Source organism: Stenella coeruleoalba (genome assembly GCF_951394435.1).
Source record: "Stenella coeruleoalba genome assembly, chromosome: 8".
Classification (NCBI taxonomy): Eukaryota; Metazoa; Chordata; class Mammalia; order Artiodactyla; family Delphinidae; genus Stenella; species Stenella coeruleoalba.
Genome location: NC_137154.1, coordinates 77,899,555 through 77,971,643, shown reverse-complemented (window position 1 = coordinate 77,971,643; position 72,089 = coordinate 77,899,555). Strand labels below are relative to the sequence as shown.

The window sequence follows — 72,089 nt, the reverse complement described above, 5'->3', positions numbered from 1 at the left end:
CAGGGTGGGGGGACCCTGAGTGTAGATGTGAGTTCAGGGAGGTCAAGGTGGTTGGAGTTCCCAGGACTGAAGCCTGCTTGAGGGTAAAGCTGCACAGAGAGACAGAGACAGACAGAGACAGACATCTCTAGAGGGCCCCAAAGGTGGAGTCTGCAGCTGAATGCCGGTCCATTAATGTTTGTGAGGAAATCTTCCAGGTCAAGAAAAGAGGACCCCAAAGAGAACCAGTAGAACAATCCTGCATCTCACACAGGGCTGGGAATAGTTGTTGTTTCCTCATTCACAATGGGAAATCCTTGAACTACATGGGATATAGGGGAGAGGACGTGGAAGGGGATTGCCCCTCTGGTGGGGAAATCAAGCCCAGATTAAAGACTTCTCTCTCCCCACTAACAGAGTTTAAAAGCACGCTTTGAAAGTCAGGATTTGTTCCAGAGCTAACCCCACTTCTACACTCCTGTGCAGCCATGACGTCTCTGGCACAAAGAGGCAAAGACAACAGAGAAATTAAAGGCGGTTCCACCCGCACTCTTCAAGTAACAGACACCCCTTCTCCTAATTACTCTGGCCTGAAGGAAGGGCTCTCCCAGGGCCACTGGTGCCCATGCCACTGGCACCACTCTGCCATTTTGCTGTTGCTACACAGCACAGCTTCATGACTGAGCCTGGTCTTGGGTCAGGAGTGGGAGAGAAAACAAGAAAAAAATGAGACTTCCCACCTCCACACTTTTCTGTTTTCAGGGGCCTCTTTGCTGATCCTCTGATGGGAAAGAGAGGGTCTCTTGGAGTTTTTCTGTGAGCTCCTGCTGTGCAGTTCAGAGACTGGGGCCTTTCTTTGGTCCCGGAGTAAAGCCAGGAAAGAAAAGAGCCATAGGAAAACCAAATTTTTGTCACTCAGTTCTTTGAGATTCTAATTCATTAGACTGATGCACCATCTGTGCAAGCACCAGGCTGACCTGGCTCTGCTCAGAGACACCCTCTGGTCTGAGTCTTCTTGTCCCTGACAGTCGATCACTCTCCCCAGCCTCTGCCACCCCCTGCCCTGCTGTGGAGCCGTCGGGCTCACGTGAGCTTTCCGCAGGTATCGGAGCAGTGGGCTACGGCAGTCTGGCCTCTGTCAGAGATCAGGACTTCTCCTGATGTGCTGCTGGGTAAACTACAGCAATGCCTCTCCCACCCCGCTCAGATGCCTCCCCAGTCCAAGAAGCCTCTGCATTCTACAGCCAGCTCTTCCCCGGGCCCTGGCAGTCCTTGGTCCAGCGCAGAGCTGCGATGTGAAGTATGCTTCATGGGGCTGGAGTGTTCGCTAGGCTCAGGCTGGGCACGTGCTGGGGCAGTTTTCAATCTGCCATTTCTGCCCTGCCAAGGGAGCCAGCAGGCACACACATACTCCTCACAAGCAGAGCCCAGGCCTCCCACATCCCTCCTGCTAGTCCCAGAGCAACTCCAATCAGCCAAAGGAGCTAGTCTTCCCTACAAAATATTATACACTAAATGTCCAAAAGGGTTGTTTATGTACTTCTTAATGAAAGAAGTTTAATGAGAGAGCTTAAGATTTTAAAGAGAATGTTGGGGATTCAGAAAATTAGTGAAACATTTTGGAAAATAGATTATTTTCATGGAAGATATACACAGTTATATTTTTTGAGTCATTTGCTTACTATAAAAAGAAGAAAACTTCCTTTCTTTAGTTTAGAAAATACAGGAAACGAACAATAGCCAAAAAATACTCTAGATGTAAGTAGGTAAAACGTTAGTGAGTTCAATTTACTTTCTAGAAGATTAGTCAGAAAAGACTTTGTAATCATATATGCATTATTGGATTATTTAAATTTCTGGGAATACAGTCCTAAAATGAGAGGATTCTAAGTGATTACTGTATACATATAAATTTTACACTAGACATGGATATCAGCAATATTAGAGCAGTGTCCTTTCCTGGGTCAAAATATCAAGTACATATTCTGAGATGTCAGTAGCAGATGTTATGATCTCAGGACGCTGTAACAATTAAGCCATGGCCCATTGGCACAAAGATGGAGAAAATGACCACAGGAACCAAAGAGAACGCCTCAAACTCTCCTGATGTATGAATGTCTGATTTATGCCTGAACAGGCACGCATTGCATGTGGGTGTAAAATAGACTTCTCAATAAATCTGCTGTGGTATTTACCTAATGCCATCCACGAAAATCAATTTCATGTGGATTGAGTTCAATGGGAAAGACAAATTCATCATTTTAAAAGGAGTGAATATTAAAAGAAAATCTTTTTGACCCTTTTTTACACAGTGATTTCCTAATTAAGAAACAAAACACACAAATTGAATACGAAAAATGATCAATTAACTACAAACATTAAGCATTTCTGTTATCAAAAGTCATCTTAATGGAAGAGAAATGCTGGGAAAAACACTGTAATCTATAAAACTGGCAAAGGATAAGTGACCAGAATATACCAAGAGACCTGAAAATCTATAAGACCAATATAAGCCCACTACCCCAAGCACAGAAGGACAAAGCAATAAGTTCACAGGAAATAAAGGCAGATATACATAAAAAGATGCTCAAACTCATTGGAAATCAGAGAAATAAAAATTAAAATCACAATCACTAACTTCAGATATTTTTTAAAATAACATAATATTATTAATATTATGTTATTTTAATTACATTAAAATAATATTTTTTAAAAACTATTAAACTCTGGTGATGACAAGAAGAACCCAAAATATCTCATGTTATGGGAGTAAAAATTGATACAATTCTTTTGGAAATCAATCTCTAGTAAAATTCAAGTTGAACATATTTCGAATCCTGATTGAATAATCTAGACAAGAACAAGTGCTATATGTGGCAGGTACAAATTGGTCATAACAACATAATATACAATCACCAAAATAATAATAAAAAGGAAACTCTGGCCAATCTCAATTCCATTACTGGTGAAATGGCTAAGTAAACCTAAGTATAGTCTCATTAAAGAATGTCATATGTCCTGATTTCAAACTATATTCCAAAGCTACAGTAATCAAAGTGATATGGTACTGGCATAAAAAAATACATAGACCAATAGAACAGGATTGAGAGCCAGGAAATTAACCTGTGCATATACAGTCAACTGATCTTTGACAAGAACAAGAACACACAGTGAGGAAATGATAGGTTCTTCAATACATGATGTTGGGAGACTTTTAAGTTCCTTCCTGCATAGGGCAGTGCTTAGGTGTTACCAGGGTTAAGAAGTGTTCAAAGGAATTAGGAAAGCTCTTGGACTTTCCCAGAAGTCCAGTAGTTAAGAATCTACACTTCCACCGCAGGGGGTGTGGGTTCAATCCCTGGTCAGGGAACTAGTTCCCACATGCCTAGCAGCTCTGCCCCCCCCCACAAAAAAAAAAAACAAAGGAAAGCTCTTATCCAAAGCACTGGGTGGTGCTTAGCAATACTGAAGCAATCCTGACTCCAGGCTTCTAAAACACTGGACCCACGAGGGTTGGGGGATCCAGTGCCAGGGGTCCTTAGCCCCTGAATGGGAACATCTAAACCTGGGAGTCACCTAGCAAGGCAGGGTCCTGATGGACCGTAGTGACCATGATCCTGGAATTCTCACCCCTCTTCCTTCTTGACCCAGCACTGACTCATTTGCCTCAAAGGTCATGGGATTCCTCTTCTTCTAAGTCAGATCAGTGCTTAGTAACCACCCAGAAGAGCTTCTCTTTCCAGTGGGTACTTCCTGCCATGGGGATGGGATAGAGGGGGAACACTCATCCCACATCACCCTTTGCTGGGACCCACAGCTTACAGTGCAACCAGGGCTTAGAATCTAGTTTCCAGAAACTCAAATGGAAGCCCCCACCGCAACATCATCAAAACCTGGCATACGTCATTTATTCGGCAAAACAAATATCTAGCAAAGGCCAATGTTGATAAACTTGACAGTCTAGATGAAACAGGTAAATTCATTGGAAGATACACACTACTAAAGCCCACTGAAGATAAAAGTAAGTAAAATGAATAGCTGGATACCCATTAACAGAATTGAATCTGTAATTTAATAAATTACTCTCAGACTTCTCTTTTGAGCAAAAATGAAGCAGCAGGGATGGGATTTGCTCTTCTATCTTAAACAAGGACAACCCAGAAATGTGACATATAAAGGCAACAGTTTTCAGACATTTGACAATAAGCATCACAGGAGAGTAAACTTAGAGAGAGGGACCAAAGCAGGGGAGCCTTGTGACAGTCCCATTTTACTGCCTGGAGATTTCTAGACTTGTCACAGGGAGGGGGAACCCAGACAGAGCCCAGTGGTCTCCCCGAGTTGAAGAGACAGGGTTGGAAGTTCAGTAAAACCAAGGTGGCTGGAGTTCCCAGGACTGAGTACTAGTTGAGGATAGAGTTGCACAGAAGAGAGCTCCAGAGAGCTCCCACAGCAGGAGCCTACATCTGAGTACAGATCAGTGAATGCTTGTGAGGAAAATATCCAAGATCAAGGAAAGAACCACCCCAAAGGGGTAGATGGAACAATACCTCAGGTCACACAGGGCTGGGAATAGTTCCCACTATCCAGAGTGAAAAACCCTCACGGTACAGGGCATATCTTTTAGAACACTCAGGGAGCAGGGGGGTTGGTATTGTCCCAGTGGTGGGGAAAATCCAGCCCAGATTAAAGACTTCTCTGCTTTCTCCTTACACCGTTTATAAGCAAGCCTTGAAAACCGGAGATTCTTCCAGAGTTAACACCACCTTCTGGCCCCTATAGGACTGTGGTGGTCCTCAAGTCAAAGCAACAATAGAAAACACTTAAGAAGATTTCACGCACACGCCCCACTTTGGACAATAGGGGCCTCTTTCTGCAGTTCCTCTGGAAAAGGAAAAAAGGGCTCTCTTGGGACAAAGCCTCCCCATCTGCCATTTTACTGTTGCCACTCACTGTACCTTTTTGACAGTGGCTGATCTTGGGGCAGCACTGGAAGAGAAAAAGAGAAGCTGAAAAGAGAAAAGGTGATTTCCTCTCACACTTTCCTGTTTGCAGGACCCTCTTTTCCTGGTCCTCTGACTAGAAACCAGGTGTTTACGTTTGAGCTTTTGCTGCATGCGCATGCTGTGCAGATCAGAGAACTGAGTCTTCCTTCAGTTCAGTCAATGCCAGGAAGGAGAAGAGGAAAAATAATTCCACCAACTCACCTCCACTGTGGGTAATTATTCAAGTCTTAACTTCTCTCATTTCACTTTCTAGTTTTAATTTTTCACATTCCTCACATGGTTAATTTTTATGGTCAGTTCAGAGTTTTCAGTTGTAATCTGTAGGTGAGACAGACTATGGAGAATTTCTTCCATTTTGGCCAGTGCAAGAGTCAATACAAAACTTTTCAGTATGCAACAATTCTTGGACCCCTTCCAAAGATGAGGGCATTATTAGATTGCTTTAAATCCCTAAGCAAATATCTGGAAATCTAGTTATAATTTCTTTTCCACTACAACTTCATAGAAATACATATAATCCCCAAATTCTTCCCTAAGCAACTTCTCTTTAAAGAGAGAGAGCAAAAGTTGGAGAGATATACTCCAATAAAGATGTAAAAAAAAAAAGATGGAGAGATGGAAGGAGAAAGGGGAGTGGGGAGAGAAAGATTGATTCTTCTAAAAGAGAAGAAAAAGAAAAAATTGTTTTTCCTTATGATAAGCTCTCCTAGAATCTACTCTTTTAACAGCTTTCCTATCTATCATACATCAGTGTTAACTAGAGTCATTATGTTGGACAACACATCCCCAAAGAGATTGATTTCAATGTCTGATCACTTTACAAAGTTGTAAGATCTAAGTCAGTGACACTCTCTGAAATGAAATTTCACTGTTAACAGCTTGGATGTTTTGTGCATGTAAGAAATAAAGTTTATTGTCCATCCTTGAAAATGTATATTCAAGGTATTTTCACTCTACATATCTTCCTTAAAAGTACTGCAGTATCCAAGCATCTAGGTCTTATTATCTATACTACTACCACTCTGATAAAATATGTGTATGTTCCTAAAAATCTCTGTTCATCATTGAGAGCTACTAATAGCAACACTGAGGAATCAGATCATACACAGTCTATATTTTGCCAGTTAAAATGAATTTCTGAGCCACGTACCTGAACAATAACTTAATTCACATCTTTATTTAATATTTCTCATCGCTTCTTGAGCTGCTAATTGTGTCTACATTAGAGTAACTTATTTTTGGTTATATAGCCTTTGCTTTTAATAATTTTCCTACACATTCATTCATTTGTTCCAATATATTTTTGATGTCTCTCATATCCTTAACCTGGTGTTTCATCCCTGGAATGTGGCTGGGAAGAGGACTAACGTTGGCCTTCGCTTCTTGCAGTCTGCAAACTAGAAAAGAAGACCCAAAATCTATTGTGAGTTTTACAAAGAGAAAGAATAAGCTGTTCTTGAGGTCATATTATAATTGACCTAATCTAGTTTGGTAAACTGAGGATTAAAAGAGGAATAGGATTTAGCCAGATGAGTGCAGGGAGAAGAGAATTCTACGCTGCCCTTGAGTTTTGACAAGGACTCTCTGGAAGGAGAAGCCTCTGTGCTTTTTGTTCATGCATTTGGCTGAGTTTCCACACCCATGTATTCTTTAATCTCTAGCAACTTCAGATGGCAAATGAAAAGTACATGTATCCTACCCAATAAAATAAAAGAGATTACTTTTATTTAAATAAAACAGAAAAGACAAATGTACATCGTTAACATTATCACCACTTTAAAAAATAACGCAGCCATGATATCTCCTGAAGGTAAAATGAAGTTAAACACAGTGAAGTATACTTGATTTTCCCCATTCTAGAAGTCCCCAGGATAGAAGCCCCTCAGCTATTAGAATTGCCGAGACCTTGGTCAGGTTTGGGAGCTGTTCCTGATCATTTGGGTCCACACCAAATGAAAGGTCTGAGAGGGAAAGAGAAAGAGCGTGAGAGGAAATTACAAATGAGGGAACTTCTGGCAACATTAATAAAGCTTATTATACCACATTCATAATCTAGAAACACCCCTATCCAGCCCTGGGGTCTTTGGATATAGTGGGGTAAGAGAGGGAATGTAGAAAAGAGACTGAAGTGGTCCTCCACGCTGACACACAGAAGTAGAAAAATATCCTCAGAGTTAAGTAGCATATCATTCCTACTTGTCCAGGATTCCTTGCAAAGTCCTATAATCCAGTTACGAGAGTTTCCCACATTCACCTCCCAGTAATGTTTGCCAGTGGTGAAGGTCTGAGCACCCCATGAAGGAGTATTCTCTGAACTTGCTGGATTACGGGGCACGTCTTGATGGTCAGGACTGCACTGCAAACGTCTCAGGTCTTCAGTCAGAGCCACATGACAATTTCTTATTTTATGATCCAACGTAACATACACTTCAGTAAAAAGAAAAGAGCAAAGTCAAAGAACAGAGTTTTAAAGTTCTGAGGGACGGACAATTGTGGCGGTATTGTGGCAGAGGTTTAGCAACCAAATCTCTGGAACAAAGCAAAGCTCGTTTGCCTTATTTGCTGGGAATATTCCAGCCCACCGTGACCATTTTCAAGGTGCCAGCCATTCAGTAATTGCTCCTAAAATTCTGGAACTTGTAACAATTCGCTCCCATGAGTGTGTCAGTACGAGCTAGCTCCAGAACACCCCTTTACCAAAGGTGACTAGACAGAGTGTGTCACTGGAAATCCAGAGAAAGAACAGGAAGGGCTTCTTGTCTATCTAAAGAGCCAGAAAATCTCTAATCGTACAACTAGATGAAGGAAAATTTTGAGAATACATAAAGATGTGGGATATCAGGCTCTGGCTTATTTTTACTAACTAACTCCTCAAAAACTGGGGAGTTCATTCATAGATGTCAAGAAAATAGCAAAAAAAAAAGAAAGAAAAAAAGAAAATAGCAAAATGGCCCTTAATTCACTTAAGTCCTCTCATTAATCCACTCTCACAAAATAAAATAGTAATAAATATATTATACATTATACTTTAAATATGATATTGTTTTTATTTTTAGTCCTAAATAGTGATCACATTGCTTAACATTTAAGGAAGCAAAAATAAAATAAACCAAAAACCCATCTGTGCCTTTTTTTAGAAGTGATTTCTCTCTTAGGATTTCTAATGGAGCCACCGCTGAATCAGAATCCAGCTCATCCCATCTCAGGCCTGCTTCTCCTTTGTCTGCCAGGCTCACCCTTCAGTTGCATTTGTCTTAAGGGGCCCTCTGTGCAACAAATCATAGGTTCAATTTGTTTTGTGGTTGTACTTGTTGTATATAAAAATACTTTTAAGCTTTTTACAAGTCTTGTGATTTTTCAAATGTAATTATTACATTCAATATTCAGATAAACATTTAAATAACAACATTAAGGTGATTCTAAGAATCTGAATATCTGCATATGACCACAGTTAACTACAAGATGAAATACACTGAATGGATATGCAGTTTTTATAGGGCAGAGTGTTCTTTTTTTTTAAATTTTAACTCACCACAAGTAACTATATAAGAAACTGTCATATTCGATTGATTGTTTTTGACAGGCTTCAGTTAGCTTTCTGACTGATAATTAACAATAAATTATAAAGTTAGTTATAAAGCAGTGCCTGCTTCCCTGTTCTCTGCAAAGAACAGACAGAGCAATGAAGAGAGATCACCAGCATGTATCTAGTCGTGAAGGAAATATTACTGCCTTCACCCAGAGAGCTGCCTCTTACCTCGGAAGCTGTTAAGCCTTTCCAACATCCCAGTGATGGTCCATGTACTGAGCTGTGGGTCCATAGGCTGAGGAATGTACAGCTGCATTAACTGACTCCTGTAAAAAAAAAAAAAAAAGACCCACTTACTAACAGGCCCAAAGGTACCATTAGCAGTCCACTGATGGTGCTGCATCAGAATCCTCATAATTAGGTGTGAAGGGTGTGAATCTAACTCCTCAGATGGAGGAACACTACAGTTGCTATTATATTTTACAATCTGTTTCCCTGCTCTTAGCATATCAATCTTAGTAGAATATGTCACCTCAATCATAATTGTGTCTGTTTCCTCTCTTCTAGCTTCCCTAGGGGATCCACACAGCAATTCTCATTTAATTCCTGAAATCTAATAGGTGGCAAATAGTTAGAATTTGCCATCTGATACATATGGATCCTCAGCACTATCGTATGTTCTTTCTTGATGATTCTACCTCCCTCCTCGTCTCAGCATCCGTCTACCTGCTGCCTCTCTGAGCTTATCTGCCTTTCCCATAGATGACCAGGAATAATCCTCAAATATCGATAATTAGAATTTGGAAATTAGGGGGCAGGAAAAATAGTTGTCTCTTTGCAACTTCTACAGTAAGGCTTGCAACTGAAACTACACTCCCCTCAACCCTACTTTCACCTAAGGGTAGACTATATAAAACCTGGCAGACTTTTAGAGAAGGAAGGAATAAACGCAGACAAAAAGAAACTTCTCATTAAAAAGGGAGGGTCCATCTCAACAGAAATAGCCTGATCACTATCACAATTACCATGATTTGAATAGGGGGCAAACTTACCTTTTCATTGTGTCTCCCACACCCTGTAAAGAGAAAGAAAGGAAGGCTTAGCTTTCAGCAAAAGCTCTCCTGTTTAGTCTAGTTTGAGGATATGAGATTATACTGGGAAATTCACTATCTCCAGTTCTCTTCCTTGGGGAAAATCATTTGCCATTTCCCTTATCCTTAAAAAGATGAAACCCAGTCTCACACTTACATACAGTTGATAAAATCATACTCTTGATAAAACTGAAAGTCAGAAGATGTTCTTAGGGTGCACGAATGGCTGTGCTTTGTTGTAATCTACAACAGGATTCACAGCGTTCCCCAAAGTTCTTATAAGGGTGTGAAAGCTAGAACCTCACAACAGAAAGAAGGCATACATCCCATATTCACACATATTACCAAGTACACATACAAAGTTATATTATGTGCTCACAAGCTGCTCTCTTGCAGCTGGTCAGAAACTGTAAATATAGTCGTCCCTGAGTATATGAGGGGAATTCATTCCAGGACCCCTTGTATACCAAAATTCATGGTTGCTCAAATCTCTTATATAAAATGGCACAGTATTTCCATATAATGTATGCACAATTTCCTGTATACTTTAATCACCTCTAGATTACTTATAATACCTAATATAATGTAAATGCTGTGTAAATAGTTGTCAGCATTGACAAATTAAAGTTTTGCTTTTTGGAAATTTCTGGGTTTTTAAAATATATATATTTTCCATCGGCACTTGGTTGAATCCCCGGATGTGAAACCTATAGGGATATGGAAGGCTAACTGTATAGTAGAGGAATAGAACAAGAAGGTTTGGGAGATGTTCTTCTGGATCTGTTACTTGAACCTTTCCACACAGTTATCCTTCTTCCATATAAGGCAAGAGTGATGTTTCGTCTCCAGATTATACTGGAGGAGCAAAACTCACCATCATAGAGGCAGAAGAAGAATCTGGACTTTGGAACCAGAAAAATAATGGAGGCCAAAAAGGATGTAACTCCAGTGGATATAAATGCTTTCCAAGCAGGCTGGTGTTCAGCACCCTAACGTCCTTCCTTAGTCCTTACCTGGAGCATGTCCACGTCTGCTTTAAGGCACAGTTCCTTCAGCTCCTCATATATTCTTCTCAGGAGTTTCCCCATATGAACCATTCTGGCTACATTTCTCCTGAGTCGCTGAAAAACAATCTTGCCTTCAATTGCCAACATCTCTAAATGTTTTTGCTTTTCTTCCTGGAGATATTGATATACCTTAGGGTATTCAGCTCCTATCATCACCATCCGTAGATTTACAAAACCCTGCAGTGACATTGGATTAATCAGATCATGTATCTGGATGTTTTATTCTTCTCTTATCATCTATTATCTACGTGTTATGTATAGAATACTTGTCTTAGTTTGTTTGGGCTACTATAACAAAAGCACAATAGACTGCATAACTTATAAATAACAGCATTTACTTCACACAGTTCAGTAAGGTGGGAAATCCAAGATCAGTGCCAGCAGATTTGGTGTATGGTGAGAGCCACTGACTAGATAGCTATCTTTTTTTTTTTTTTTTTTTTTGCTTAATAATGATTAAAATATATTCCACTTTACAAAGCACATTCACATACTTGGTTTTCATTTTTTTACCATATGCATGTATCTTTTTTATTGAAGTGTAGTTGATTTACAATATTGTATTAATTTCAGGTATACAGCAAAGTGATTTGGCTATACATACATATATATATGCATATATCTATATTCTGTTTTTTCCCAATTCTTTTCCATTATAGGTTATTACAAGATATTGAATATAGTTCCCTGTGCTATAAAGTAGGTCCTTGTTGTTTATCTATTTTATATACAGTAGTGTGTATATGTTAATCCCAAACTCCTAATTTATCCTTCCCCCACTTTCCCCTTTGGTAACCATAAGTTTTTTTCTATGCCTGTCGGTCGATTTCTGGTTTGTAAATAAGTTCATTTGTATCATTTTTATTTTTAGATTCCACATATAAGTGATAGCATATGATATTTGTCTTTCTCTGACTTAATTCCCATAATATGGTAATCTCTAGGTCCATCCATGTTGTTGCAAATGGCATTATTTCATCCTTTTTCGTGGCTGAGTAGTATTCCATTGTATAAGTATACTACCTCTTCTTTATCCATTCATCTGTTGATGGACATTTAGGTTGCTTCCATGTCTTGACTAGATAGTCATCTTTTGGTTGTGTCCTCACATGGCAGGAGGGGCAAGCCTCCATAGGGCTTCTTTTATAAGAATCCCACTCATAAGGACTCTGCCTTCATGACCTAATTACCTCCCAAAGGCACGACCTCCTAACACCATCACTTTGGGGGTTAGAATTTCAACATTTGAACTTGGTGGGGGGGAAGGGGGGAACCCAAACTTTTGGACCATACCTTCTGTTTTCTCTGCTCCAGAAGGATGGGTTCTCAGAGAACTGCTGGTTCACTCCCTTCGCTTCTTTAGGTCTCTACCCTGATGTAATGTTCATAATGAGTCTTCCCTGACCAGCATACTTTCTCCCCAAGCCTGTACTATTTATACACATTCCTGCTTTAATTTTCTCCCAAGAACTTTACAAATGTGAGGTATTATAAATGTTACTCTTTTTTATTTGTTACATGACTTCTCTTACTAGATTATAACCAACTGAGGTCAGTGATTTTCTTCTTTTTGTCCATTTCTGTATCTCTTTGTGGGCCTAGAACAGTGAGCAATGCATCATATGCCCTCCTATGAATGAGTGGTTTATTAGAAAATCCATCCTAAATGATCAAGATAATTTTATTATTGCCTTTGGTATTTTCACAGCACTGTATACAGATTTCTGTTTAATGACATATTCTATACCATAGCCTGTTGATATATCTTCTTTAGAAGTGATTGAGTTCTTTGAAAATAAAAATGTAGTTTATTTTTATTAAACCTTCAGTTTCAGGTTCCCAGTTCATATATCTGAATCAATGAATGATACAACCCAAAATCCTTAGGTAGACATTCACAGTCTTGCCATGGTTATAATTACATTTCTAGCCGTAACTCTCACTGCCTGCTTCATACCCTATGTACTAATTAATAGGAGCTACTTGCAGGTCCCAGACAATTCCATGATTTGTCTCATTTTTAGCTTTCTTGTCCCTTCGGTGTCTGTGTCATAAATACCCATGAATTTACAGATTCTACTAACACATTAGCATTGGGATGATTTTTACTTGTTTGAGAAGATTTTCTTAACATTCAAAGTTTATTAATCTCCTACAGAACTCTATTTTTACCTCCATCCCAGTGACCATTGCATTTTGTTTTGTGATACTGCATTTTCTTGTCCCTGCTAAAGTACAATATTAGTGGTAGACATTGCTTTATCAAGAAAATCAGGAAAAATCTTTTAATTACATTTTGGGTTCATTCAACATGAAATCCTATATTGAAGGTCCTGTATGTAGCTCTCTCTGATCACTCACTCAGGGGACATTATGATTTAATTCAAGTTCTTCCACTGTAAGTTACGAGGCTATTTGTCCCAAGCTGGTTCCAGTGGATACAGGGTCTACTGCTTACCTCCCATACTCTGAATATGTTGGTCACTTTTTTTATATTTCTCTGATTTTCTTTTTTCTTTTTCCAAATAGATTTCATTTGCATCAGAAGGTTCTCCTGCAAAATAACCATAAATTGGAGTACTAGAAAAGCAAAGGTAGTACATTTCAGATACTTAAAAGAAGATAGAAGGGTATGAACATGGGACAAACAGTAAAGAGAGCAGAGATGTCAGTGATTTTCCTGGGGAACACTAACTGATAAATCTGAGAGATCAACCAAAAACAGAATGCCTAAATTTAGAAAATGTAATCTATTATCTGAGGAATCTAGCACTGATATTGTAGTAACCTGGTCAATTTTCAGAAGTGAATCTTGCTTTATATTTAATTGTGAAATATTAGCCCTCAGTTTTCCTAAGGCACTATAAGAAAATATTGGCCAGTGTTTCTAAATCTGCTATAATTAGAACAGCATCATCATAATCATAGTTGTAGGAGCCAATGACTGTTACTGAAACTAGAGATTTATCCAGCACGTTACTTACTGAAATACCAGCACCCTAATTCTCATCAATTTCATCATCATTCCTGTCTTTCAGCCCAACAGAATTTAAACTTCAGGAGAACAAGAATGTTGTCTAGTTTCTTCACCGCTTTATCCCTAGATTTCAGAATAGTGCCTGGCACATGGTGTTCAGAAATTCGATTTGTTTCCTACCTAAAATAATAATAACAATCAATGTATTTGCCTCATTGCCTATCAGATACAGGGTCGTACACATTTCAAAGTGCATTCAGAGATATCACTTACCCTGTAGTGCTCTGCAACCTGCTTTACTGGATAGTGTTCATGCGTGGCATGCTCGGGGGAATGAGAGCAGAACAAACACAGCAGGCTCTTGTCAGTTTGACAGAAGTAGAGCTTTATCACTTGGTGTATCCTACACATCTGCTTGGCAGAGCTAGGTAACTGGCAGACAACTGATCCTCTGGTAGGAAGAATACGTTCCTTAGCAAAAATAGTGCTTTTGAAGTCCATTTTTGGAGATACTGCCTTGCACACAGGACAGCAAGGAGCTGTTTGGACATCTTCCCATAAGAGACAGAGGCAAGGAGTACAAAATCTGTGCCCACAGCTAATGGTGACAGGGTCTGTGAAATTGTCCTTGCAGATGGGGCAGATGAACTCACTGGGGAAACACTGCGTGAAAGCAGATTCCATGTTTCTGAGAAAATAAAAGGAAAGGACATTCTTTACCCTTGGCATGTGAGTTGAGCTTTGAGCCTTCTCTCACTAATACACATACGTACTGTAGGAGGACAGGCCATGTTTTGAATAGGATGGCGAGGCACAAAGAGAGTCCTACAGACTGGTAAAATGCATTATTATTTTCTTACATTGGCCTCCAGCACTACTTCTCATTTCCCTATTAGAAATCCAGGATTTTTCACATATATTATCTCTCTTTCAAAGACAAAGAAATCAGAGGTTCTGGGCTCATTCATAGGCAGTGGGTCATATTGTGTCCAAAACTATCACAATTTTCCCCTTTTTTCCTCTCTCTGATTGGTTAGCACAGGGTATTTGTTCCAATTCTGGCCAATGAAATAAGAAACTAAGACTCCTAGGACAATTCCAGAAAAGATTTTCTTGCTTCAGAAGAGATGCGTGGAATTTAAAAAAAAAAAAAAAACCTGCCTTTTCTGTTTCTGGACATTTTTTGGATACAATACCCATTTGCATAGCCATCTTGTGGTCACAACGTGAACTAGCCTAAGGAGAAAAGACAATAGTCTAAGGATAACAAAAAAGATGGAAAGAAACTGCGTTCTTAACAATGACATTGAACAATAGTTAACCGAATTCTGGAGACGCCAATTTCTGACTAAATTAACACAAATCCCTATACTAAAGACCTAACAGAAGAAAGTTTGTGCTCACTACTGCATAAAAAAAGAACTTAGCACAGTATCTACTGTCATATGTGATACATCAAGGGTTCAACAAAAATTATGAGGCATATCATAAGGCAAGAAAAATGTAGTCTGAACAGGCAAAGCAGGCATCAGAACCAGACTTAGATACAACACAGTTGTTAGAACCATCAGACAAAGAATTTAAAATAACTGTGATTAGAATGTTAAAGGCTTTTATAAAAAATGTAGACAACATGCAAGATAGGTAATTTCAGGAGAGGGATGAAAACTATAAGACAATCAGATAGGCTAGATATAATATAGGCAGAGAATTTTGTGTTTGCGTTCAGGAGTAGATGCAATACAAGAAAGAAAAGTATCAGTGACCATAATGGTAGGTCAATATAAAATACCAAAACTAAACACAAAGAAGAAAAACAAAGAGTAAAAAATTAAAACAGAACAGAGCATCAAAGAGCAGAAGGACAACATTAAGTGCTGTTTAACATTGTTTAGCATCTGTGTCATTAGATTTCCATAAGGAAAATAAAGATATAACAGAGCAAAAGAAACATTTAAAGAAATAATTTGAGAGACTCTTCCAAAATTAGTGACGGACACTAAAAAAAAGATCTACGAGGGAAGATGGCGGAAGAGTAAGACGCGGAGATCACCTTCCTCCCCACAGATAAACAGAAATACATCTACACATGGAACCACTCCTATAGAACACCCACTGATCTCTGGCAGAAGACCTCAGACCTCCCAAAAGGCAAGAAACTCCCCACGTACCTGCGTAGGGCAAAAGAAAAAACAGACAAAAGGATAGGGACGGGACCTGCACCAGTGGGAGGGAGCCGAGAAGGAGGAAAGGTTTCCACACACTAGAAGCCCCTGCGTGGGCGGAGACTGCAGGTGACGGAGGGGGGAAGCTTCGGAGCCTCGGAGGAGAGCGCAGCAACACGGGTGCGGAGGGCAAAGCAGAGAGATTCCCGCACAGAGGATCAGGGCCGACTGGCACTCACCAGCCCGAGAGGCTTGTCTGCTCACATGCGGGGACAGGCGGGGCTGGGAGCTTAAGTTCCGGCTTCGGTTGGAGCGCAGGGAGAGGACTGGGGTTAGGGGCGTGAAAACAGCCTGAAGGGGTTAGTGCGCCACGGCTGGCCGGGAGGGAGTCCGGGGAAAAGTCTGGAGCTGCCGAAGAGGCAAGAGACTTTTTCTTCCCTCTTTGTTTCCTGGTGCACGAGGATAGGGGATAAAGAGCGCTGCTTAAAGGAGCTCCAGAGACGGGCGAGAGCCGCGGCTAACAGCGCGGACCCCAGAGACGGGCATGAGGCACTAAAGCTGCTGCCGCCGCCACCAAGAAGCCTGTGTGCAAGCACAGGTCACTCTCCACACCTCCCCTCCCGTGAGCCTGTGCAGCCCGCCACTGCCAAGGTCCCGTGATCCAGGGACAGCTTCCCCAGGAGAACGCACGGCGCTCTTCAGGCTGGTGCAACGTCCCGCCTGCCTCTGCCGCCGCAGGCTCGCCCCGCATCGTGCCCCTCCCTCCCCGCGCCCTGAGTGAGCCAGAGCCCCCGAATCAGCGGCTCCTTTAACCCCGTCCTGTCTGAGCGAAGAACAGACGCCCTCAGGCGACCTACACGCAGAGGCGGAGCCAAATCCAAAGCTGAGCCCCAGGAGCTGTGAGAACAAAGAAGAGAAAGGGAGATGTCTCCCAGCAGCCTCAGGAGCAGCGGATTAAAGCTCCACAATCAACTTGATGTACCCTGCATCTGTGGAATACATGAATAGACAACGAATCATCCCAAATTGAGGAGGTGGACTTTGGAAGTAAGATAGATTATTTTTTCCTCGTTTCCTCTTTTTGTGAGTGTGTATGTGTATGCTTCTGTGTGAGATTTTGTCTGTATAGCTTTGCTTTCACCATTTGTCCTAGGGTTCTGTTTATTTTTTTACTTTTTACTTCAAAAAACGTCCTTTTTTTTTAACTTCAAAAAATTTTTTTTCTTAATAATTATCTTTTATTTTAATAACGTTATATTATTTTACCTTATTTTATTTTATCCCCTTCCTTCCTTCCTTTCTTTCCTTCTTTCTTTCTTTCTTTCTTTCTTTCTTTCTTTCTTTCTTTCTTTCGTTCTTTCTTTCTTTCGTTCTTTCTTTCTTTCTTTCTTTCTTTCTTCCTTTCTTTCTTCATTTCTTCCTTTCTTTCTATTTTTTCTCCCTTTTACTCTGAGCCGTGTGTATGAAAGGCTCTTGGTGCTCCAGGCAGGAGCCACTGCTGTGCCTCTGAGGTGGGAGAGCCAACTTCAGGACACTGGTCCACAAGAGACCTCCCAGCTCCACGTAATATCAAACAGCAAAAATCTCCCAGAGATCTCCATCTCAACACCAAGACCCAGCTTCACTCAACGACCAGCAAGCTACAGTGCTGAACACCCTATGCCAAACAACTAGCAAGACAGGAACACAACCCCACCCATTAGCAGAAAGGCTGCCTAAAATCATAATAAGGCCACAGACACCTCAAAACACACCACCAGACGTGGACCTGCCCACTAGAAAGACAAGATCCAGCCTCATCCACCAGAACACAGGCACTAGTCTCCTCCACCAGGAAGCCTACACAACCCACTGAACCAACCTTAGCCACTGGGGACAGACACCAAAAACAACAGGAACTATGAACCTGCAGCCTGCAAAAAGGAGACCTCAAACACAGTAAGATAAGCAAAATGAGAAGACAGAAAAACACACAGCAGATGAAGGAGCAAGGTAAAAACCAACCAGAACTAACAAATGAAGAGGAAATAGGCAGTCTACCTGAAAAAGAATTCAGAATAATGATAGTAAAGATGATCCAAAATCTTGGAAATAGAATAGAGAAAATGCAAGAAACATTTAACAAGGACCTAGAAGAACTAAAGAGGAAATAAGCAACGATGACCAACACAATAAATGAAATTAAAAATACTCTAGGAGGGATTAATAGCAGAATAACTGAGGCAAAAGAAAGGATAAGTGATCTGGAAGATAAAATAGTGGAAATAACTACTGCAGAGCACAATAAAGAAAACAGAGGGGCTTCCCTGGTGGCGCAGTGGTTGGGAGTCTGCCTGCCGATGCAGGGGGTGCAGGTTCATGCCCCGGTATGGGTGATCCCATGTGCCGCAGAGCGGCTGGGCCCCTGAGCCATGGCCGCTGGGCCTGCGTGTCTGGAGCCTGTGCTCCGCAGCGGGAGAGGCCACGGCAGTGAGGGGCCCGCATGCCGCAAAAAAAAAAAAAAAAAAGAAAATATAATGAAAAGAACTGAGGACAGTCTCTGAGACCTCTGGGACAACATTAAACACACCAACATTCAAATTATAGGGGTCCCAGGAGAAGAAGGGAAAAAGAAAGTTACTGAGAATATATTTGAAGAGATTATAGTTAAAAACTTCCCTAATATGGGAAAGGAAATAGTTAATCAAGTCCAGGAAGCACAGAGAGTTCCATACAGGATAAATCCAAGGAGAAACATGACAAGACTCATATTAATCAAACTATCAAAAATTACATACAAAGAAAACATATTAAAAGCAGCAAGGGAAAAACAACAAATAACACACAAAGGAATTCCCATAAGGCTAACAGCTGATCATTCAGCAGAAACTCTGCAAGCCAGAAGGGACTGGCAGGATATATTTAAAGTGAAGAAGGAGAAAAACCTACACCCAAGATTACTCTACCCAGCAAGGATCTCATTCAGATTTGATGGAGAAATTAAAAGCTTTACAGACAAGCAAAAGCTGAGAGAGTTCAGCACCACCAAACCAGCTTTACAACAAATGCTAAAGAAACTTCTCTAGGCAAGAAACATAAGAGAAGGAAAAGACCTACAATAACAAACCCGAAACAATTAAGAAAATGGGAATAGGAACATACATATTGATAACTGCCTTAAATGTAAAGGGATTAAATGCTCCCACCAAAAGACACAGACTGGCTGAATGGATACAAAAACCAGACCCATAAATATGCTGTCTACAAGAGACCCACTTCAGACCTAGGGACACATACAGACTGAAAGTGAGGGGATGGAAAAAGATATTCCATGCAAATGGAAATCAAAAGAAAGCTGGAGTAGCAATTCTCATATCAGACAAAATTGACTTTAAAATAAAGACTATTACAGGAGACAAAGAAGGACACTACATAATGATCAAGGGATCTGTCCTAGAAGGAGACATAACAACTGTAAATATTTATGCAGCCAACATAGGAGCACCACAATACATAAGGCAAATACTAACAGCCATAAAACAGGAAATCGACAGTAACACAATCATAGTAGGGGACATTAACACCCAACTTTCACCAATGGACAGAGCATCCAAAATGAAAATAAATAAGGAAACACAAGCTTTAAATGATACATTAAACAAGATGGACTTAATTGATATTTATAAGAAATTCCATCCAAAACAACAGAATATACATTTTTCTCAAGTCCTCATGGAACATTCTCCAGGATAGATCATATCTTGGGTCACAAACCAAGCCTTGGTAAATTTAAGAAAACTGAAATCATATCAAGTATCTTTTCTGACCACATCACTATGAGACTAGATATCAATTACAGGAAAAGATCTGTAAAAAATACAAACACATGGAGGTTTGTATGCACTACTTAATAACCAAGTGATCACTGAAGTGATCAAAGAGGAAATCAAAAAATACCTAGAAACAAATGACAATGGAGACACGATGACCCAAAACCTATGGAATGCAGCAAAAGCAGTTCTAAGAGGGAAGTTTATAGCAATACAATCCTACCTTAAGAAACAGGAAACAACTAAAATAAACAACCTAACCTTGCACCTAAAGCAATTAGAGAAAGAAGAACAAAAAAAACCCAAAGTTAGCAGAAGGAAAGAAATCATAAAGATCAGATCAGAAATAAATGAAAAAGAAATGAAGAAAACGATAGCAAACATCCATAAAACTAAAAGCTGGTTCTTTGAGAAAATAAACAAAATTGATAAACAATTAGCCAGACTCATCAAGAAAAAAAGGGAGAAGACTCAAATCCATAAAATTAGAAATGAAAAAGGAGAAGTAACAACTGACACTGCAGAAAAACAAAGCATCATGAGAGAGTACTACAAGTAACCCTATGCCAATAAAATGAACAACCTGGAAGAAATGGACAAATTCTTATAAATGCACAACATGCTGAGACTGAACCAGAAAGAAACAGAAAATATGAACAGACCAATCACAAGCACTGAAATTGAAACTGTGGTTAAAAATCTTCCAACAAACAAAAGCCCAGGACCAGATGGCTTCACAGGCAAATTCTATCAAACATTTAGAGAAGAGTTAACACCTAACCTTCTCAACTCTTCCAAAATATAGCAGAGGGAGGAACACTCACAAACTCATTCTACGAGGCCACCATCACCTTGATACCAAAACCAGACAGAGATGTCACAAAGAAAGAAAACTACAGGCCAATATCACTGATGAACATAGATGCAAAAATCCTCAACAATATACTAGCAAACAGAATCCAACAGCACATTAAAAGGGTCATACACCATGGTCAAGTGGGGTTTAACCCAGGAATGCAAGGATTCTTCAATATACACAAATCAATCAATATGATACACCATATTAACAAGCTCAAGGAGAGAAACCATATGATTATCTCAATAGATGCAGAGAAAGCTTTTGACAAAATTCAACACCCATTTATAATAAAAACCCTGCAGAAAGCAGGCATAGAGGGAACTTGCCTCAACATAATAAAGGCCATATATGACAAACCTACAGCCAACATCATCCTCAATGGTGAAAAACTGAAACCATTTCCACTAAGATCAGGAACAAGACAAGGTTGCCCACTCTCACCACTCTTATTCAACATAGTTTTGGAAGTTTTAGCCACAGCAATCAAAGAAGAAAAAGAAATAAAAGGAATCTAAAATGGAAAAGAAGACGTGAAACTGTCACTGTTTGCAGATGACATGATACTCTACATAGAGAATCCTAGGATGCTACCAGCAAACTACTATAGCTAATCAATGAATTTGGTAAAGTAGTAGGATACAAAATTTATGCACAGAAATCTCTTGCATTCCTATACATTAATGATGAAAAATCTGAAAGTGAAATTAAGAAAACAATCCCATTTACCATTGCAACACAAAGAATAAAATATCTAGGAATAAACCTACCTAAGGAGATAAAAGACCTGTATGCAGAAAATTATAAGACTCTGATAAAACAAATTAAAGTTGATACAAATAGATGGAGAGATATACCATGTTCTTGGATTGGAAGAATCAGCATTGTGAAAATGACTCTACTACCCAAAGCAATCTACAGATTCAATGCAATCCCGATCAAACTACCACTGGCATTTTTCACAGAAATAGAAAAAAAAAACTTCACAACTTGTATGGAAACACAAAAGACCCTGAATAGCCACAGCAATCTTGAGAACAAAAAATGGAGCTGGAGGAATCAGGCTCCCTGACTTCAGACTATACTACAAAGCTACAGTAATCAATACAGTATGGTACTGGCACAAAAACAGAAAGATAGATCAATGGAACAGGATAGAAAGCCCAGAGATAAACCCATGCACATATGGTCACCTTATCTTTGATAAAAGAGGCAAGAATATACAGTGGAGAAAAGACAGCCACTTCAATAAGTGGTTCTGGGAAAACTGGACAGCTACATGTAAAAGAATGAAATTAGAACACTCCCTAACACCATACACAAAAATAAACTCAAAATGGATTAAAGACCTAAATGTAAGGTCAGACACTATCAAACTCTTAGAGGAAAACATAGGCAGAACACTCTATGACATAAATCACAGCAAGATCCTTTTTGACCCACCTCCTAGAGACATGGAAATAAAAACAAAAATAAACAAATGGGACCTAATGAAACTTCAAAGCTTTTGCACAGCAAAGGAAACCATAAACAAGACAAAAAGACAACCCTCAGAATGGGAGAAAATATTTGCAAATGAAGCAACTGACAAAGGATTAATCTCCAAGATTTACAAGCAGCTCATGCAGCTCAATAACAAAAAAAAACAAAGAACCCAATCCAAAAATGGGCAGAAGACCTAAACAGACATTTCTCCAAAGAAGATATACAAATTGCCAACGAACACGTGAAAGAATGTTCCACATCATTAATCATTAGAGAAATACAAATCAAAACTACAATGAGCATCATCTCTCACCGGTCAGAATGGCCATCATCAAAAAATCTAGAAACAATAAATGCTGGAGAGGGTGTGGAGAAAAGGGAACATTCTTGCACTGTTGGTGGGAATGTAAATTGATACAGCCACTCTGGAGAACAGTATGGAGGTTCCTTAAAAAACTAAAAATAGAACTACCATACGACCCAGCGATCCCGCTACTGGGCATATACCCTGAGAAAACCATAATTCAAAAAGAGTCATGTACCAAAATATTCATTGCAGGGCTATTTACAATAGCCAAGACATGGAAGCAACCTAATTGTCCATCATCGGATGAATGGATAAAGAAGATGTGGCATATATATACAATGGAATATTACTCAGCCATAAAAAGAAATGAAATTGATATATTTGTAGTGAGGTGGGTGGACCTAGAGTCTGTCATACAGAATGAAGTAAATCAGAAGGAGAAGATCAAATACCGTATGCTAACACATGTATATGGAATCTAAGGAAAAAAAAAAAAGGTCATGAAGAACCTAGGGGTAAGACAGGAATAAAGACACAGACCTACTAGAGAATGGACTTGAGGATATGGGGAGGGGGAAGGGTAAGCTGTGACAAAGTGAGAGAGTTGCATGGACATATATACAGTACCAAACGTAAAATAGATAGCTAGTGGGAAGCAGCCGCATAGCACAAGGAGATCAGCTCAGTTGTTTGTGACCATCTAGAGGGGTGGGATAATGAGAGTGGGAGGGAGGGAGACGCAAGAGGGAAGAGATATGGGAACATATGTATATGTATAAAAGTGATTCACTTTGTTATAAAGCAGAAACGAACACACCATTGTAAAGCAATTATACTCCAATAAAGAGGTTAAAAAAAATTTTTTTAATAATATAAAAATAACAGGAAAGAAAAAAAGAACAGATATGGTCCTTAACCTTCAAACAACCTGAGGTAAAGCAGATATAATAGGTCTTCTATTGCTGATAAACCTCCTGTAAATTGATGCAAGGGGCTGAAGAAATGACTTCCTCTGGATTTCACTCCTTAAATCCCCATGATTAAACATAAGTAAAGAGGGGAGAGATATGGGAACATATGTATATGTATAACTGATTCACTTTGTTATAGAGCAGAAACTAACACACCATTGTAAAGCAATGATACCCCCAATAAAGATGTTAAAAAAAAAAACAACATAAGTAAGGAATGAAAAAAATAAATAAAATAAGGTAAATTAAAAAAAAAAAGATCCACGATTTTCAGAGAATATGAAACAGAAAAATACAAAATGAATAAGCAAACAAAAAACACACTCAGGCAAGTCATATTCAAACTGAATAAAAACCAATAACAAAGAGAAATTCTTGAAGGGAGCCACCGAAATAGAAAAAAGAAAAATGAAGATTATATACAGAAGAATAAAGATAAAAATTATGGCAGAAACCTTATCAGAAACCATGCAAGCAAGAAGACAGGGAAGTGACATCTTTAGATTGCTGAAAGAAAACAACTGTCAACCCACAATTCTATATCCAGTGAAAATATACTTCAACAGTAAAATAAATATTAGAATTTTCCAAAAAAAGACAACTTGAGAGAATTCAGTGCCGTCAGGCCTAATCTGTAAGAAATACACAGCGAAGTTCTTCAGACAAAAGCATATGATGCTGGGAAGAAAACTGATCTACAAAATGAAGAACACTGGAAATTCAATAAAGACAATACATATGCTCTTATATTTTAATTTTTTTAAAGATAACTTACTGTTTAAAGCAATAGTTTAACAATGTATGTGTTTATGAAACTCATGACAACGATGACACAAGAAATGGAAAAGAGGAATTGGAAATATTATAAGGATTTTACATTACATGAAAAGTAATATAGTATTACTGAAGGTGGATGAAGTTTATTTAAAGAGGTATATTTTTAACTATATGTATTCATAGATGACATGACTGTGAGTGTAGAAAATTCCAAAGTATCTACTAAAAAAATCCTGGAAGTAATAAGTAAGTTTAACAAGGTCAGAGAATAAAAGGTCAATATATAAAAGTTGATTTCATTCCCATATACAAGTAATGAAAAACTTGTATTTTAATTTTTTTGAACCTCATATTTATAATAACTTGAAAAAGTGAATTAACAAAATGCAATAAGTTCTAGAGGTCTGATATACAACATTATAACTATACTTAACAATAAAGTATTATATAATTAAAAATGTGTTAAATGGGTAGATGTCATGTTAAGTGTTTTTATACTACAAAAAGAAGATAAATTAAAGAGGCAAAGGAAACTTTTGCAGGTAATGTATCGATATGTTCGTTGTCTTGACTGTGATGGCAGCTTTGTAAGTGTTTACATATATCAAAAGTTTGTCAAATTGTACATTTTAAGTATGTGGAGTTTATTCTTTGTCAATTATGTCTGAACACATAATTTTAAGTTTTAAGAAAGTGAATTAACTAGTTATCATTTTTAACAAAATATGTGCAGGATCAGCATGGCAACAGCTACAGAACATTGATGAAAGAAAAGAAAGATCTAGATAAACGGAGAAACATATCATGTTCATACATTGAACAATTTAATACTGATAAGGTGGTAATCTTCCTATATATGATCTATCAATTCAGTGTAATCTCTAACAAAACTCTAGAAAAATTTTGTAGGTATCCACAAGAGGTTTTTAAAATTTGTTATGGTATACCAAACAAAGAGAATAGCCAAAACAATCCTAAAAAATAAAATCAGAATACTCACGTTACTTGATTTTAAAACTTAGTGGAATTCCACAGTATTACAACAACACAGCATGGAGAAAAGGATAGACATACTGATCGTTAGAACTAAACAGAAAGTGAAGAGGAGACCTGCAGAAATATAGTCAGCTGATTTTTTACAAGTGTAATGGCACTTCAATGGAGAAAGAACAGCCTTAGATAAAACACCAAAAGTACAACCCATGAAAGAAATATAAATTTGACTTTATCAAAATTTAAAACTTTCACTCTCTGAAAGATATAATTATAAGAATGTAAACCAATCCACACTCTGAGAAAATATTTGCAAACAACTGATAAGGAACTCATATTCAGAATATAAAATGAACACTTAAAACTCAAAAATTAGAAAGCAAACAACCCAATTTTTTACATGGACAAAAGATATAAACTTCACTAAAGAACATATTTAGATGGCAAATGAGCATATGAAAATGTGCTCAAGCATTAGGCATTGGAATTAAAACCACAATGACATATTGCTATATGTCTGTTAGAATGGCTAAAATAAAATTTTTAAAAACTGACAACATCAAATGCTGGTAAGGATGCAGAGCAACAAGAACTCTCCTTTACTGCTGGTGGGAGTGAACAATGGTACAGTCACTCTGGGAGACAATTTGGCAGTTGATTTTTGTTTGTTTGTTTTGTTTTTATGAAACTAAACGAAGAATCATCACACAGCTCAGCAATTTCACTCCGAGATATTTATCCAAATGAACTGAAAAGCCTGACAAGACAGAAGACAAGACTTCTCTGGATCCACAAAGATCACAGAAATGTCTCACTCTTCCTATTAAACCTGGAACTACTATGAAGGGAGACACTGCAGAGGTTTCTCCCCTACGAGTCGATAGGGAACCCCCTCAAAATTTGCCCCACCTCCTCTCCTGGCTTCCTTAAGTCTCAGCAAAGCCTAACCGTGAAGACATTTAGCCTGAGAATTAAGATACTATATCCTAAAGAAGCTGGGAGAATTATCCAGCATGTACTTGAAGAAATTGTGAGAGTCCCCTTAGGACTGGATTTTGAGGGTGCCTGATCAAGGGGGCTAGAACATAAAACAGGATAAGAGAGAGTTTATTGGTCTGGGAGCACCTTCTCAGGATATGGGATATAACACTCTGGAAGGATATTAGAAGATTAGAACATTTGTTGCTTGCAGGCTCCTACAAGCCTGGAAAAAGCAATGGCCCAGGCTTAGTAACAATGAAATGCATGAATTGCTCTGTAAGATGGGACAGGACGGGATTAAAAGGCAAAAGAGGCTTCCCTGGTGGCACAGTGGTTGAGAGTCCGCCTACCGATACAGGGGACACGGGTTCGTGTCCCGGTTCAGGACGATCCCACATGCCGCGAAGCGGCTGGGCCCGTGAGCCATGGCCGCTGAGCCTGCGCGTCCGGAGCCTGTGCTGCGCAACGGGAGAGGCCACAACAGTGAGAGGCCCGCGTACCACTAAAAAAAAAAAAGGCAAAAGGGCATTTGTATCTTGGAGTGGATATATTATGAGGTCAGAAGGTCAACCATAGCATTGTGTTTGTCAATAAAGAGAATACGCTATTCACCAAGGTTATCACAAATGTGCTGGTGAGAGGGATCTAGCATCAGAAAGAAGTTCAGTGGTAGCTATCCTCTCCAGGATTGGGATGATGATAAAAGTGCTTACAGAGCTTGGCTACTGATATCACTCAGATGATAGGGCATTTAACTGCCAGATGCCAGCAGACTGCATTTTTGTAATGGCCAGCAAGGATTGAGCAGGAACCAAGATGGCTTGGCCCACATGGAATTGCAGAGATGGTTAATAAAATGAATAGGATCCCCGGGGGCAGAACAGATACAAGAGAAGCCAAGAATACTGCTTTAAGATATAATCAAAAGAAATCAAGAAAGTGTGATCAGGAGGCAGAGGGTTGTTTTCTCCAATTAATGTAATGATCCTTTTTTCCAGTTCCCAGGACTGAGACAATTTTCAGACTTCGAACTCCTTGATTGATGAGGTGACCACATCCCTAGGCGTAAGTTCCCTGTGACACCGTGACACAGTATTATATACTGTAATGATTACCCAGTCCTAATCCAAAGGGACCTATGGCTAATAACTCAAGTGACTGTTCATTAGGAAAATGGGAAGATGCATACATTTAGATTTCACACAGGGTATGAGATTTCATTGATACCTGGAGACCTGAAGCATAACCCTCACCTCATGTTAGACTGGGAACTAATGAGAATCAGGTAAGAAATGCAGCTCTGGAAAATCCCAGAGCATAGTGAGTCTGTTGGGTCTGTAGACCCACCTAGTGGTCATTCTCTTGGTAACTGAACATGGACTGGAAACACAGAAGACCTCACTCACGAGTCTGGCAGTTGACGCTCTCTGAGTTACCTCAGCTGGGGCTGTTGCCCAGAATATCTTCATATAACCTCTTCATGTAGTTGCTTGGGGGCTTCCTCACAGCATAGTAGTTTGCTTCCTAGAGCGAGGATCCCATTACTGTCAGATGGAAGTTATTCTACCTTTTGTGCAACACAGAGTGTCTTATCTGTTATTGCCACAACCCTACCCGTGTTCAAAGGGACGGAACACTTTCGACGGGGAGCAGTATTGAAGTTACATTGTAGGAAGAGAATGAGGGATGGGATATATTGTTGAGTCTATTTGGGGGTAAGGAGGGGAGGAATAAAACCCGCTATATCTGCTCTTCCTAAGAAGCTGATCTCAGGGATCTGCATCCAGAGAGTGAGGGCCCTGGATATAGTGGATTCAATGAGATAGCTCCACACTTCAAGCTCCACATTTCTATTAAATGCATCTCTAGTTCTCTGGAAAATTGGCACAGTAAATATTTCTTCTGTTGTGGGGCCCTTCAAGGACAACTGGACAATTACTCTGAATACAACATAGTAAAAGAGTGTTGACACAGATATGCACAATACTGAGTGGGAGAGATGTTCATCTCCTCATAGAGCACCAGGAAAAGACTTGGTGATTCTAGGACTGAGTGGTGAAGAAGGTCAGTACCTCTCCTCTGCAGGAAACTCCTTCTGATGTCTCCATATTTCACTGAAAGTCTTATTAATATGGGCCTTGTGGACTTCTGTCCATGGGAGTATTTCTGAGTAGAGGGTGACATATCCTGCCTTTAATAGACAGATGTTAAAAACCCATAGCTGAGTCATCCACTGGACCTTACCAGTAAGTGTGGCCCGAAGAGACTGAAACTTGCCCCCACTCTCAGACAGAAATTGTTCTATTCTCACAGTCCCCGTGCCTCCCATACTCTGAAGGGACAGTCAGCCTAGTTCTTGTGGCCTCCCACTCTTCTGGATTGTGGAAGTTTCTGATGCTGGCTCTGAGACATGGCATCTCTTTGCAAAAATCTAGTGTCTATATTACCATTCTGCTGTAAAGGAACAGGCCCTGTCCTTGCCACAGGCTTTTGACTGTCTTCTTATATGCACCTCTCCTCTGGCCCTACTGAACCATGATGTCTGACAAAATCACTCTGACATCTTTCTCCTTCTCCTTCAGTCCTCTGTCTGGCCCGGATCTCAGTACAAAAGTCTGGAATATCTCTACCCACACTCCAGGGCTCTGCCCTTGCTCTTCACTTTCATAACAAAAGATGTGTTGATCATCTAAATATCCCAGAGTGAGAAATGGCTGCTGCTTGTTCTTACCTGAGACCCAGCAATAAAGATGTAGGATCAAAGGGAGGAAGTGGCAAAAGAAGTTTTCCAGAATGTTCAGTCACGTTCCTGTGATGTGGCCTCATTTCCAGAAGCTGGGGTGAAGGTTCTCCTGTCCTGACTGATTCCACAAACATGTGAGGAGGTCATGCCTAACAGGACAAGGGGTATTTGGGATTATGTAATAGGAAGAGAGGAAGAGGAAAGTAAAGTCCAGGTAAAGGATCAGAGATGAGATTAGAACAATAGAGACATCAGGAGTAGAGAGGAACTTAGAGAAAGCAGTGCAAAAGAAGAGATGCATTTGTAGAGAAATTAGCATAAAAGGGTTACTGTGACCCTGCGGGCAGATATAGAGAAAAAGAGGTTCAAACAGTGCCTGGACCAAAGTAAACTGTCCTTACTTTAATAGATGTGCCAACAAATCCAAAAGAGAGATAATCCTTGGGGAATTTCAGCAGGGTTGTAGACAATATGAGATACGGATATGGGAGGCAACAGGCAAAACTTCCTGCACATTTCAAAATTATTCTCGGTGGTAGAAAATCCCATTTCAAGGAGCTGGCATGAAGCTTCTGCTGTTTCTGAACACCCAAAGTGAAAAAGACAGTGGAGAGCACTGTGGCCTGTGGTTAAGAGCACAGGCCCTGAAGCTAAACTGCTGAGTTTGATTCTCAGACCCATTGTTCACTAGCCCTGGTCAACTTGAGATGAGATGCGGCCATGCTCCCATTTGCAAAACAAACTAGGTACCTATCTCAAAGGGGGGGTAATTGGATCAGTGCCTTGCAGAAGTTTTAATTACTACTATTATTGAGTACACGAACAAAATGACAACAAGAGAGAGAGGGAGCTCACTCACGAGAAAAGCAAAAATACAGGAATTGAAGCAAAGGTAATAAAAATCGAGCAAGAGAGAGAGAGAGAAAACCCAAATGTGAGACAGTAGTTGATGAAACAGGGAAAACATTTAAAAGATTTTCAAAACTTTGAAATTTGTTGTAGAAGAATGATGTAGGAAAACAGACATATCTGTATATAACCCAGAGTGGAGATTTCATCTGTTTTTCACACTCAGCATTCTAAGTCCCACCCCCACTCTCCATATCATGACCCACGATAGTAACAGATCTCAAGTATCTCTACTTGGAGCTCTTCAACCTGGCTTAAAAGACACAGTAGGAAATGGCCAAAGGTCTCAGCTAAGGAACTCACAATCAAGGAGGTGGGCTTTAGTTAGTTGGACCTTCTTTCATTTAGTTCTCAATTTGTAGGGTAGCAGTAAAACGCTTTTTCATGCTCCCACACCTCCTAAAATGAATCCCTAGACTGCTCCACCACGCTCTTGAACCTTGGTGTGGCTTTTAATAAGAGTTTCTCAGAGCCAGAGGGTCTCAGCTGCCCTTAGAGGTAGATGACATCAGGATCCCTTTAGGCTCCTAGTGGAGCCACAAAGAGATGGGAGACATACTGAAGCTGTGTGAGGACTCTAGGCATAGTAAAGCACGAAGAAGTGAGTTCATGAGTCCTGGGATCCTCTTTTCCCCCGGAGACCCAATCAGCCCACAACCAGGACTCAAGTTTCCTTTTGCTTGATCATGCCATAGCCTGCCAATTGTCTCTGAATACAGCTCCCTTAGATTAGGGAGTTCTGCATCACAGCCCCCGTTCTAGCACTGAGAACAAGCACCCTACTATTACACAGAGCAGAGCTTCTCATAGCTTCTCCCCATTCCTCATTCTTTTGGAGATTTGGCCACTGCAGCATGAGTACAATATTCCTAGGTGGGAATGCCCACAAGCCCCATCCTGGGTTTACATGAAAACAGACATTTAAGAAGCCTCCTGGTGTCAAAGGTTCTAAGTGGGGCTCTTCTCCCCTCTGTTCCTTGAAATAAGTAAGAAACTCACAGAAACAGGGAAGGAATAACCACAAGAACAAATTGGATGAATTTCCTCCTTTATACAAACCAATCCAGTGAACGATAACAGTAAAAAAAAAATCTGTACTATTCCTTTCAAAGCCATTATATGAAATCTTTCATCAATAATCACCCCTGCTTAGCCTATCACTTACCTGAAACCAGCTTCTCACAATTAAAAAAAAAAAAAAGAAAAAGCAGATAAAAGAGAAAAAAAATTTCTGAATTTCATTTATCCTTGAAAAACATGGCCTCTTTTTCTTGCTATTTTTCTCCAGAGACAAGATCCCCTCAAAGATTAAAGTCTTTCAGAAGGGTGGGAATATCTGACTTTCTTCTCTCCCCTTCTCATTTGCATGTGTGCCTGTAAGCTCACACACACTCAGAGGTTTTCAAAAATATACAGAAATTGCTGTGATATGTGAAATACATTTGAAAACATCATCTCATCCCTAGAAGATTTGCTTCTGAATTTTTCCCAAGAAGGATATCAACACTGAAACTGATTTCACACCATGTGGATCTTTTCTTTCTCTTCCCCTCAATCCTTCTTTCAATATATATAAAAGCAATCTTACCAGTCAATCCCAGTAAATTTTGTTGGCTAATTTTCTTAATAAAATTTTCTCCAATGGAACACAAAATTTAAAAAAAAGTATACAAAAATATTAACAAAATCATTAATAAAGGCTACTTATGTGTTCTGGGTTAAAATAGTTTATTTTTGTTATTTTGTACTTTACAGATTTTTTTGCAAGTAGCAAAAATATGAGTGCAAGATTGTATTAGAAGAGGAGATGTAGTTGGTTAACCCTATGGTACCCACAGACATTTGTATGAACTATAATGAAGCCTCTTTCATTAATAGGAGCAAACTCAGAACCTGCCAAAGAGGGGAGGGGAGTCTCCAGGTGCAGAGGCCAGTTCTCACTCCAATTCCACTTCTTTGAAGGTTTTCTGGATAACCCCCATTACCATCAAGGTGACCACAGGTGGGTTTGTTCCACATAATATGGTCCTGGTCTAATTTTTATTCAAGCAAGGGGCAGAGATGAGGTTGGAACTTTGATTAAAGGCTTAATTCAAACTACAGGGAAAGACAAACTAACAGTAACCAGAAGCAAGGTAATTTTGTTTTATACAACTCACTTTTCTCACCTTCTAGTTGATGCTTCGTCTCAAGGAACCCCTGTTGCCTGATTTTGTCTGTCCCCAACACCAGGAACTGATTCTCTGTATCCCTGCCCACTGTCCACATTCAGGAAGGGGAGGAGACGAGAGAGGGCAAAAGAAGCTGCCCTTCCCAGCTGTGCTTTGTTTCCTTTATAAGAAGGGATCCTAGTCAGATTTGATGTTAATTATCAAGACTGACTTAGCCTAGTAGGTGCATCAGAATCACCTGCAGGGCTTGTCAAACCACAGCTTGCTAGGCTTCAACCACAAAGATTCTTTTTTTTTTTTTTTTTTTTCGGTACGCGGGCCTCTCACTCTTGTGGTCTCTCCCGTTGCGGAGCACAGGCTCCGGACGCGCAGGCTGAGGGAAGCCCAACCACAAAGACTCTTGATTCAGTAGATCTGAGGTGGAGCCACAGAGTTTGCACATCTAACAAATTATGAGATGCTACTGTTGGTGCTGGACCACAGTTTTAGAATCTCTGACTGAACCCATATCCATTAAAGATGATTCTTTTAGAGACTTCCCTGTTGGCGCAGTGGTTAAGAATCCACCTGCCAATGCAGGGGACACGGGTTCAAGCCCTGGCCCGGGAAGATCCCACATACCGCGAAGCAACTAAGCCCATGCACCACACCTACTGAATCTGCGCTCTAGAGCCCACGAGCCACAACTACTAAGCCCACGTGCCAAACTACCGAAGCCTGTGTGCCTAGAGCTCATGCTCTGCAACAAGAGAAGCCACTGCAATAAGCCCACGCACCACGATGAAGAGTAGCCCCCCCGCTCGCCACAACTATAGAATGCCCACGCGCAGAAACAAAGACCCAATGCAACCAAAAATAAATACATTTATTTTTTTTAAAAAAAGAGCTTCTGTGGTTTCTGGGGTGGAGGGTCAGATAAAGTCACATTTAGCAAATTCTTCAGTAGTCATGGGCTCACAGATTGAATACCATGCATTGGTGAGGAATTCCTCGCAGGACTCAAGAGATGCAGGTGCCTCTAGCTTTAGCCCCAGGGGATCACAGTCAAGGGTGTGCGGGAGACTGGTCTCTGCAGCTGGGACAAGACTCCTAGAGGCATAAGATTGGTCCAAACTTAAACCCTCACAGAAGTTCACGGGGGCCCTGCAGTTCCCAGCATCGTCCCTGGGAAACACTCTCAAAGTCCCAGGGACGTAGGGAGGAATCAAAGGGAGGCTGTCAAGGACACTGGATGTAATACCCTCCAGAGATGGCAGGCATGGGCCAGGGTGCATCGGATTTTCGGGATCCAATGGAGGACCCAAGGGTTGAAGATCAGGGGCACAACAGCACCCAGAAGGCTTAGAAGGATGCTGCAGCCATGGGCTCAGCAATGCAGGGTTGTCCATCAAGGGAACACCAGCAAACGGGAGCTGAGCTTCGAAGTCCAGAGATGGGTGCGTTGTGTCTAAGGAGAGGCGCCTCTTAGTCCGGGCCCGGACAGTCGGATCCTGAGTCCCCTCTTTCCAAGGACGACGACGAGGACCGTATCGTCCAGGTAGGTGGAGATCCGCAGCAGATGGACCTGCGGTCAGTGACGGAGTCAGACCGGGTTCCGCGGAGCTGTAGGCAGCCGCAGCCCCGAACTGGGCAGCAGAGCAAGAACCCCGGGCCGGCTAGGGGGGCGGGGACGCAGGATCCACAGGGGCTCGACAGCGGGTCCCATGGCAGGCGGCCACGGGCGGACGGCGGTGCGAGGCGCTGCGGGACGGACAGTGCCTCCGGCGGAGCGCGGGTCCCCCAGGCGCGCGGACCTCCCTCCAGGCGTTCAGGAACTGGCTGCTGGGCACCGTGGGCTGCGTGTGGTCCACCACGGTCCGGTCCTGCCCGCGTTTCCACAGCTCGTAGCCCTCCGGTTGCAGGATGCGCACGAAGGCGTCCATGGAGAAGGCGACCCGGGCCTCCCCGCAGCTGCACTGCGATGCCACTTTGCCATAATCGATCCAACGCGGGGAGGCGAAATTGATGGCTTCCGCGCAGTTGAAACCGTGGTTGAAGCCGGAGTGGTAGCCATAGGCAAACGTCACCATGAACTCTCCAGCCTCCTGAGTGACCCGACCGAAGGGGATGCCGTTGTCCTTGAGGACCGTGGGCGAGATGAGAGCCACCTTGTGTCGCAGGAAGGCCTCACAGCACCGCGAGCTGCCCGGGAAAAGCTCCCTGGCCAGGCGTTCCAGACGCCGGCCGTGCTCCGGGGGCACCACGTACCAAGTCTTGGGCTCCCCGAAGTGCAGGTAGTTGATGCTGTAAAGGTCCATGTCCTCCGTGTGCCAGGCGAAGGCGGTCTTCCACATCCCGAAGTAAAGGTAGGGGGTGTTGACGCCTTCGATGACCACTCCGCACTCCTGTTCCAGCAGGTCCTGAATGGTTCCCAGGTGTCCAAGTTTCCACTGCTTCGTGTTTTCATCGAATAAGGAGCCACTGACGTCCGCACCATATACTCGTGAACCATAGGGGCGCGTTTTCCAATATTTTCGCTCCAGATCCTCAAAATCAGAGTAGAATGGAGTCTTGTGTTTTTCACTGTTTGTTAAGCGGCGATACTCGCTCACGGTCATGGCTTTCTTCTTTTTGTGGTGCTGAGTAAACACACCTGCCTGCCCAGAAATCACCTGCTGGAGGGGAGCGGCTATTAAGATGTCATCGATGTCATCATAGGTCTCTCTGGCTTTCCAGTCCTGGGGTGGAATGATCTTAGCCAGGCCTGCTCGGTGTGCACCTTGGGATTCCACATAAGCAATGTATTTATTGAAATCATTAAACTCTTCTTTGGTTGGACGAAATACCATTATGCTACAACTTGGGTTCTGGGCCCAGTTGGACTTAGACTTCATAGCAGACTTCATAGCTTTCATTAATAAGCAAGAAACTCTCAAGATTTTACTTATGTTCTGGATAGGTGAGGATGCTGGAAAACACTACTTTTTCAAAAATGGGTTGGAGTATATCAGCAGGAACCCCCAGTAGACTTTGATGCAATGAGTTGATAATATTTCTTAGGCTTGCTGATTCTGCAGGGGACTCCACGCCCGGCAGAAGCCTTGCTCTGGACTGATGCTGGCTGAGCCTGCAAGTCTGTGATGTCCTTGGTTGACACTTGGCTCTGGTCTCTTGAGCTCTAGTGAATCACCACCCAGCCCTGGGTGGGTATCTCAAATGTAGTGTCTTCAGGGCAGTATTGGAAACAAAAGCTAAGAAAAAATACAATAGAGACAGGTTGCAAACTAATGTTTGGAAAGAGTTACTAGGGAACTACAAATAAAACACCACCGTGGAATATAATTGCATATTCAAAGAAAGGCTAAAATTTCATAAGATTGACAGTACAAGAAATGGTGTTGTTGTGAACAGTGGAAATTCCTGTACTCTAGTAAGGAGAATGGAAATCATTACATTCACTTCAAAAAACTATTTGGACAGTATCCACTAAAATTGAACTTACCCATGTGCTATGATTCATGCCTAGGATATGTATATGTCTGTGCAATGAAAGTCAAGTCCAAGAATGTTCAGAACAACATTATTTCAGTAGCCAAACACTGGAAACAACTCAAATGCCAGTCAACATTAGAATGGTTAAGTACATTGTAGTATATTCATACAATGGAATACAATACAGCAATGAAGATAAACAAGAACTACATGAAAATATAAGAATAATTCTATAAACAGAATACTGAGCAAAATTATCCAGACTCAAAAGAATACCTATTCTTTGCTTCCATTTATATAAAGAGAAAAAGGAGGCAACGTAATCTATGTTAGAAGTCAGAGCAGTGGTTACCTTTGTGAAAGAGAGAGGTTGTGAGTGGGGGTGTGAGGAAGTCTCTAGAAAAATGTGCATATTCTATCCTGAAGCCAGGTGCTGGTTACACAGCCATCAGAATGGCTCACTGTCAAAAATCATCAAGTTATGATGATTTTTACAAATTTCTGTGAAATAATTTTTTTAATTATTTAAATAAATTTAAAAATATAGTTTAGGGTTAAAAGCATTAAAGGAGACAGATATCTTTCATCGTACCAAAAGGAAAAGGAAGGGTGATTGAAAAATAAAGAAGAGAAAGAAGGGATAGGAGTAAAAAATAACAAAGAATAAAGACAAAGTTAATGAAAGAAAACACATACAACACCAAACACTGATGACCAAAAGTATTCTTGGAAGAAATTAATGATAGCAATAAAACATGGGCATAACTGAGCCTAAGAAAGAAGGGGAAAATAATCCACTAGGAATGAAATAGTGCACGAAAGAACTTTTAAAATCTCAAAAGAGAATCTTAGGAGAAACGTGACAGCAAGATTTTCAAAAGATAAGAGAAAAGAATAATTTTCTGGAGAGGAAACATATCCAAAATGGATCCAAGAAACACCACAAAGCTTGAATAATACCCCAGTATAAGAAGCTGGTTCAAAGTACGACCCCTGAAAGTCCAGGGGACACATCATTTTATATGTGAATCTAGAAAAGTTGCAAGAAACAGTTAACTCTTACTGTGCAAATTGTCTCAGAGTATAGCAAAAGTTGGAAAGCTACTCAGATGAGGCTATTCTGATCTCTGATAGCAAAACGAAAAAAGGACAATAAAAAAATAAAGCTACAGGCCATCATTGTTTATAAGCATAGATGAAAACATAAACTGGAATGTTATCCAATGAAATACAGCAATATAATAAAAGAATAATACATCATGACCAAATAGAAAGGAAGGATGATTCAACATTGGAAAATTTAATGATATAATTCAGAATATTAACAAAGTAAATGAAAAATACCATCCTCTTATAGGTACCAACAAAGCATTTGATGAAATGCCAAATCCATTCATGATTTTACAATTCTTACTTGCAAAGCATCAAGAGGAACTTGTTTTGTAAGATAAAGAATTTCAAGGTAAAACATAGCAAGGATCATTCCTAACAGTGAAACAAATGTAACATTCTCATTAAAGTTAGGAAAAAGAGATGCATCAACATGAAAAGCTGCTCAACATCACTAATTATTAGAAAAATGCAAATCAAAACTACAATGAGGTATCACCTCACACCAGTTAGAATGGGCATCATCAAAAAATCTACAAACAACGAATGCTAGAGAGGGTGTGGAGAAAAGGGAACCCTCTTGCGCTGTTAGTGGGAATGTAAGTTGATAGAGCCACTATGGAGAACAGTATGGAGGTTCCTTAAAAACTAAAAATAGAATTACTATATGATCCAGCAATCTCATGAGTGAGCATATACCCAGAGAAAACCATAATTCTAAAAGACCCATGCACCCCAATGTTCACTGCAACACTATTTACAATAGCCAGGTAATGGAAGCAACCTAAATGCCATTGACAGATGAATGGATAAAGAAATCGTGGTACATATAAACAATGGAATATTAGTAAGCCATAAAAAAGAACGAAATTGCATCATTTGTTGAGACGTGGGTGGATCTAGAGACTGTCATACAAAGTGAAGTTATTTGAAAGAGAAAAACAAATATCATAAATTAACACATGTATGAGGAACCTAGAAAATTGGTACACATGAACTGCTTTGCAGGGCAGAAGTTCAGACACAGATGTAGAGAACAAATGTATGGACACCAAGTGGGGAAAACTGCGGTGGGATGGGGATGGTGGTGTGCTGAATTGGGCGATTGGGATTGACATGTATACACTGATGTGTATAAAATTGATGACTAATAACCTGCAGTATATATTAAAAAAAAACAGCTAATACTGAACTTTCTTTAGGTTATTTGTATGGAAATATGTTCAAATAAATGTTTCAGACATTACACGAAACTTCTATATATCTTATATGTTCTGGTATAATTTTATAAGTCATAATACTAGTTATTACTTTAAAACGTATATCTCAGAAATAACTAAATTTCCTTGTCAATTGCATTATTATGAACTTTCATCAAATCTTTAACCATGGTCACTTTTAAGTCTTTTGTCATTTACAGAGAGTACTGCGGTACTCTGATGCTTTTGCAAAAATATCCTATGAAAGGGTTTCATCTTCAAGGAATTCATGGAAAACACTCTGACAAGTACAGGTTTTTGGTAACTGACTATACTGTGTAACTGAACGAATAAGCATTTTCAGAACTCTAATGGCAAACTGATGAATTCATAAAAGTGCCTTACAAAACATCAAAAAGAATAAAAAATTAGTTACCTGGGAATGAGTGAACTGATGAGGATGATTATAATTTTTGTGACTTTCTGTTTGAATAAAAAAAAAATCCCACAAGAACTCAGAGGCAAAAAATATACAAGTCAATTTTCACTGCAAAGTAAAGGAGCTGTTACAGTGGAAGACTACTGGACTGAATGTCACTATTATGACATACTATGAGTGTGTTTCGTGTTTGGTAATTGCAATCATTGTTGCTTTTCTTGTGGTCATCCATTTACAATGCTTTGTGTCACTTTATTTCTCTCTTGTAAAAATACAGTGTGTGTGTGTGAAAAAAAACATATAGAAAACAATGTCAAAAATAAATTTCACTATGTATACTCCATGTTCAACTTGAACTCTATGGAGCATATATAATAGTTATAATTTTAGGACAGAAAATATATGTGTACCAATAAAGAAAAAAAAACAAAGCAAACTGCAAACTATCTCATTAACCCAGTTTCAAGTGCTCCCTTAATACTGTTTCCTAATCCTCTTAAGCCCCCCTCATTTCCAGTGTTCAAACATTCTCTTTCACTTTCTCCTGTCTTCAAACTTCAGGCACACCTATTCCACCCCCCTTCAAAACCTTCGAATGTCCTAAAAGTCCCTAAGTGAGCTGGCCCACCATCACCTCTTGACCTCACCCCTTTCTACGCTGCTCCTTGCTCTCTCCTTCCAAACACATTCCTGGCTGTGTCTCAGAAAAGCCCTGTATAGTCTTGTCTGATGGTCTTAGCACCATGGCAACTCTCAAGCCTCAGCCCAAACCTCACCTTTTCAGTGAAGTCTTCTCTGATCCCCTTGCTTTGGATAAAAATAGAGCCAATTTTCCTTCCAAGAAAACAGGTACTCTCTCAAGAAAACAGTTTCAAGTGAAACTTGAACTGATGGTCAGTACCCTTGTATCTCTCCCAGATTCTACTCAAATCAGCCCCACCCTAACTGCATCATTCCTGATGCCATAACAATTGAATGGAATCAGCTTTTCCAAATGTCTAGTAAAAGGCCTCATTTTTAAAGTTATCAGCCCACAAAACACAGGTATTTTGCCTGAAATTTTTCCTTTAAGATTTCTTACAAGAAAATATATGGCCTCTAAAGGTTATACAAATGTCAGGGTCCTTTTAGGTACAGAGGGTTTTCCCTGGGAAAGCTGCCAGAATGGGCGGAGCTAGCACAGTGGTCAGGGCATTAAACACCACTAGTATCTGGTCAGCACAAGAACCAGGGAGAGAAGAAAACCACGCTAAAGAAATCGGTGAGGAAGAGCTCAACTGCCTTTAGACAACAAAGGCATTGAACCTTCCTCACCCTGTAGTCTCCCCAATAAGACGAAGAAAGATCAGCTGGCCTGCCATTGTTCCAAGTAATAGAAACTCCCCACATCTCCTATGGTCTGCAAGAGGTGCCAGAGGTCCCTATATGTTATCTGGGGTCCATTCAACACAAGAGGAAGCTGAGGCCCAATCCTCTACCACCTCTCTCCCCAGAGAGGTCACCACTATTTGGCTTAAACATAACACCTTTATCCTTTGGGTCTGGGATCAGGGACAAAATAATAGCAAGGAAGGGTTTGCTCTCTGTGACCCCTGCTGGTAGCTTTTGTAAGAGTGCATCAAATGCAAGAGGGAAGAGATATGGGAACATATGCATATGTATAACTGACTCACTTTGTTATAAAGCAGAAAGTAGCACACCATTGTAAAGCAATTATATTCCAATAATGATTAAAAAAAAAAAGAGTGCATAAAACGAATGTTTCCTGCAGACCAGAATACTGATGGCAGGGGCCCTTTAAGTGAGCAGTAGTAGTTCTTTGTATCTTTGCCCTGGAGCCTCATGCACCATGGAATATGCAGAAGGTAGGTAATGGAGGATCAAAAGAATTCGCTCTTCTCCTTTTCTAACTTTAATGTCAACGATAGAAGAAACAATCTCAAGGTCTCTACAGAATGTATTGGTAATAAATGGTGGGGAGGGGAAGTGGCTGACAATCTAGCTCATCCCTGAGGGAGTGTGACAAATGCAGTTAACTTAGCCTCTAAAGATTGGGTGGAAGTCAAATAATCTCTCTCTTCCTATTCCAGAAACATCTGAGGAGCACTCAAGGGTCTTGGGGATAGATTGTTGAAGGAGAAGCATTGTTCCAAAATGACCCTATATTTTCATCCTAGGATGCCTGAACAGTAGGCTAGCCTAGAATCCTTCCATGACTGGAGGGCTATAGCATCCAAAAGGGCCCAAGGTTCCCAGGTGCCTCCTAACGTACAGGGCTGCTGGCTTTCCCAGACAGCTCCTGTAAATGGCTGGCATGATATCTAGGCAGCTTAATTCCCCAAGCAGTCTCAAGGTCCCTTTCCTAATAAAGTGGCTGTCATCAAAGCCCTATATGAAGGAAGAGCAATGGGGAAGGGGCCTCCACGACAACAAAGCCCTCCTCCACATGGGATGCCCCTCCATGTAGATGCTGAAGAAATGCAGAGCCTATGTGTGCCTTGGTCTGGATGTGTTTCCTGAACTCGTATTGTATGACTTTGTGGAATTTTCCTCCATGCAGAAGGGGACTCAAAAGATGGGAAGAAAGCAAATAGTAAGGTTTCATCAGGGTTAGGGTTTTCCAGCCATGTGTATCTCAAGGAGAGAGGAACAAGTGTCTTGATGGATTGGATGGAGGGATAAGAGAGTGATTAAAATGATGGGCCAGTAAATTTATCCTGGGTAAAAAAGGAAATGAGAACATGAGGGCAATGATGGAGAATGAAACAGTGTTCGATTCATGGGCTGAATGTCTCCATTTGGTCAAATACTTCTATTAGAACACTCGGAAATGTAAGCTAGAAAGAGAATGGGATGCTGGAAACATAGGTGGTACTATCATTATTCCCATTTTATGGAGGAAGAAACTGAGGTGTAGAAAAATTTATATTTAAGTTAATAGCTTGTGTTCTCAATCCCTAGAGTTATTTTTGTACTTGACTTATCTTCCATATAAAACTACTTTGAGAGCATTCTCTAGGCCTTTTCCATCATCATATTTTCCAAGGGATCTTGGTACTTCATATAGTGCACACTCCAAAAATGTTTATTAAAAAAATAAGTAACGAAAATCATTTGGCACACACTGCAATCTCTCTCCTCTTGGTTACACCCCATCTTTCTTCCTACTCTCCTATCTCAGGAGAAGAGAAGATACTCCCCCTCTCCAGAGCTAATCTTGCCATTTAAACTCCTTAAATTGACACCTCCCATGCATTCCAAAACTGTGGTCAATTAAATGATCACTATCACCTCTGTAAAGAGTTAAATCATCAGTCATCAGTCTGTTACCTGACTTAAGCTGCATCCTTTCTCTTACCTTCCTTTCAATACCCAATATGTCAAAACATAAACAAAAATAATCTACGTTTACAAAAACATTTCCTCATGTCTCTCTGCCTATGATTCTGACCCCACTTCTCCACTGAAATTCATCTCTGTAAATCATCACATCGTCTCCCAAGTGCTGCTCCATGGTTTACACTTTATCTCTCTACATCAGTGATTCATGGCGCACGTCCTTCCTCCTAAAATGTCTCTGACCTCCAGGGCACTGATAGTCTTCTCCGGTTTTCTTTCTCCTTGGTTCCACTTCTTTTTCTACTACACAAATGCAGTCTTATTTCAAAGCTCAATTCTCATCTCTCTTTTAACTCTTTTTATTTTTCCCCTTAAATTTCCTTTTTATGTTCACGGCTTTCTTTAGTATCACACTCTATCTCTCTCTGAAGATATTATTTAGTGCCATAGCTTTCTCTAATAGCACTGACTTTCTCCTGCGCTTCTGATTTGCTTTTCCTTCATGACTGGCCACTGAGCCCCTGCAAACCAACTTGTTTAGTACAAATTGATCATCTTTCTCCTGAAATTAACTTCCTCCTTTAGAAATCTTTTTTTCTAAGGATAGGAATACAGTATCCCAGTTACCGTTGGATATTACATCTCCCTCTCCCTAGTCATATAATCGGTGATGTCAGGGGATCCCGTGACAGTCTACTGTGAGGCCCCAGGGACATCTGTATACCCCAGGGAGGCTTCCTGTGCTCTCCTTCCTTATATAAGAAGCCAAGGATCCAGCTTGCCTTCCTCTCCTACTTATAGCTGTCACCACTCAAGCTAGACCCTGAGGATCTACAAGTAGCGGTCACCTGTATCATGTGATAATCTGCCCATCTCACCCTAATTTTTAATTTTAAAAATTCTTCTACAATGATTTTATTTAAAACTATATAAGTATATAATAAAAATTTTCATTCTATGTGAAAACGTCCTCTAAAGAAATGAAAAGTGAATAGTGAAACAATTTAGAAGGAAAATTAATGTCAAAAATTTAAATACCATGCTAAGGGCCTTTCCCGTAATAAACCATAAAATGCTGATTATGAATATCACACAGGCCCTCATTCCTTATTGAATTATTAATAGACAACGAAAACAACGCTAGAGTTGCATATTTGTTTTTGTTTTTGTTGGTTTTGCCACGTGGCATGGGGGATCTTAATTCCCTGACCAGGGATCAAACCTTTCCCCCTGCAGTGAAAGCAGAGAGTCCTAACCACTGGACAGACAGAGAAGTTCCCTGTATTTGTTTTATAAACTAAATTATTTTCTTTTTACATTTCTAAGGATCCTAGGAGGAATGACACTGGGCTACCATCTACATAAAATAATCTAGATACACATTAGTCTTCAGATATTGAGCATCGAAAGGAAACACTGTGATTTTGTAAGTGTAACTCTTTGTGCAAATCAAAACTTCTCAGAATTTGCCGATTACAATTCCGGTGATCCTTCAGTGATCCAGACAAATGTCTTCTCTATGGGTCTCAGATGGTTGCTTTTACTGTGAAACCGCCTCCATGTTTCTTTCAATTGGAGCCACAGGTACTAGTTGAGAATAAGTACCCTTTCGTTTCAGTTACTCTTCCATTTTACCCTTATTCATGGTATCCCCAGTAACACAGAAATTCTTCATCTAAGGAAACCTGACAATTCTGACAATTGAAGAAAAGTATTTTTATCAGAATGATTAGACTTTATGGATCTGGAAATTCGGAGTCTTTCAAAAATAATTCCTCCAAGCTTTCCTGGTGTGTGTGTGTGTGTGTGTGTGTCTGTGTGTGTGCGTGTGTGTGTCTGTGTGTGTGCGTGTATGTGCGTGCATGTGTGTGTGGGGGGGTGTTTTAAACTGCGGAAGGTAAGAAATGAAGTCAGTTTAATAAATCCTCTCACTGTGGCCAGTTTCCTTATTGTACAGATTGCTCAACAATTTCAGGACAGCAGGAAAGCCTTCTTGTCTTTTATGTTCCATGCATATTTCAAAGCTATTATTTCAAATGAGGATTGTTGACAGAATGCCTCAGACATTAGCCATTGTTTCTGCTGACAGCCAATATCTAAATGCTGTGTTTAATAAATTTCCTCTCAAGTTAGAAAGTCTACTTACCGTTTATTGAAAATAATTTTACCCATATTATTTGATGGCGAAATAAATTCTATTTGATGGAGATAAGTGACTCAACGTTCCCCCTATTATCGGACAGTTATTTTGTTTTTTACTTTTCCACAAGTATTACTAATCCCCTATAAATATCCTATACTTCAGTACCTAGAACAGTATATTTGGTAAAACATCAAATAATGAAATGCCTTGGATTAGATATCTAGAAATGGAATTTCTGCATTGCAAGATTTAAACATTAAAAATACTTATAATGTATCGCCAAACCTTTCCGGAAACATATCACTTTACATCCTCACCATTAACTTTACTCTGAAAAGCAATCTTTAATAATTTGCTAAGAAAATTATTGTGAAAAATTTTGGTGAAAAACTGTAGCTCAAGTTTTAATTTATACTTCTTAAATTACAACTAAGATTGACGTTTTCGTCTTCAGTGAATCTAGCCATTTATATTGGTTCATATCCTTTGCCCATTTTTCTCTAATATGGTTCTAGTGTTTTTTCTCATCTACTTACATGAACATTTTATACATTATGTGACTATTTTGCATATTTTACACAGTATATGAACATTTTACAAATTGCTCATGTGAATACTTTACATGTTAAACCCTTTGTTTAATCTGTTCATAGTTTTTTCCCAGTTTGCCATTTCTTCAATTTACATTTAATTTTAATTTTAAATGGTTTTGTCACATATTTCAGTTTAGTATATTAAAATGTTGAGTGGGTCTTTTCCTTTGTAATGCCTTGCATGTTCTTTATGTTTAGAAAGTTAGAAAGTTATTTGCCCATCCAGAGACAGATAAATATTATCTTACAGGGTTTTTCCTCTTTCTATGGTAGTTGTACTTTTAATTTGGATTTTAGTTATACCTTTAATTCTAACTGGGGTTTTTGGGTTTGTTTTATTAACTTTTTTTATTGTTTTGCGAGTATGGTATGAGGAATAAGGGAGATGTAAGTATGATTCCTAGTCCTAGTGTGTTGTGTTCCTCTCTATTAGTTTATAGGAGCTTTTCTTTGTCCCAGTGCTCTTAAATTTCTTCCGTCTCAAAATTCTTGTTCTTTAGTTTTATGAAAACTTTTTAGTTCCTTCTTTGACAACTTCCTCTAGTTTGTCCCTCTGCACATTTTCTCCTGTATTTGGATATCAGACCTCATGGACTGGACCTCCAATTCTTGTGTCTTTTCTTCTTCCAATTTTCTATCCCCTTATCACTATGCTTTATCTTCTGAAATTTTCTCTCATCCTTATCTTGTAAACCTACTTCTATTGTCTTTTTCATTTCTCCTATCAAACTTTTAATATTTAACAGCTCATTTCTGTCCCCATAGCTTTTTCAAGTGTATATAGCTTCCTTATCTGCCCCCCACCATTGTCCTATTTTTATTTCACAGGTGCACTTATTTCTTCTCTCAGAAAATACTAAAACCCGGACCCATATTGTGAAAACAGGCTTCATGTAACAATCCTTATGCTTAAAATTGACATTGCAATCTAGTATTTCTGCTGTGTTCTATTTTGTTACCCTTTAAAAAATATGCTGCTGCTACCTCACAAAGTTGTTTCTATGACCCACTAATGGCTCATGTCCTGCAGTTTGGAAAGAAATATTATATAAATCATGTTGAGGCTTTTGATCTTTCAATGTCGGAGACACAATCACATTTGTTTTCTGTGCAGAAATGGACAGACTGGAGTGGCCCAGAATAAATGAAGACAAACATTTAAAAAGATCCAGTTGAGAGATGGTACCTTTACTGCGGTGGTGGTAGAGACAGAAGCAGAGTGCCTACTAGGGTGCCTTCACTCACATCTTATTATTTAATCTTATTTCCTCAGTGTGCCACGTGGGGAACTGGACCAGAGTGTTCAGATGCTTGTCCAAGATGGCATAATCAGTGAGTCCTGAGCCAGATTTGAGCCAGGTCCGTCTGCTTCCTAAGCTTGGCCTTTCCTCTAAGTCACAGCAAATCCATGAGGTGAGCCTATAAAATAGGAGAGAAATTGTCAGAAGAGCACATTTTGGAGCTTAAGAACCAATTCCTTGGAGGCTTCTATACCTGAAAAGGTTGACTATGTTTGACCCTTGAAATGAAACCTAAATTTATTTCTTAATTATAAAAACAAAAAAAGACACATACAGTGTGATGTCACAGTAACAACCTGACTTGGAGTCCCCTTTGATCTGGAGTTGATGACCCTGGTCATGTGGTACCTGTCCCTCAGCCAGGTCATCCTTACCCTTGTACACCTCTGCCATGTCCTCCATGCGAGGCTGTGAGGATTAGGGTTTTCATGGGATTTTTTAATATTTATATTACTATCTAGGATTATACATGTTCCCCAATGTCGATTCATGTTGTCAACTCTAAACACAAACAACTAGAAATCAATCCCCCTCTTTCTCATGTTCTTTATACATGCTCTATTATGCTACTTGTCATGTAAGGGTATTAATCGTTCCTCTGTCTTCTCTACTAGATTATGTACTTTGGGGGACAGGGTGGGCCCTTCTTAGTCTCTGGGTCCCATTGGCTACCACACAGTCTGGAGTAATAGATGTCAAATTTGATAATTATGTTGTGTTTGAAAAAATGCAGAATATATAAATAAATTCTCAGTTTTTATGACTAAAGCACTTATATGACTTTAATTCACTGTTTTTCAAACTTTCTTGATCCCTGCTCCCCACTTTGATAAGCATAACTATCTCTGCCATTACTCCCCCACCCTCTTCGGCAAATTCTACTTTTTCCCCAGACCCCTGTCAGTGACCAACACGCACATAACACAGAACATTTGCACATCCCACAGCCAGGCTGATTTTGTCTACTTTAGTTCCTTTTACTTTATAGTACAAACAAGAAAGCTTCTTTTTGTTTGCTGCTTTCCAAAGGGAAGTTATATGATGATATTGAGTTTACTTTTGCAAATTACAAATGTCCTCACCCCAAGATTCTAGAACACAGTACGTCATGGGAGTACCTTGACCTAATTAAAGTTTTTACTGACAGCTCATTCTAGGGGAAGCCTGTCTTTCCCAGCATCTTTATGAGCGATAATTCGCTGTCTCCATTTGGTCATCTCTGGTCCCTTTTCTTTGCCACCGACTCTCTTCTCCTGGGGACGAGGTTTCTAACCAGATCCTCTTAGGCCTCTGCACTCACACCCATGCCAATCCAACATGTGTCAATAGCTGTCAGCAAAGACCTGAAGGGGAAGAATAATGGCTGATGTGGAATAAAATGACATTCTACTTGGATTTCAGTGGTTTGGTTGATTCTTTTCCAAGCTGTTTGAAGACATGAGTCAAACTAGACTCTTCTCCAGCCCTGCAGTCCTCACCACCTCTTCTCTCAAACCCAGTTTTTAATCCCTTCATCCCCGCCAATCCATTCTGCAGCTGGAGTGACTTCCTAAAATAAATCTGATGACATCATCCTACTCTTACAGCCCGTCAATCGCTCTCCGTGTGCCTTAGGATGAAACCCTGCTACCTACCTGACCCCCAACACCACTGAGATCTGATCCCTTCCTCTTGGGCCTCACCTCTGGCCTGTGCCACCTGGCCGTCTTTGCTCTGAGCAGTACTATTCAAATTCTTGCAGTTTCTACCACAGACAGTGCTCTCTCTTGTCCTGAGACTTTACATCATAAAATACTTCCGTAGGCCTGGAATTCTCACCTTGTATTCCCATCCCTTCAACTCTTTCATTTACTTTTTTCCTTTTTTTTTTTTTTTAAACACAATGCAGCCAAACATTAGGTCCTCAACTCATCCATCTTCCTAACAAGCATGTCCTCACTCACCCCTTGCCCTCCTCCTGCCCTACGTGATGTTAAGGGCCCTTTCTGATTGTGCCTTTTTTTTTTTTTTTTTTTTTTTGCAGCTTGTGGGACCTTAGTTCCATGACCAGGGATCGAACCCAGGCCCCTACCTTAGAAGCACAGAGTCCTAATCACGGGACCACCAGGGAACTCCCTGATTGTGTTTATTAATCCCAGTATTTCCCCTGTATCTAATTGCTACCTTCCCCCTCATATATATACATAGTGCCTGTTATACAGTAAGTATTCAATACAGGGATTAAATAAATGAGTAAAAGAAAGGGAGAAAAACCCTTCCATGAAATTTCACTTGGAGTCTCTTGGCTCTAGTCCATTCATTCATTTTCAAAATGTTTTGAAAACATCTACCATGAGCACCGGCTAGATGCCGAGTATCCAGGGAGGAACGAGCTTAGACTTGGTCCCTGCTCTCAGGCCAGCACCTCGCAGGGCTCCATGGGTAACCAGAAAAGAAAGCAGAAGTTAACTGATGCTCTGCCTGAGACAGGGAAAGGCAACGCTGGGGAACTTTCACGCCACCAGTGAGTTCTGTAACGTAGACTTCAGGCTGTGTCACCTCTAGCCCAGGGCAAGACAGATACAGAACTTGGTACCTCAGAACCTGAAGTAGGTAGGGAAGACAGACAGACAGACAGACAAGGGGTTCCGATACAGTGTGAGAAGTGCTCTTTAAGAGAGCTATGTGCTATGAGGGCAGAGAAAGGTCGCTGAAGCTAATCTCGGGAGAAGTAGCTCTGAAAAAACAGTAGCAATGGTGTAAAATCATACTTAATGATGAGATATGTTGAAACTGTGGCTTCTAAACAAAAATAATGATTAAATTTCTAGGTTCCTGAAGCTACTTCTTTGTCACTCCTCTCTGTTGATTGTCAAACTCTTGTATGAAATTGACAGGTAGTGAGGAAATTAACCACATTTGCATTATGAGGAGAGGCAAGGAGGCTGAGGAGTAGGTGCTATTTGGGTGAGGATGCCTGATTCATTTTCCTCATCATGACTAAACCTAAGAAAGGACACCAAGCTCAACCCTCAAGTGAGAAGCAGAAGGCATCAGAGTCAAAAGGGGTGGTTGACACCCAAGCCAACAGGAGGCTGAATCACGCTCTCCTGAAACTGTGGGGAGAAGTGTCTTCTTTCTGGCAAAGCTAAACCTTGGATGATGTCTAGAAGTAATACTAGACAACCTCAGTCCTCACAGAAGCAGCCATGTGTCCACATGCACACTCACCCCATGAGCTTGCACTAAAATGGACATATGGTCCATAGAACTCCTGAGCACTTCCGGATTGCTCAGATTTTGGATATAGATCCAGATGTTAGGGGACAACTGCAGACAGGAATAACTTTGAGTCTCCTCATGCAGAGAAATATTTAAAATAACTTTTGTGAAACTTTCTTTTTTCGGCTTTCCTTATCTGCAGGGAGAACAGTGTAGTGGTTATGAGCTGGGCCCTGGAGTTAGACTGTCTGGGTGCAAATGCAGTGTGCTCCTGGGCATATTGTGGAACCTCTCTATGCCTCAGTTTCCTCATCTACAAACTCAGGATAGTGATAGAACCTACCTCCTACAGTTGTTTTAAGACAACATGCATCAATATACCATGTTTCATTAATTCTAAGCCATGCATTTTTCACATTTTAACATGTCTGAAATTGAGGTGCAATTTACAGTCAATAGCATAGCAGAGTTTAGTTGCCTCAGTGGTAGGAAAAATAATAGTGTAGCTTATAATCAGTGGCATCTTAGACGTGATAAAATTCAGGATACAAAGAGCTCAGAAAAATACATAAACAGTACTAAATGAATATTTAATAGATGATAGAGATATAAAATATATATAGCTCTTCTAACTTCATCAGAGCCAAAATATATAGCTCATTTTTAAACCAATGTCCAAGATAGCAATGGCAAATGATAGCATGACTGACCCATTTCCCAGGAAAGAGAGAAGCTGCTCTTAATACTTGGCCTGGAGTTGGTGGCAGCATCTGGTACCCATCCCTTTATCTTAGCCAAGATCTCAGAAAGGTGATATAACTGAGACCCACTTAGATGTGGATACCTTGGACAGGTAGAAGTTTGATGTCTCTTTAGGTCAACATTCTTTACCATAAAGTAGGGGGATTGAGTACCATTTTCTTTTCACAGTTCTGGAGGCAGGAAGTCCAAGACTAGGGTGCCAGCATGGTCAAGTTCTTGGTGGGGGTTCTCTTCCTGGTTTACAGACAGCCACCTTCTTGCTGCATCCTCACATGCTGAAGAGGATAATCATCTCTCTTTTTAGAAGGGCATTAATCTCATTCATGAGGGCTCCACCCTCATGATCTAATTACTTCCCAATGGCCCCACCTGCAAATCCCTAACTGGAGATTAAGGTGTCAACATATGAATTTTAGGAGGACACAATCGGTCCATAGCAAGGGGGGAGATCTTGGGAAAACGGAATGGAACACAGGAAATGGAATTGCAATGACCAGGCTCCCTAAAGGAGCCAACGAATGTCAATGTCATGAGTGGAGGAAGGGAGGGATTTGACAGTAAGCCACACTCACCTCCTAGAGTGAAGCAGCCAGTGGGAGCATTCAAAGCCAGTCCCATCCCCCTGCACACCTGGTGAGAAAGGAATGCCCGGAGCAGCCATCACTCTCCCAAAAGGTGACCTGTGCCCATTTGTCAGGTACGACTGAGAAGAGTAAACAAGAGAGCTGCCATGAGCCCGAGAACAGACTGAAACAGCTCTGAGAGCCCCAAGAGGCTTTGGCCCTGAACTTGAGGCTGACTGTTCCCAGTAAAAGATACCTTTCTTCAGAGGCTCTAAAACCAGCAGTTTGGGGGAGAGCCTGGCTATGGTTACGGTAGCTGGGAAGAAGCTGTGGCGTGGTGAAACTGCCTAACTGCCTGTCTGTCTCCAAGCAGATCATAAACGTCATACTATGTTTCCTTAGCACGTAGGACTAGCCTGGCACGGTGAGGGTGCTTAATATTTGTGGAGTCAATGAATGAAGGTCTCATATTGGAATAAGAGAAGCAGAGTTTATTCTCTGGCTCTGTAAGTTATTTCAAACACCAGCTTAGAACTGGATATCTTATTTTAAAAAACAATTAACACGAAAGCAATTATGCTGTAATAGGAATTATTTATTTATTTTAGGTGTTTCTTATGATACTAGCTCTTTTTTTCATTTCTATTGGTGGTTTCAAGTCATTCACTCAATTGACAATATTCATTGAGTCCTCACTAAACAGAGAAAGCCAAGAAAGATAATTATCAACTGTTTTAAGCTGCTTCAATCCATGAGCTAAACCATAGGGTAATAAAGTACTCAGGGTCCTAGAGGGTCGTGTGTAAGTACAGTCAAGGTGATATACCACAAGCGAGCTGAGGTTAGGTCACCTGGTTACTAAGGAGTTTCTCAGGAAAAAGAAACTTATGCAATAGACCCTTGACATTCCCAGGGAATGGATCCTGAGCTCTTTCTTTGCAAATTCTTAATCCTAGCTCTTTCCTAAAAATTATCCGTCTCTGGCACCAGGATTTCCCATGCATAGCCTCAAATTCTAAATCTATACGCTGTTCAACTCTCACACCTGATCTCTCACCTGGTAGCTGTTTATCCAGAAGATTTCTCCTGAAGTCTCCTGAGGAGATGCCTTCACTGCCCTCCACATTATGTGAATATGGGCCTCAGCACAATTCCAAAATACTGACTGCATTGATTTGCTGCTGCTCATACATAGCTGAGATGGCTGTTGTTAACTTAGTGAATGTCAGTGATCTGCTGGCTCTGTTAAAGTCCCACCTAATGCAACACAAGTCAGAAACGTGACATGTCAGCTGGTACTGCAGGAAACGAGAACATACAGACATTCTGCTCTCAGGATTTGCATCTGGTAGGAACGATAGAGCCATTTCCAGGGATGGCTGTGAATTATCTGTGCTTTCAAAGACTCTGTGACCCCCAAATTTCTCCATCCCCAGGTCACCTAAAACACCAATGGCCCCAATCACTCAGTGGGAGGAGTTTGCATTCACTGAGTTATGACATTTTATGCCTTTCCCCTGCCACAGCTCCTGCCTCCTCTCTCCTGCTCCCAAGCCACTTTGCTAATCTGTGAGCCCCTTAAGGGTGCCCCCACCGCAGGTATTTGCATGTGTTGTCCCTCTGCCTAGGGTGATGCTCTGGATCCCTTCTCCACAGCGCACATTCGAAGACCACACTCCCAAGAGGCTACCCTCTCCGACACAGCAGTCCTGTCACTCTCTAACCCCTTACTCTGCTTTATTTTTTCTCCTAGCCCTTGTGACTGCTTGACTTGTTATGTCTCTCTTTATAATGAGAATATAAGCTCCAGGAGAACTGAAACTTTGCCTTTTTCACTGTTGTGTCCCCAATTCCACAAACAGTGCCTGGTACACGGTAAGTGCTTAGCAAACATGTGCTGAATGAATGAATTAATTAATAAGAGAGTGAGTGAACAGGCACTGAAATATATAGACACCATGTGAAGCTTTTGAGAAAAGGCTCTCTGAGAGATGGGACAAAGAAAAGATGCTCTCTGAGGTCTACAGGACTGGACGTAGCTCTTTGTTAGGTAGAGGGGCCTGAACATTTAGGGCACGAGGATAATGGATGCCAGGATCCTAGAAATATCCAGAAACCCGGCCACACAAATGTTGCATTTTCATTGAGTGGCACCTCCAACATGTTACCCATGCCCAACAGGGCTCAGTTCTGCCCTTCCTCTGTCCTCCCTGAAACTGCTTATTCCCCTAACACCCACCACTTGCTGAGGAACCGTGAGAAGGGTCTCACTATTACCCTGTAATCACTGCAGGTCAATGACAAGGAGCTTGGGAGCCATTTCAGTTTGAGCGGTTGGTAAGCAGAGCAGGATGGGCAAGTGCTGCTCCTCACCAGGATCTCTTCAACTCACATCAGTGTCCATTCCACTTATCTCGGTAGCCAATTCCTACCAACTGTTTGTGCTTTCCTATTTAAAGTGATGAAAGGTAACACAAACATTGGGGGGAAAAGCAACTTCAAGACCCATATATGGTCACAATCTAACAACATAAATATCATGGTGAAGTTATTTCCAAATATCTGGAAAGGAACCCTTACACACACGGAAACTGAATTGGTGTAATGGTTAATCTCTACAAATAATTCATTGTGGCCAGGTAGTCAGACAGATCCATAACTGACCCTTTATACAAATCTTAGAGGAGCCCCAAGACCCGAACTCCAACCTCTACGAGTTATGTTTAAGTACAGGTTCTAATGTCCATCTTACAACTTTGGGCTTCTAAGTAATAATGATAATAGGTAATATTTATTTAGCACAAATTATGTTTGCACTGATCTGAACTTGTTATGTGCAAATCTAACAGAGGTGCAATGTGGCTAAGAGCTCATTTTGCCTTAACTGGCAAGTGGAGAGCCATCAAAACCTGATTTGTTGAAAGACTACTAAACAAGCTGGGGTAGGAGTCTGAATAAAGGCTGGGTCCTCTGGCTCTTGACTGATTGTGAAATCTTTACCTTGCCTTTGTAACACTGCAACAAGGACAAATACGACAAGGAGTGGAATTTGTAAATGGGTATGCGTGACGTTTTGTGCAAACATGCAGTAGATGATGAGGAAAAAAAAAACAAAAAAGCACATCAGTTTTCTACCGGTAAAAATAATTAGCAGGGCTTCCCTGGTGGCGCACTGGTTGAGAGTCCGCCTGCCGATGCAGGGGACACAGGTTCGAGCCCCAGTCCAGGAAGATCCCACATGCCGCAGAGTGGCTGGGCCCGTGAGCCATGGCCGCTGAGCCTGCGCGTCCAGAGCCTGTGCTCCGCAACGGGAGAGGCCACAGCAGTGAGAGGCCCGCGTACCGCAAAAAAAAAAAAAAAAAAAATTGGCAGTTTCTTACAAAACTAAATATAGTCTCACCACACAATCCAGCAGTCGCACTCTTTGCTATTTCCTCAGATGAGCTGAAAACTTACAACCACACCAAAACTTGCACACAAATGTTTACAGTAGTTGTATTCATAATTGCAGAAAAAATTGGAAGCAACCAAGATGTCCCTCAGCACGTGAGTGGATAAATAAAGGGTCATACATCATACAGTGGAATATTATTCACCAATACAAGGAAATGAGCTATAAAACCACTAAACATGGAGGAAACTTAAAGGCATATTATTACGTGAAAGAAGTCATCTGGAAAAGACAAAACTATGGAAGCAGGAAAATGATAAGTGGTTGTCGGCGGGGGGAGGGGGGATGATTAGGCAGAGCACAGAGGATTTTTAGGCAATGACTCTATTCTGTATGGTATTATAAGTGTAGATACATGTCATTATACATTGGTCAAATCCATAGACTGTACAACGCCAAGAGTGAATAAATTAAACTAAGGACTCTGGGTGATAATGAGGTGTCAGTGCAGGTTCTTCGATTGTAACAAATGTTCCTTTCTGGTGTGGATGCTGGTGGAGGAGCATGGGACCGAGTATGTTGGAATCCCCTGTATTTTCCACTTAATTTTGTTGCGAAGTACTCTGCAAAAATGAAGTTTATTAATTAAAAGAAAAGTAACGTGTAAGCCTGGGGGTGTGGTGAGGAACACAACAGTAGAACTGAGCATCACAGAAAGAATACGGGCGGATGTCCTAGGCATTGGGCTGACCCTAGAGGCCAGGAGAGTGTACAGATGCACATGAAATTAAATGAGCACCTCTTACACGCCTGTCATATTTACATCCCCAGTATCTTCACAAAATTCTCGCACTGTAATTCTGGCTCAGAGAAAATCAATGATTCTTTGGCTGAAGGTCCCATGACTAGACAGTAGCAAAGCGCAGTTTGAATGCCATTTCTGCTGACTCTAAGTCCAGTTCTCCCTCTAAGTAACTGCTGGAAAGCTCAAAGCAGTGACTACGGAAAAGTTTGCTTTACGAAGGACATCACGCTTCAGATTCAACTTTGTACATATGCATACAGAGTGGGTCCATGGATGGACTGAGTTTGTGGCTGGAGGGACAACACAAAACCACATCAACAGCATCACATTTATTTACTTCACCATTAAAAGAAAAATAAGAGGCTGCAGGGGAGGTGATAGGGAAGGAGAACTGAATAGAGAATTGTTATTACTATCCAGAATAATAGCCTTTCTGCAATTTCCCATACCAAGGACAAAACTTCATAATGGACAGAGTCAGCTTCCCCTAGGGGTCACCCTCTCTGCCATGATGAGGAAGGAAAGCTTCTGCAGCTCTGGAGAGGGGCCAGGGAAGGTGGCCTCACAGTCTGGTGACAATGCAGACCTCCCCAAGTCTCCTTTCTTTTCTACAGTGCATGCCAGGGACACGGCCCATCTTCCTCACCTCTTCATGCCCACACTCATCTTATTGTTCCATCTCCAAGCCTGGCTGGAAAGGAAGATAAAGCCTCTCCACCTTCCTATTTCCGTGCTGCTCCAAGAAAACAAAGTCTCCATTCCATATTGCTTCAGGAAACAGAAGACACACACACACACACACACACACACACACACACACACACACACACACACACACACACACACACACACACACACACAATTTCAGTACCTTACAGGGCTCTTGTCTTAATGTTACTATTCTAACATCCAACTCCCTTCGCAGCTGGTAATTATAGGTCCCTTTTAGAGTCCCCACCCAACCACCTATTTTTAATATCCTAAGGATGCTCACCTGAAATCTCCCTTATTCTGATGAAGATCTTTCCAAAGGTCATGCAGAGCCCTATTCCCAGGCCACTTTGCCATAATCGATCCAGCACTGGGTGGCAAAATTGATGGCTTCCGCGCAGTTGTAGCCAGAGTGGTAGCCATAGGGAAACGTCACTATGAAATCTCCAGCCTCCTGAGTGACCCGACCGAAGGGGATGCCGTTGTCCTTGAGGACCTTGGGCGAGAAGAGAGCCACCTTGTGCCGCTGGAAGGCCTCACAGCCCCGCGAGCTGCCCGGGAAAAGCTCCCTGGCCAGGTGTTCCAGGCACCGGCCGTACTCCGGGGGCACCGCGTACCAAGTCTTGGGCTCCCCGAACTGCAGGTAGTTGATGCTGTAAAGGTCCATGTCCTCCGTGTTCCAGGCGAAGGCGGTCTTCCACATGCCGAAGTACAGGCAGGGGGTGTTGACGCCTTCATGAGCACTCCGCACTCCTGTTCCAGCAGGTCCTGAATGGTTCCCAGGTGTCCAAGGTTCCACTGCTTCGTGTTTTCATCGAATAAGGAGCCACTGACGTCCGCACCGTATACTGGTGAATCATAGGGGCGCGTTTTCCAATATTTTCGCTCCAGATCCTGAAAATCAGAGTAGAATGGAGTCTGGTGTCTTTCACTGTTTGTTAAGCGGCGATACTCGCTCACAGTCATGGCTTTCTTCCTTTTGTGGTGCTGAGTAAACACACCTGCCTGCCCAGTGGTCACCTGCTGGAGGGGAACGGCTATTAAGATGTCATCGGTATCATCGTACGTCTGTCTGGCTTTCCATCCTTTCGGTGGAATTACCTTGGCTAGGCCAGCTCGGTGTGCACCTTGCCACTCCATGTAAACAATATATTTGCTGAAATCTTCAAATTCTTCCATGGTTGGGTGGACGATCGTAATCTTACAACTTGGGTTCTGGCTCCCAAAGTGCTTAGACTGCATGGCGGCAACAGAATAAGCAACGGACTGCCAGCTTCTTAGGTATGCTTTGGATACCTGAGAATGCTGGGGAGTAACCTCTTCCCTATACTTCCTTTATTTTTAAAGAAGTTTTGATAGAGCTGAGAGGCAGGAACTCAGACTTGAACTTTTAAACAAACGAGGTGGTGTCTTCTCCAGGCTTGTCAATCCACCAGAAGGATTCCACTCTTGTCAGCATTTTGGAGCCAAAGGAAATCCAGTATTTCCCAGAGGAGACGGCTCTCTGAGCCAAGTCCTGCCTCAGCCTGCAGCTCTGTGAGTTTCCTCTGTTGGGGGTATAAGTGCCTGAGACCTCTCCAGACTCCCACGCTTGAGTCCATGGGTGGCTTCTCACCTCACTGTAGCAGAAAGTCTCTTCATGGAAATTTCCAAGCCAAGCCTAAAGAAAGTACAAAATATTGAAAATAAGTGGATGACAAAACAAACTGATTTAACATCAAGTAAAAGAAAATTGTATAGCAATCTTAATTTCAAAGTTTGAATTTAAGGGCAAAAAGTACACTCTTTTGGTAGGCATGTAAACTGGCGCAGCTATGGTGCATACTATGGAAAACAGTATGGAGGTTCCTCAAAAAATGTAAATAGAACCACCATATGATGCTGCACTCTCACTTCTGGTTATATAGCTAAAGGAAATAAAAACAGAATATCAAGGAGATATCTGCCCTCCCACATTCACAATGGATAAGATATGGAAACAACCAACATGTCCAGCGATGGCTGAATGGATACAGAAGATGTGGTACATAGATACAATGGAATACTACTCAGCCATAAAAAGAATGAAATTTTGTCATTTGCAACAATATGGATGGTCTTGGAGGCTATTATGTCCAGTAAAATAAGACAGAGAAAGACAAATATGGCATGGTATCACTTATATGTGGAATGTTAAAAAAAAAAAAAGAGTAAAACTTACAGAACAAGAGTAGAAAAGTGGTTGCGGGGGAGGGCAGGGAAGGGAGGGTAAAAGGGTACACAGTGAATAAAGTCTCAGGAGCTAATGTTAACCATGGTGATTATAGTTGATAACAATGTGATGTATAGTTGAAATTTTCCAGAGGAGTAGGATGTAAATGTTCTTACCAAAAAAGGTAAATATATGAAGGAAATGTGTTAATTAACTAGATGGGGGGAATCCTTTCACAATGTATAGCAAATTACCACAAAGGTGACTGAATATTTTACAATTTTAAAAGTCAATTATACAGCAATAAAGCTGAAATTTAAAAATAAAGAATTAGGACAAATCATAAGACAGAAAAAGAGGAATTAAAACTTAACTGAACAGTAAGGACATTAAGCAAGCTTGAAAAGAAAGGAGTTAGCACTCAACTCAAGAAATTGGATGGCTTAACCCAAAAGATAAATTAGGGAAAGGAAAACAATGAAATAAACTGAAACAATTACAAAAGAAAACATAACACCCAATAGAAATGATGACTGAAACCAAAATGCAATTTGTAGACCATGAAAAGTGTAAAACCATAAGCAGAAAAGTACAAGCATATCACGTTATAATAAAACAGGGGACGCAGATAAAAATCTACCATTATAGAAAGAGTGCCTATGTAAACAAAAGCAGGAAAAATGTACAGAACACAAATATACACATCCTTAACAAGCATTATCCTTAATGTGTAAATACCTGAAACATTCTCATTAAAATCTAATCATTAATTTGCATTGATAGACAAATTATTAGAAATATAGGGTTCACTCAGAATGGGAGAAAATATTTGCAAATGAAGCAACTGACAAAGGATTAATCTCCAAAATTTACAAGCAGCTCATGCAGCTCAACATGATAAAAACAAACAACCCACTCCAAAAATGGGCAGAAGACCTAAATAGACATTTCTCCAAAGAAGATATACAGATTGCCAGCAGACACATGAAAGAATGCTCAACATCGTTTATCATTAGAGAAATGCAAATCAAAGCTACACTGAGATATCATCTCACACCGGTCAGAATGGCCATCATCAAAAACTCTACAAACAATAAATGCTGGAGAGGGTGTGGAGAAAACGGAACCCTCTTGCACTGTTGGTGGGAATGTAAATTGATACAGCCACTAAGGAGAACAGTATGGACGTTCCTTAAAAAACTACAATTAGAACTATCATACGACCCAGCAATCCCACTATTAGGCATATACCCTGAGAAAACCATAATTCAAAAAGAGTCATGTACCAAAATGTTCATTGCATCTCTATTTACAATAGCCAGGACATGGAAGCAACCAAAGTGTCCATCAACAGGATGAATGGATAAAGCAGATGGAATATTACTCAGCCATAGAAAGGAACGAAACTGAGTTATTTGTAGTGAGGTGCATGGACCTAGAGCCTGTCATATAGAGGGAAGTAAGTCAGAAAGAGAAATACAAATACCGTATGCTAACACATATATACGGAATCTAAAAAAAAAAAATTGTCATGAAGAACCTAGGGGCAAGATGGGAATAAAGATGCAGACCTACCAGAGAATGGACTTGAGGATATGGGAGGGGGAAGGGTAACCTGGGACAAAGTGAGAGAGTGGCATGGACATACATATGCTACCAAACGTAAAATAGATAGCTAGTGGGCAGCAGCCACATAGCACAGGGAGATCAGCTCAGTGCTTTGTGACCACCTAGAGGGGCAGGATAGGGAGGGTGGGAGGGAGGCAGTTGCAAGAGGGAATAGATATGGGCAGATATGTATAACTGATTCACTTTGTTATAAAGCAGAAACTAACACACCATTCTAAAGCAATTATACTCCAAGAAAGATGTTAAAAAAAAAAAAAGAAATATAGCGTTCAACCAAGTTTCTAGAAACTGATTAGCAAACAAAATCTATAGATCCCATACACCAGGTAACAATCAATTATAAAGTGAAAGAGTAAAAAGGTTTTAATCCCTTTAATAACAGAAATACATGGCCCCAATGAAGAAATCTAAAAATGATATGCATGCAATGCTTGTACTTTAAATGCATAAATAAATGTGAATTTTACCAGGGAAAAAAAGTTGCTTTCTGGTATAAAATGTCATCCTTTTCATCTTTATGCTTTAAAGGAAAAAAAATAAAAGGCCAAAAAAGTGCCTGCCTTCTGCCAGTCTAAAATCTTAATCCCAAATGACGATACACAAGACCCAGAAAATGGTTTCCTTGAAGGATTCAGCCTCTGAATGAAACAGGCTGTGCTCAAAGTCTGGCTATATATGTCCCACACCAATTTCAATTCAATCAGTACCACCCCAAATCTAATACCCTCATAACCAATCAAAATCTCTAATTTGATCCCACATATTTTTCAAGTCCCTTCCAATTGACACACTCCTTACCCAGTTCTAGAAACCCTCTCATTCCCATTAGATCGCAGTGCACTAAATGAGGTGCTTTTTCCTGAAAATCTTTGTGATTTTTACCAAGAAAATATTAAGAAAAAAATTAACTTCACAAGTTGGAAAATAGTTTAAAAATAAAAACTCAAGGAAAGGATATCCCAATGTATAGTACCCTCTCTCTCGCTCTCTTTCTATATATGCATAAATAGTGTCATTTTTTAAAAACTTCTGGTAGGAAAATAACTCTTTTGCTCATAAGCACAAATTACAGAAATAAAGTGACCTACTTTCTACCAACAAAATCCTGATTCCAGTTGGAGATATTCAAGGACCCAGAGAGAGAGAGACAGTGTTCTCTGGGCAGCTGGCCTCCAAATGCAGACCCATGTCCTGATGGCTCTGGCTTTCTACCTGGGCAAAGGTATAATTTGATCAGCACCAGTCAACGGTAATTACTCTCATTGGTCAACCCACTCTGTCTGCGCCCCTTTGATTTTTTAAACCAGTCTTACTCGAACTAAGAGGTTGAAAATAAAAGGAGTGGGAAAGTCAAACCAAGCAATTATTAAACAAAAGAAACCTGGTCTAGCAGCAATTAATATCGAATGTATTTATAAGGTAAAAGAAGGGCAGCTTATAGTTATGAAAAAGAAAAACTCGTGGGAAAGATTACAATGATGCACTTTATGCCCCTAGACACATAGCACTGAGACACAGAACACAAAGACTGAGAATTATAAGGTAAAACTGACATATCTGCAATCATGGTGTGAGGTTTTTTTTCAAACACCGTTCTTCCAGAAACTGATACATGAGGAGAGAAGAAAATTAATAATGTTATAAAAGTATAAACAATAAAGTTAACAACTTTGATTATATTTCCTGCAGCAACCACATAGCAAAATGCTTTTCAACACATATAAAACATTTATAAAAATTTACCGCTGTTAAGACCACATAATAAATCTCAATAAAAATTCCACAGAATCTACGTATCGAGTACCCTCTTGATCAATCTTTTATTTCAATCATGAAATAAAATTGAAAGTCAATAATGAAAAAAGGGAACACCACCATATTTATTTAAAAATGAATATCCACATAACATCTACAACAATATCCATATAATAGCTAAAAATCTATTGATTTTTCTGTTGTTTGCAAGTAGTTAGTAAAAACTAAACCAAAATACCTCAGAATTATTTGAAAGAAAAAAAAGATAAAAATGACAAAACAATTCAAAAAACAAAAGGGAAAACAACCATATACAAAAATATAAATGATTATAAAATAGAAGTCTGTTACTTAGAAAGTAAAATAAAGAAAGAACCGGTTAATAAATTATATATTACTCCCTGCTACAGGAAGAGAGTGCTCCCTGCGTGGGAGAAGCTGGTGCAGAGTGGCAACTGGTGATGGGACTCGGTGAGGGGTAGTCATTTTATAGAGGTGGACCCTGCCAAACACCATTTTAACCAGGTCAACATCAAGAGTCATAAACTGGGAATTCCCTGGCTGTCCAGTGGTTAGCAAGTGCTCCACGCTTTCACTACCTAGGGCCCAGGTTCTATCCCTGGCCAGGCAACTAAGATCCCACAAACTGCAAGGCGTGGCCAAAAAAGAAAAAAAAAAAGCCATAAATTACTTTGATAGTATATGTCCTTGATATGATGTGATTAAAATGTGACAAAATTCCCTCCGTAATCTTCCTCCAAGAAAACAGAGAAACTCAAGATAATCATAAGAAAAGCATCAAATTCCAATAGAGGGGCATCCTCCCCCAGACTGTCAGGTTTCTATACAATCTTTTGGTCAAAAACAAGGAAAGTCTGAGAATCTGTTACAGCCAAGAGAAACCTAAGGAGACATGAAAACTAATTTGATATTTTAGCTGAGATCTTGGAACAGAAAAAGGACATTGGGTAAAAGGTGAGGAAATCTGAACCAATGATAGCCTTTAGCAGACAATAACATATTGACATTGGTTCATTAATTGTCATCAATATACCATGGGAATTAAGATGTTACTAATAGGGGGACATGGAAGTGGGGTCGGGTCAATACTCCCTGATCCACATGCTCAATGCTTTGTAAATCTAAAATTGCCCAAAAATTTAGGTATTACTAAATATTGTAAATAATAAACAAACAGGAGAAGGCATAAACAATATTAGAATGAAAATAATTTGATAAACAATAAACAATATTAGAATGAAAATAATTTGAAACATAATCTGAGTTTTGGAAACAGTCTACCATACAGCACATTATAAACCAAATGATTCTATGAACCACTATGTGGCATAATCTTTTAGAGCACTTTTAAAAATATTTTAGATTATGAAATATAAAGTGTTCACAGAAATCTATAAAGCATATATGTACACTTCAACAAATAACTATAGAGTGAGCAGAAGTGGAGCCACTACCCAGGTCAAGAAATGCAACATTGCCAGGCACGTGGCTGCCTGACTTGTGCTCTTCTGCCCAGATTACAGCCCCTTCTGCCTCCTGGACTGACCTTATCCTAACTATTCACATAGTAATTTTGGGAAACATTATAAAATTAAAACTCTGTCCATTTTTGAAAACTTTATATAACCTTGAAGAAACACAATTGTATTTATGTCCTTTTGTATGTATTTTTGGTGTAGTTTTTCATCACTTACGCCTTTGCATGCAGCTGGACTTTTCTGTTTCAGTGCTGTAATGTATTCAACCATATAATCGTGTTGGGCCGGGGCCTGTGAGAACGGGGTCTGTCGCGCTTCTCGGGCGTGCTCCCTCCTTCCGGAGCCTGATGGACAAGCTTGGGGGCGGCAGAGGTTGTGCCCCAGGCTCTGGCCGCGAATGCTACTGTGGGCCGTGTTCTTACCCACACCGCAGACCCCCTCGCCCACCCCCCGCCCAGTCGTGGACTTGGCGGCTCGTGGAGCGCCTCCGTGGGCCCGAAGGGGAGAGTCGATGGGTGGGGGTGACGCACCGTCGGTGAGAAAGCCTTCTCTAGCTGTCCGAGAGGGAGCCTTGGGATACCGGATCCCCAGCCGCTGCCCCTCTCAAGCGTGCAATGGTCACGGTGGCGACTGCCAGAGCACGTGGGCAGAGCCCCTCGCCTTCGCGGGAGAGCTTGCGCCGGCCCTGCGCTGGGGCCGAGCGCCGCTCTTTTCCTACCGCGAGACGCCCCTCCCCGCTCTGAGTCGGGGGAGGGTTCCGCCAGGCCTGCGTCCGGCGCGGGGCCGCGCGTATGCGTGTGCGTGCGCGTGCGGTGACCCCGGTGGCGAGCCCAAGGGGGCGGGGACGCCCGGATGTCCCGCCTCCCCAGTCCCGCAGCCGCGAGGATCCCGTCGCGCCTACCCTCTCCGTGAGTCGCCGCCGGTGGCGGTGTGTGGGCGCGGTGCGGATCGCCTCGCTCGGGAGCGTTTCCCTGGGGCGGAGCCCCGGGGGTCGGACTTAGATGAAGGCGGATCTGGCGAGGACGGAGAGGTTGAGTTTGGATGGACGGGTCCCTCCGTGCCACGCGGGGGGACCGTCGCATGCGGGCCCTGGCGGCGGTGCCGGGTCGTGGGAGGCCCTAGGGTGGCTGGGGCCGCCCGGCGTCTCAGGCGTCGTGGGACCGCCCTCGTGTGTGTGGCGGTGGGGCCCCGCGCTTGTTTTCCTGGTGGCCCGGTCGTGTCTCGGCCCTTCCTCTCTCTGGGCAGCGCCCCGCGCCCCTGCCCCGAGGACCTCGCCGTGTGTGCGTGCCGCCACCTCTCCGTCGCCGCCGGCCCTCACCTGCCCCCACCCCTCCGCGCCCCCCTCCCCGTCTGGGACCGAGCCGGCCTCGCCCACGTGAGGGTGTCGTCCCCCCGGCCGCCTCGGCTGGCGGCGTCCCCGGGTGGAGTGCTCACGGTTCTCGAGGCGGGGGAGTCGGGCCCGGCGGAGGTGTGAGTGGGGCCCGTGGGGCGGCCGGTGTGCGCGCGGGAGTGTGTTGTCGCGGGCCGGCCGCGGCTCGTGGGTGTTTGGCGGTGGTGGTCCTGAGTCCCGCGAGGGGGGCCCCTAGGGGGGGCCCAGGGGCCCCCCCGAGGAGGCCAGTTTGCGTCCTGGGTGCCGCGGGACGGCCCCTGCGCTGGAGGCCTCTGGCGGTGAGACCCCGTGTGGAGCCCTGGCGGCCGAATCGCGTCCTGGCCCTTAGGATGGCCCCCGGGCCCCCTCGCGTCGGCGCAAAAAAAAAAAGCTAATATATGATGACTATCTAATGCCAGACACTGTTCAATGCACTCTGCATAGAAGAATTTATTTATGCCTTATCTTCATAGTGACCCTATAAGGGAAATCCTATGAATCCTGTTTCTCATATGAGGAAACCGCATCAAGGAGATATTAAGAAACTTGCTCAAGGTGACAGATCTAGTAAGTAGGGAAGTATTCAAGCAAGAATCTCCAAGATGATTCCTTAAAAGAAGAACAAAGAGGGGTGATTTCTCCTCCACCGAACTGTGATATTTGAGCCGCAATGGACAAATATATCTACGTACAGAATAGAGAGGCCAGACACAGACACATGGATATGTGGGAGTCTGCCTATGATGGAGGTAGTGTACCAAAGCAATGGGCAAGGATGGACTATTCAATATGTGGTAGTGGCATTGGCACTATTGTGGGGGGTAGAATTGGAGCTTGACTGCATACCACTTACATAAATAAATTTGAGGTGCATTAAAGACGGATACAACATAGAATTTTAAGAGAAAATATTGAAGAATGTCTTTATGAACTCAGGGTGGAACAATGTCTTAGAGAACCAAAAGCACCATGATGGGAATGTCGGATATATTTAAATGATTCCAGACTAATGACTGTGATGGTTATTGGGCTAAGAGATGCCCAGATAGCTGGTAAAGCATTACTTCTGTGTGTTCTGCATGGCTGTTCCGGGAAGAGATTAGCACTTACATCAGTAGACTGAGTAATGATCGCCCTCACCACTGCAGCTGGGATCACCCAAACCACTGAGAGCCCAAATGCAACAAAAGAGCAGAGAAAGGGTGAATTTACTCTCTGCTTTGGGACATCTGACATGGGCACTCCTGGTTCCCAGGCTTTCGAACCCAGACCCAACCATATTCCCCATTCTCCATCTTGCAGACGGCCCAACTGACAGATCGTGGGATTCCTCAGCCTCCATAACCAAATGAATGAGTTCCCCTACTAAGAGCTATACATATATCTCCTATGGGTTCTATTACTCTGAAGAACCCTGACTAATACAATGACGTCAAAAATTAAAAGAAATTACAGTCTAGGAGAAGTTTGTCATCATACATGAAACAGACAATGAATTAGTACTCTGAATATCACATAACTTCTACATAACAAGAACAAAAAATAGTCAAACCAAAAAAAGTAGGCAGAGCTTTAGAATAGGTAACTCAGAAAAGAGGAAATCCAAATGGCCAATAAATACAAGAAGATGTGCAGGATCCTTAGCAATCAGAGAAGCTATTCTCTGCCCATTTTGATTAGGTCTGACAATATAAAAAAGTGGGTCAAGATATGGAGAAACCAGAACTCTCCCACACTGCCAACAGAGGTGGAAATTGGAGGGCAAGCTGGCTTTTCCTAAAAAGTTAAAAGTGAACATAAATACAACCCAGAAATCCTATATACAAAGCTATTCTCTAAAGCATTGTTTGAAATAACAAAGGTTTGGAAATGACCCTATTGTCCATCGTCAGCAGGGTGAATAAAATAAATTACACAGATCTAGTTGACTTTGTTGAACTGACTAGGAACTATAGATAGGAAAGTATTCAGATCTTGTTAACTCAGGCACTGCCCACTCATTATTACATTCATCCCTCCAAAATCCCTGCACTTAAATTCTCCCAACTCCATGGTTCCCAAACTTCCAGATGCACAAGTGGACTCACGGGATAGCTTAAATTTTCAGGGGAAATACAGCAGTGCTTAATGTTTCTTGGAAATTGGACAAAGTAGTAGTTTAAAGTAGTTCACAGTTTCAATATTAGATCATGCTACATTCCTGTAGAAGTCATCAAACTTTGCAAAACTGGGTTTTCCACAGGTTTTGTGATAAAAAAGCAAGTACTGTTTGAAAATCAGTGTGGATTGATCTTCCCAAAAATCCAGAAATCGTGCAGTGTCCACCAGGAGCACACGTACATTCCATTAGTAAGAAATTGTGATTATTTAAGGATGAAATAAAAATTATTTTTCTTTCAATTTATGTATATTCTTTTTTCAAATAGCTTCTAAGTTGTTAGGACATAATTATGAAGTTGATTTGGACCTAACTACTTAAAAAACAGGACTGTTGGACATTTCTTTTGGATTAGAGGCACTGCAAAAAAATATTACCAAGACCCAGGGGACCAGAAACAAGAGAGTTTTAGAACCTCTTTGTAGAGGTAAAAAAATGGGCTCAGAGAAGTTAACTAACCTGTCCAAGGTGATAAAACTGGGATTTGAATCAATATGTATCTGATTCCAAAGTCTGTGTTCTTTCTCCCACCCTATATTGCCTCCTGCCTGTCAGACAACAAACCATCTCCATCAGTACAAACAGAGGGTCAAACTTGGTCACTGCCGCATCAAGGGATTCGGAAATGTAGTCAAGTCTTCTGTGGGGGCTACAGTAACCCTTCCAGCATGATATTACCCACCCCAAATATCTATAATCCTCCAGTAACCTCCATTCTGCCTCCCCAACTCATGTTCTCTGTCTGGCTCATAACATACACCAAACTCAGGTCCCTAAGGACAAAGACCACCCCTTATACAAAATAACTTGGCTTATAATATATAGAGACATAATGTCAATTCAGGCCAGTCTGTGATGAAGGCTAGACATGGGATGTGGGAAATTCAGTAATGAAGAGGGCCCCATGAAAGGAGAACTGGTGGGGTTTCCTAATAACCAAGGGGAATCTTTCTGACTGTACACTTTGGGAAATTTTCAGACTTAGAATGACTGGAATAAGACGTGATGTTAGAATTACTTCTAAAGGATGTAGTGAACATTACAGAAGTCTTTCCTTCACCATAAATGAATGCAGCTTCTTCAAAACAAAAAAGTAGGCAAAAAATCCTGATAGCAAAATTATTGAATTTATTACCTAATGTCACACACAAAGAACAGCGGCTACATGTCTAATTTAATCATGATTTACATCAAGAGAAAAAAAGGCCAAAAATAATCAAATGCAAATGATAAAAAAAAACACCAGCTATTATACTGAAGGGAAGATGGGGACTTTTCACATGCATTACTATATCCCTCAAGGCCTTCTCCTCTGTAGGTGCTTAACGATTATGAGTGGGTTTGAATTGAACCAAATTATTGGACACCAAACTAAATACCGCAGTGAATTTGAAAATACTACCATGAGCTAAAACAAAACTCTCTAACCAAGACTTTTCTGTTTTTCTAAACCAACCACCATTAACAGATGAATTTTATGGTATGTAAATTAAACCCCAATAAAGCTGTTTTTTAAAAAAACGCTATTAATATCTTCGAGGCTCTCCTAAAAATTGCACAGATGATAGTTTAAAATTCTCTCTTTATCTTGTAAAAATTTACTTATTTTCCATTCACATTTCTTTTCATAGTTTTTAATTTCTCCAAGATACATAAGTAACACATGTATTCATAAGCATGCTTACAAAAAATTCAATAACGCAGGAGAATTGAGAAGGCAGTTTGACTAAATAATTAGAAGCATAGGTTTCGGTGACAGACTGGATTTAAAACTTGGCTCTACCACTTACTAACATGTTACTTAAAACCTTTGTGCCTCACTTTGCTCATCTATAAAATGGAGATGATGATAATGATAATAATAATTTCATGAGTGCTTACCACGTGTCAAGGGCTTATCTAATAAGCTTTAAAAATATATATATATATATACTTATTTGGCTGCACCAGGTCTTAGCTGCGGCATGCGGGATCTAGTTCCCCAACCAGGGATGGAACGCAGCTCCCTGCATTGGGAGCGCAGAGTCTTAACCACTGGACCACTGGGGAAGACCCTGTTCTAATGAGCTAACGTGTATACCTCAATTAACCCTCATGGCAACCCCATTACTTAAGTACCACTTTTATTTACATTTTGCAGATGAAAAAACTGAGGCACAGAGCATTTGAGTAACTTGTTTAAAGCTCACAGTCACACAGCTAGTCTGTTTGTAAGGTGAGATATGAACTCTGAAATGTCTGTAGACTAGAAGAGCCTACACTCTTAACGACTGGTATCTTCCTCCTGGGGTAGTAATGAGTACATGAAATGAAACAGGTAAAGCTTTAGGAGAGGGTCTGCCACATGCAATAAATGTTAGCTTTTATTACCTGTTATAAAGTAAAAAGTGAAAATCTCCCTTTATCTGTATTCCACTGTCCTCCCCTCCTCAAAAGAAATCACTATTACACATATATTTTATATTTAAATATATATTTATTTATGTAAATGGAATAATACTAAACATTTTGTTTAGCTGTTTGCTTTTAACTTACCTATATGTCTCTGGATACTTGAAACATTTACATGAGAGTGCACAAGGATCATTTAATTTAGGATAAAGATGATGGTTTAATTCAGTGGAGAAGATGAATGTGAGAAATGACAAGATAAGAAAAAGGGCTTTAAGTTTCCAGGGCAACAAATTGTGGAGGAACTAATAAAAGATCTAGTGAGTAAAGTTTCTTAAATAGATTCTTCTAGTGCCATCTCCGACCTCATAGGTGTCTAGAGTTGACCTGGGTGATTAACTTCTGTCCTTCCTGGTAGACAGGGGAGGGGGGATAACTTTATAAATTTATGCCCTTCTTTTAGGCAAATAGGGAAAGGGCAGAGAGCTTTTCTTATCTCTGTTTTTTCTCACTTGCCTTCAGCTCAAAACAAGCCTTATGCCAAAGTGGCATATTTTGGGGTGGCGTATTCTGCTCCTCTTTCACTGTTGATGACAGGGGAAAAAATTCATGCCTAGCTCACTTGTAGACTGCTGCTGTACTCTAGCTTCCCAGGGGGTGACTCTGAAAGACAGGAATGAGGGATGATCATTCCAGTAAGCAGAACATTGAGCAGTACATTTGGTATTGATGCTGATGATGATAAGCAGTCATCAGCTCAGCCTGGAGGGGGAAGTGCTCGTAAGTAAGAATATACATAAATTTCTGGGAAATCACAAGTCACTTGACTGGTTCATCAAGGGTCTGGAACAAACAAGATAGAAATATTATAAGACCAAGGACAAGGAGGTCTGGGAAAGTAACACCTGAATGAACTTACACAAGTAAGCACAAAATGTGTGGATCTTTGTGTCTTATTCACATCAATGCCTGAAGGAGAACATCTACCTAGGAGGAAGCACTGAACACCTGTGTGGATGTAATCATGCATATAATGGAGGTCAGCCTGCCTCTCTCCTCAGTTACCCCATGAACATAATGGGCCTATGAACAACATGGGATAGTAATGGAAATGGAAGCTATTCATGAACCCAACTACAGTTCACCTAGCTGCTGCCACTGCTACTACAGATTTGACTTGTCAGTATTAAGGACTGAATCTGAGCCCTCAATATGGTACCATTCCTCAAGGGGGCCAACCGGTTACGTGAGACAATATATCTGATTAAATCAGATATTGCAGGTATGAGTTTGCCTTCATTACCCTCAGTGCATCAGCCAGCAACACCAGGCTGTGCTAAATATTCCTCCTCCATATTCCTCAGTATCTCAGCAAAACCTTATCACTAACCATACTGCATTCTAATTTTCTGTGTATATTTCAACCAAGCTGCCAATTTCTTGATGGCAGACTCTAGGTGTTATTTTTCATGAGTTTCCTAGCCCTATTACAGGGCCAGACCATACACCACATGCTTTATAAATATTTGGTAAGTAAATGAATAAGTTAAAAAAACTCGTGCAAACACCGAAATGAGGGATACTAAGAGCTATAACTGGGGCAGTGGCAGTGGGTTTAGAGAATCCTCTGTCCTTTGTCCATCAGTCCATGCATGCCCCTGTCACAGTCACCACAGCAAGATTAGATAGCCTAAATGTAAAATAGATAGTGGGAAGCAGCTGCATAGCACAGAGAGATCAGCTTGGTGCTTTGTGACCACCTAGAGGGGTGGGATAGGGAGGATGGGAGGGAGATGCAAGAGACAGGGGATAAGAGGATATATGTATACATATAGCTGATTCACTTTGTTATACAGCAGAAACAAACACAACATTGTAAAGCAATTATACTCCAATAAATATGTTAAAAAAAAAAAAAAAGACTAGGTAACCTTTCAAAACCATACTAGGATCAGGGTAGAAGGAGAATCAGACCAGACAGTAATTTGGTTGGTGAAACTATTTTATTATTTATTCGTTATTAATCACCATGATTATCAAAACGACACAAAAGCCTACTATTAAAAATCTGTCATGGGTCTGATACTATACACAGAAATCCTAAAGATGCCACCAGAAAACTACTAGAGCTAATCAATGAATTTGGTAAAGTAGCAGGATGCAAAATTAATACACAGAAATCTCTTGCATTCCTATACACTAATAATGAAAAATCAGAAAGACAAATTAAGGAAACACTCCCATTTACCACTGCAGAAAAAAGAATAAAATACCTAGGAATAAACCTACCTAAGGAGGCAAAAGACCTGTATGCAGAAAACGATGACACTGATGAAAGAAATCAAAGATGATACGAACAGATGGAAAGATATATCATGTTCTTGGACAGGAAGAATCAACACTGTGAAAATGACTATACTACCCAAAGCAATCTACAGATTCAATGCAATCCCTATCAATTTACCAATGTCATTTTTCACAGAACTAGAACAAAAAATTTCACAATTTGTATGGAAACACAAAAGACCCCAAATAGCTAAAGCAATCTTGAGAAAGAAAAACGGAGCTGGAGGAATCAGGCTCCTTGACTTCAGAATAAACTACAAAGCTACAGTAATCAAGACAGAATGGTACTGGCACAAAAACAGAAATAAGATCCATGGAACAGGATAGAAAGCCCAGAGATAAACCCATGCACATATGGTCACCTTATCTTTGACAAAGGAGGCAAGAATATACAATGGAAAAAGACAGCCTCTTCAATAAGTGTTGCTGGGAAAACTGGACAGCTACATGTAAAAGAATGAAATTAGAACACTCCCTAACACCATACACAAAAATAAACTCAAAATGGATTAAAGACCTAAATGTAAGGCCAGACACTATAAAACTCTTAGAGGAAAATATAGGCAGAACACTCTATGACAAATCACAGCAAGTTCCTTTTTGACCCACCTCCTAGAGTAATGGAAATAAAATCAAAAATAAACAAATGGGACCCAATGAAACTTAAAAGCTTTTGCACAGCAAAAGAAACCATAAACAAGACAAAAAGACAACCCTCAGAATGGGAGAAAATATTTGCAAATGAAGCAACTGACAAAGGATTAATCTCCAAAATATACAATCAGCTCATGCAGCTCAATATCAAAAAAAACAAACAACCCAATCCAAAAATCGGCAGAAGACCTAAACAGACATTTCTCCAAAGAAGATATACAGATTGCCAACAAACACATGAAAAGATGCTCAACATCACTAATCATTAGAGAAATGCAAATCAAAACCACAATGAGGTATCACCTCACACCGGTCATAATGGCCATCATCAAAAAATCTAGAAACAATAAATGCTGGAGAGGGTGTGGAGAATAGGGAACCCTCTTGCACTGTTGATGGGAATGTAAATTGATACAGCCACTATGGAGAACAGTATGGAGGGTCCTTAAAAAACTAAAAATAAAACTACCATATGACCCAGCTATCCTATTACTGGACATATACCCTGAGAAAACCATAATTCAAAAAGTTACACATACCACAATGTTCATTGCAGCATTATTTACAATAGCCAAGATATGGAAGCAACCTAAGTGTGCATCAACAGATGAATGAATAAAGAAGATGTGGCACATATATACAGTGGAATATTAGCCATAAAAAGGAAGGAAACTGAGTTATTTGTAGTGAGGTGGATGGACCTAGTATCTGTCATACAGAGTGAAGTAAGTCAGAAAGAGAAAAATACCGTATGCTAATACACATATATGGAATCTAAAACAATGGTACTGATAAACCTAGTGGCAAGGCAGGAATAAGGACACAGACATAGAGAACGGACTTGAGGACACAGGGCCGGAAGGCGAAGCTGGGATGAAGTGAGAGCATGGCATCGACATATATACACTACCAAATGTAAAATGGATAGCTAGAGGGAAGCTGCTGCCTAGCACAGGGAGATCAGCTGGATGCTTTGTGCTGACCTAGAGGGGTGGGATAGGGAGGGTGTGAGGGAGGCTCAAGAGGGAGGGGATATGGGGATATATGTATACATATAGCTGATACACTTTGTTGTACAGCAGAAACTAACACAACATTGTAAAGCAATTATACTCCAATAAAGATATAAAAATAAAAAATCTGTCATATGTTTCCATAGCACTAGTACCTAGCAGAGTGCCTGGCATGAGACAAACACTCTATATATGTCTGTAGAATGAATGACTCAATGTCCAAATTAATGAATGAAAGGC

The 72,089-nt window shown here is 40.8% G+C and overlaps 2 pseudogenes across 2 annotated transcripts; both read right to left on the bottom strand.

Moving 5' to 3' along the window:
• Positions 1-32,727: 32,727 nt before the first annotated feature.
• LOC307190422 (lysine-specific demethylase 4D-like) lies at positions 32,728-45,395 on the bottom strand (annotated as a pseudogene). The gene is made up of 2 exons: positions 45,356-45,395; positions 32,728-35,046 (listed from the first exon to the last, which is right to left on the bottom strand). The product of its transcript is annotated as a lysine-specific demethylase 4D-like (transcript).
• A 9,722-nt stretch (positions 45,396-55,117) lies between these two features.
• On the bottom strand, positions 55,118-60,385 carry LOC307190686 (lysine-specific demethylase 4D-like; annotated as a pseudogene). The gene is made up of 2 exons (XR_013831761.1): positions 59,753-60,385; positions 55,118-56,504 (listed from the first exon to the last, which is right to left on the bottom strand). The product of XR_013831761.1 is annotated as a lysine-specific demethylase 4D-like (transcript).
• Between the last annotated feature and the right edge of the window lie 11,704 nt (positions 60,386-72,089).